Below are 72,089 nucleotides of genomic sequence, written 5' to 3' on the forward strand. Positions count from 1 at the left end.
CAACAAGATTTCGACATAGTGATCTCACCAGGATTTTCCCTCACATAATAGGACTTCTACCTATTGTCACAAACTGATATTTTCTCCCTATAAATAAGGGATTCCTTGTTTGAAACAAGTTATTACAACCAATGGGCGGGTTAAAGAAAGTGTGAGTTGGTATCAGTGTGATACAAATTTGATTTGTTATACTCATTTGTCGAATGAATGTCACAATGACACACTTCTTTGGTGTCTTTATGCTCTAGGTTTTGCATTTGGAACAAATCTTCTCCATTCACACACATGATGTAGAATCATGCTACACACCCAAATTTAAGTCAATGATTTTTTTTTTATCAGAAGATGAATAGAGTCGTTGCAAAACTAGTCGTTATGAGATAGTACATTTTCTCCTTTGAGTTTGCGTATAAATCATATAGTTACATCAGTTCTGAAAACTTGTACGACATTAACTACAAAAATATGACCATTTCATCTCCAGATGTTTGCATATATTAAAACACTTTTAATATGTCAGAACTCAAGGAACGAATGCACTAAGGTTAACTTTAATCATTCAACCCCTTGAAATAAAAAAGGCTATGTTCTTTATTCTTTTTTGGAAATAGAATTAATTAGATTTTACATTTAAAATAATTAAAATTTGAAAGTGGCAAATTTTGATTTTTTTTTTTGTTTTAAATGTCACGGTTTTTAAGGGTAGAAGGAATACTCGGTAAAATATAGGTTAGGATTGAGTCATTCCTTTCGTTTCATGCTTATCAGTGTGTTTTTGCACAATGACTAAGTTTAAGTTTTTTATTAGTTTTTATTTGCTACTTCCATAATATATTTTAATGATGTTATGTTATTTTTTTGAGATTAAGAATTTCGGATCGATTTAAAAAAAAAATTCCACAATTAATTAATCTTTTCTTTTTATGGACCTCTACTATTGAGACATTTTAAAACGAATCAGGATAGAAGATAATGCTTTTGGACTTTATAATTTACAGCCCAATAATAATTGGGATGGATTGTCGGGCCGAATAGAGTCGTCCCTCCTAACAGCTGTACAAAAGTGGGCGGTGGAATTGGTCCCCTTGGATTAGTCTGTCCTAGGGCCGGATACAAAGTTTTCAAAAAATAAAATAAATAAAAATTATCGAGACCAAACCAAAATTCATTAAAATTAAATTAAAAAAATATAACCATCTGAAGATCATGCTTATTGCGACTAAATCTTTTTAAAGGAGACGAAACATTAAACTCAACCAAATTAAATTTTACTAGAGAGACTACCGTAAATATTTAAAAAATGTACATTTTAACAAATTTACATTATTTTAATAACGATTATCGCAACATAAATACACACAACAATTTTTTGTGTATGAACTGGTAGTATAAAACGAGTTTACAATATATTCAATAATACATCACCAAATACATTTATTTGATGTTCAAGTAAAATATCACAACAAGAGATCTATTAGTTAGACATGATTTGATGTATGTGTAATAAAATTTTAAACCGTCAGTAGATGTTTATAAAATTTTAAATACAACTTCTCTATCCAGCATTTTCTTGGTACATCGAATGCCACATTTTAACATATTATTTGTTCTTGCAAGCTTCCATGCATGAATTCACAATAGCGTTAACATCACGAGTGGCTGTAAAATAGGCAATTATTATATAAAACACCATTAAGTAATGCAATCATTATTTATAGGACTACTTTTATAACAATGTATAATTAAAGAGAATATAGTCCATGTGAAAATACCGGTATTGACGTTAATGGACTTGGAAATAGCGCATGTAGTTGCACAACCATAAGCAATTTTTGATGAAACCTTTTGACATTTCAATAATCCACATGCAGTAGAACTAGCTAAATATGCTGGTTCGATTGCGATCAATCCAAGACATTGCAAACCACACTCACCAAGACAAATGGCATATTCTTTTCCTGATGAAAGAACGGGAGAACCGTATGCTTCGACAACAACTAACATTACCGTCACCCAAATTAAAACTATATTTTTAATTTCAAACTTGGCCATATCTTTTCTCTATATAAATCTTGATTTTATAATCGTATTAAATTCGATTACACAATATATAAAATTTGAATAAAAAACCTCAATTTATAAGCATTCAAATAAATGCACACTTTTGTAAATGAAAAATATTAGTAAAAGATTTTAGTTTGTAAAAAAATTAAAATGGATTAAGAGAATGGGTAAATGTTTTAAACAATGATGGTAAGGATCATAATAGAATTAATTTTGGGTCAACCTAGTTCAGCAAACTTTAGAAAAATAATATAATCCAAAAAGGATATTTATTTATAGTGATAGAATCCGTTGACATTATGTATTACACCAAATTTGTACCGTTAGATTTAATTGATTTAGCGGCCACTAATATCACAAATTATAAAACGAAGAGTTAAATAAAAGAGGTCACATGACAATTGCTTCCCTATGTTTTTCCTCAGGCAACCACAATCCGCAGTTAACTAATATCATGACATTGTACGAAACATCTTCTTTGAAATTTCATGGAGTTTGCTACATTCCACTTGGATGTTATAAGAATTTGTATTTGCCAATTGGTTTCACTCATATTTTTTTCAATAAACAATTGACACACTCGGATATTTAAATTTTAATTAATTGCAAGGTAAAGTTTTAAATGGGCTACAAAGAAAACTTGTAGTAGATCAAGGCTCTCTTTTGGTAGCCTAGGAGCGGATTTAAAATTTAGGCCTAACTAAAAAATAGTATAAAAATTTGAGTTCCCAAAAAACTTTAAATTTTTTACTTAATATCCAAAAATTCATATAAAACAATTCCTACGAGCATTTATATATGCAAAGTCCCTAATAAGTGTGTCTATATCAATATGTTCAATCATAACTTTCTCAATATACAAATTGGCTGGACCATTAAAAATTTCTGGTGACATTGTCGATCTCAAGTAGTTTATCAATAACTTTAACTTCAAAAACTTCTTTCTGCAGATGTAACATTCATTTACATAGTTAAGAGAATTCAATAAAAAGTTGAAACAATTGGATGACATTATGCGAGTTTCAAAAACTCGAGAACTTCAATGCTGACATCTTAAGGTGCATGAGGAAATACAAGAAGGACTTAACACGCAAACATAAGAGGAAAAGTTAAATGATAAAGAACTTAGACAAAATAAAAGAGATGGTATGGAGAAAGAATACAAAATTATTTTTATATCGGTTAATTACCCACTTGGTAAGCTAGTCCAGTCCACCCTTTTCAGAGTGATCCTTCTTTCTAAACTTAGAAGGAATTAATCAATCGTAATTCACGATTACAATTAGTAAGATAACCTTATCCTAGATTTCCTTACCTCAAACAACAAGATTTCGACATAGTGATCTCACCAGGATTTTCCCTCACATAATAGGACTTCTACCTATTGTCACAAACTGATATTTTCTCCCTATAAATAAGGGATTCCTTGTTTGAAACAAGTTATTACAACTAATGGGCGGGTTAAAGAAAGTGTGAGTTGGTATCAGTGTGATACAAATTTGATTTGATATACTCATTTGTTGAATGAATGTCACAATGACACACTTCTTTGGTGTCTTTATGCTCTAGGTTTTGTATTTGGAACAAATCTTCTCCATTCACACACATGATGTAGAATCATGCTACACACCCAAATTTAAGTCAATGATTTTTTTTTATCAGAAGACGAATAGAGTCGTTGCAAAACTAGTCGTTGTGAGATAGTACATTTTCTCCTTTGAGTTTGCGTACAAATCATATAGTTACATCAGTTCTGAAAACTTGTACGACATTAACTACAAAAATATGACCATTTCATCTCCAGATGTTTGCATATATTAAAACACTTTTAATATGTCAGAACTCAAGGAACGAATGCACTAAGGTTAACTTTAATCATTCAACCCCTTGAAATAAAAAAGGCTATGTTCTTTATTCTTTTTTGGAAATAGAATTAATTAGATTTTACATTTAAAATAATTAAAATTTGAAAGTGGCAAATTTTGATTTTTTTTTTGTTTTAAATGTCACGGTTTTTAAGGGTAGAAGGAATACTCGGTAAAATATAGGTGAGGATTGAGTCATTCCTTTCGTTTCATGCTTATCAGTGTGTTTTTGCACAATGACTAAGTTTAAGTTTTTTATTAGTTTTTATTTGCTACTTCCATAATATATTTTAATGATGTTATGTTATTTTTTTGAGATTAAGAATTTCGGATCGATTTCAAAAAAAAATTCCACAATTAATTAATCTTTTCTTTTTATGGACCTCTACTATTGAGACATTTTAAAACGAATCAGGATAGAAGATAATGCTTTTGGACTTTATAATTTACAGCCCAATAATAATTGGGATGGATTGTCGGGCCGAATAGAGTCGTCCCTCCTAACAGCTGTACAAAAGTGGGCGGTGGGATTGGTCCCCTTGGATTAGTCTGTCCCAGGGCCGGATACAAAGTTTTCAAAAAAAAAATAAAAAAAAAATTATCGAGACCAAACCAAAATTCATTAAAATTAAATTAAAAAAATATAACCATCTGAAGATCATGCTTATTGCGACTAAATCTTTTTAAAGGAGACGAAACGTTAAACTCAACCAAATTAAATTTTACTAGAGAGACTACCGTAAATATTTAAAAAATGAACATTTTAACAAATTGACATTATTTTAATAACCATTATCGCAACATAAATACACATAACAATTTTTTGTGTATGAACTGGTAGTATAAAATGAGTTTACAATATATTCAATAATACATCACCAAATACATTTATTTGATGTTCAAGTAAAATATCACAACAAGAGATCTAGTTAGACATGATTTGATGTATGTGTAATAAAATATTAAACCGTCAGTACATGATTATAAAATTTTAAATACAACTTCTCAATCCAGCATTTTCTTGGTACATCGAATGCCACATTTTAACATATTATTTGTTCTTGCAAGCTTCCATGCATGAATTCACAACAGCGTTAACATCACGAGCGGCTGTAAAATAGGCAATTATTATATAAAACACCATTAAGTAATGCAATCATTATTTATAGGACTACTTTTATAACAATGTATAATTAAAGAGAATATAGTCCATGTGAAAATACCGGTATTGACGTTAATGGACTTGGAAATAGCGCATGTAGTTGCACAACCATAAGCACTTTTTGATGAAACCTTTTGACATTTCAATAATCCACATGCAGTAGAACAAGCTAAATATGCTGGTTCGATTGCGATCAATCCAAGACATTGCAAACCACACTCACCAAGACAAATGGCATATTCTTTTCCTGATGAAAGAACGGGAGAACCGTATGGTTCGACAACAACTAACATTACCGTCACCCAAATTAAAACTATATTTTTAATTTCAAACTTGGCCATATCTTTTCTCTATATAAATCTTGATTTTATAATCGTATTAAATTCGATAACACAATATATAAAATTTGAATAAAAAACCTCAATTTATAAGCATTCAAATAAATGCACACTTTTGTAAATGAAAAATATTAGTAAAAGATTTTAGTTTGTAAAAAAATTAAAATGGATTAAGAGAATGGGTAAATGTTTTAAACAATGATGGTAAGGATCATAATAGAATTAATTTTGGGTCAACCTAGTTCAGCAAACTTTAGAATAATAATATAATCCAAAAAGGATATTTATTTATAGTGATAGAATCCGTTGACATTATGTATTACACCAAATTTGTACCGTTTGATTTAATTGATCATAGCGGCCACTAATATCTCAAATTATAAAACGAAGAGTTAAATAAAAGAGGTCACATGACAATTGCTTCCCTATGTTTTTCCTCAAGCAACCACAATCCGCAGTTAACGAATATCATGACATTGTACGAAACATCTTCTTTGGAATTTCATGGAGTTTGCTACATTCCTCTTGGATGTTAGAAGAATTTGTATTTGCCAATTGGTTTCACTCATATTTTTTTCAAGAAACAATTGACACACTCGGATATTTAAATTTTAATTAATTGCAAGGTAAAGTTTTAAATGGGCTACAAAGAAAACTGGTAGTAGATCAAGGCTCTCTTTTGGTAGCCTAGGAGCGGATTTAAAATTTAGGCCTAACTAAAAAATAGTATAAAAATTTGAGTTCCCAAAAAACTTTAAATTTTTTACTTAATATCCAAAAATTCATATAAAACAATTCCTACGAGCATTTATATATGCAAAGTCCCTAATAAGTGTGTCTATATCAATATGTTCAATCATAACTTTCTCAATATACAAATTGGCTGGACCATTAAAAATTTCTGGTGACATTGTCGATCTCAAGTAGTTTATCAATAACTTTAACTTCAAAAACTTCTTTCTGCAGATGTAACATTCATTTACATAGTTAAGAGAATTCAATAAAAAGTTGAAACAATTGGATGACATTATGCGAGTTTCAAAAACTCGAGAACTTCAATGCTGACATCTTAAGGTGCATGAGGAAATACAAGAAGGACTTAACACGCAAACATAAGAGGAAAAGTTAAATGATAAAGAACTTAGACAAAATAAAAGAGATGGTATGGAGAAAGAATACAAAATTATTTTTATATCGGTTAATTACCCACTTGGTAAGCTAGTCCAGTCCACCCTTTTCAGAGTGATCCTTCTTTCTAAACTTAGAAGGAATTAATCAATCGTAATTCACGATTACAATTAGTAAGATAACCTTATCCTAGATTTCCTTACCTCAAACAACAAGATTTCGACATAGTGATCTCACCAGGATTTTCCCTCACATAATAGGACTTCTACCTATTGTCACAAACTGATATTTTCTCCCTATAAATAAGGGATTCCTTGTTTGAAACAAGTTATTACAACTAATGGGCGGGTTAAAGAAAGTGTGAGTTGGTATCAGTGTGATACAAATTTGATTTGATATACTCATTTGTTGAATGAATGTCACAATGACACACTTCTTTGGTGTCTTTATGCTCTAGGTTTTGTATTTGGAACAAATCTTCTCCATTCACACACATGATGTAGAATCATGCTACACACCCAAATTTAAGTCAATGATTTTTTTTTATCAGAAGACGAATAGAGTCGTTGCAAAACTAGTCGTTGTGAGATAGTACATTTTCTCCTTTGAGTTTGCGTACAAATCATATAGTTACATCAGTTCTGAAAACTTGTACGACATTAACTACAAAAATATGACCATTTCATCTCCAGATGTTTGCATATATTAAAACACTTTTAATATGTCAGAACTCAAGGAACGAATGCACTAAGGTTAACTTTAATCATTCAACCCCTTGAAATAAAAAAGGCTATGTTCTTTATTCTTTTTTGGAAATAGAATTAATTAGATTTTACATTTAAAATAATTAAAATTTGAAAGTGGCAAATTTTGATTTTTTTTTTGTTTTAAATGTCACGGTTTTTAAGGGTAGAAGGAATACTCGGTAAAATATAGGTGAGGATTGAGTCATTCCTTTCGTTTCATGCTTATCAGTGTGTTTTTGCACAATGACTAAGTTTAAGTTTTTTATTAGTTTTTATTTGCTACTTCCATAATATATTTTAATGATGTTATGTTATTTTTTTGAGATTAAGAATTTCGGATCGATTTCAAAAAAAAATTCCACAATTAATTAATCTTTTCTTTTTATGGACCTCTACTATTGAGACATTTTAAAACGAATCAGGATAGAAGATAATGCTTTTGGACTTTATAATTTACAGCCCAATAATAATTGGGATGGATTGTCGGGCCGAATAGAGTCGTCCCTCCTAACAGCTGTACAAAAGTGGGCGGTGGGATTGGTCCCCTTGGATTAGTCTGTCCCAGGGCCGGATACAAAGTTTTCAAAAAAAAAATAAAAAAAAAAATTATCGAGACCAAACCAAAATTCATTAAAATTAAATTAAAAAAATATAACCATCTGAAGATCATGCTTATTGCGACTAAATCTTTTTAAAGGAGACGAAACGTTAAACTCAACCAAATTAAATTTTACTAGAGAGACTACCGTAAATATTTAAAAAATGAACATTTTAACAAATTGACATTATTTTAATAACCATTATCGCAACATAAATACACATAACAATTTTTTGTGTATGAACTGGTAGTATAAAATGAGTTTACAATATATTCAATAATACATCACCAAATACATTTATTTGATGTTCAAGTAAAATATCACAACAAGAGATCTAGTTAGACATGATTTGATGTATGTGTAATAAAATATTAAACCGTCAGTACATGATTATAAAATTTTAAATACAACTTCTCAATCCAGCATTTTCTTGGTACATCGAATGCCACATTTTAACATATTATTTGTTCTTGCAAGCTTCCATGCATGAATTCACAACAGCGTTAACATCACGAGCGGCTGTAAAATAGGCAATTATTATATAAAACACCATTAAGTAATGCAATCATTATTTATAGGACTACTTTTATAACAATGTATAATTAAAGAGAATATAGTCCATGTGAAAATACCGGTATTGACGTTAATGGACTTGGAAATAGCGCATGTAGTTGCACAACCATAAGCACTTTTTGATGAAACCTTTTGACATTTCAATAATCCACATGCAGTAGAACAAGCTAAATATGCTGGTTCGATTGCGATCAATCCAAGACATTGCAAACCACACTCACCAAGACAAATGGCATATTCTTTTCCTGATGAAAGAACGGGAGAACCGTATGGTTCGACAACAACTAACATTACCGTCACCCAAATTAAAACTATATTTTTAATTTCAAACTTGGCCATATCTTTTCTCTATATAAATCTTGATTTTATAATCGTATTAAATTCGATAACACAATATATAAAATTTGAATAAAAAACCTCAATTTATAAGCATTCAAATAAATGCACACTTTTGTAAATGAAAAATATTAGTAAAAGATTTTAGTTTGTAAAAAAATTAAAATGGATTAAGAGAATGGGTAAATGTTTTAAACAATGATGGTAAGGATCATAATAGAATTAATTTTGGGTCAACCTAGTTCAGCAAACTTTAGAATAATAATATAATCCAAAAAGGATATTTATTTATAGTGATAGAATCCGTTGACATTATGTATTACACCAAATTTGTACCGTTTGATTTAATTGATCATAGCGGCCACTAATATCTCAAATTATAAAACGAAGAGTTAAATAAAAGAGGTCACATGACAATTGCTTCCCTATGTTTTTCCTCAAGCAACCACAATCCGCAGTTAACGAATATCATGACATTGTACGAAACATCTTCTTTGGAATTTCATGGAGTTTGCTACATTCCTCTTGGATGTTAGAAGAATTTGTATTTGCCAATTGGTTTCACTCATATTTTTTTCAAGAAACAATTGACACACTCGGATATTTAAATTTTAATTAATTGCAAGGTAAAGTTTTAAATGGGCTACAAAGAAAACTGGTAGTAGATCAAGGCTCTCTTTTGGTAGCCTAGGAGCGGATTTAAAATTTAGGCCTAACTAAAAAATAGTATAAAAATTTGAGTTCCCAAAAAACTTTAAATTTTTTACTTAATATCCAAAAATTCATATAAAACAATTCCTACGAGCATTTATATATGCAAAGTCCCTAATAAGTGTGTCTATATCAATATGTTCAATCATAACTTTCTCAATATACAAATTGGCTGGACCATTAAAAATTTCTGGTGACATTGTCGATCTCAAGTAGTTTATCAATAACTTTAACTTCAAAAACTTCTTTCTGCAGATGTAACATTCATTTACATAGTTAAGAGAATTCAATAAAAAGTTGAAACAATTGGATGACATTATGCGAGTTTCAAAAACTCGAGAACTTCAATGCTGACATCTTAAGGTGCATGAGGAAATACAAGAAGGACTTAACACGCAAACATAAGAGGAAAAGTTAAATGATAAAGAACTTAGACAAAATAAAAGAGATGGTATGGAGAAAGAATACAAAATTATTTTTATATCGGTTAATTACCCACTTGGTAAGCTAGTCCAGTCCACCCTTTTCAGAGTGATCCTTCTTTCTAAACTTAGAAGGAATTAATCAATCGTAATTCACGATTACAATTAGTAAGATAACCTTATCCTAGATTTCCTTACCTCAAACAACAAGATTTCGACATAGTGATCTCACCAGGATTTTCCCTCACATAATAGGACTTCTACCTATTGTCACAAACTGATATTTTCTCCCTATAAATAAGGGATTCCTTGTTTGAAACAAGTTATTACAACCAATGGGCGGGTTAAAGAAAGTGTGAGTTGGTATCAGTGTGATACAAATTTGATTTGCTATACTCATTTGTCGAATGAATGTCACAATGACACACTTCTTTGGTGTCTTTATGCTCTAGGTTTTGTATTTGGAACAATTCTTCTCCATTCACACACATGATGTAGAATCATGCTACACACCCAAATTTAGGTCAATGATTTTTTTTTTATCAGAAGATGAATAGAGTCGTTGCAAAACTAGTCGTTGTGAGATAGTACATTTTCTCCTTTGAGTTTGCGTACAAATCATATAGTTACATCAGTTCTGAAAACTTGTACGACATTAACTACAAAAATATGACCATTTCATCTCCAGATGTTTGCATATATTAAAACACTTTTAATATGTCAGAACTCAAGGAACGAATGCACTAAGGTTAACTTTAATCATTCAACCCCTTGAAATAAAAAAGGCTATGTTCTTTATTCTTTTTTGGAAATAGAATTAATTAGATTTTACATTTAAAATAATTAAAATTTGAAAGTGGCAAATTTTGATTTTTTTTTGTTTTAAATGTCACGGTTTTTAAGGGTAGAAGGAATACTCGGTAAAATATAGGTGAGGATTGAGTCATTCCTTTCGTTTCATGCTTATCAGTGTGTTTTTGCACAATGACTAAGTTTAAGTTTTTTATTAGTTTTTATTTGCTACTTCCATAATATATTTTAATGATGTTATGTTATTTTTTTGAGATTAAGAATTTCGGATCGATTTCAAAAAAAAATTCTGAAATTCCTGGCACACAGTGGACAGGTGTTGCTCAAGGTGTAGCAACACTTGTCTGTTGTAGACAGGTGTTGTTACTGGTGCGCCAACACTTGTCTATAAACAGAGCAAATAACATAAAACAATACAAACAGTAAAGTAAATAACACACAAGAGTTGTTAACCCAGTTCAGCCTAAAGCCTACTCTGGGGGATACCAATCCAGGAATGAAGTCCACTATCAGCAGTATTACTTCGAAGCTAAACTCACCCGTTTACAACTTCTCACTTAATCACTACCCAATGACCCTTCTACCTAGGAACTCCTAGATATGAGACCCCGTCCCAATTCCCACCTTAGCAACACAGACAGCGCTGCTATTCAATTCCACAATCACAACAGGTGGAGACACACTCCTAAGAAACTAGGATTCACTCTTGCTTAAAAGCTTGCGAGTAAACTACACAACACAATAGAACAATCTCCGTACTTCAAAGCTTAGGAGAAGTTCACACATACAACTCAATAACACTCAGGTCCTAAGCTTGCATCAATGAGACACAAGAAAGGCTCACAATTAACACTCTAAAATCCCTAAAAACACACGCTTTGTAAGACTCGATTTTAGATGCTTGAAACCATATGCTTGCCTTCGTATTTATAGTAGTTGAATGACTTGGGCTTCAAGACAAAATTAGGGCTTCTAGAATTGCGGCAGCAGTGATATATTTTTGAAAACAATAGTTATATTTTTGAAACCGCAAAAATATATTTTCCAAAAATATAATTCCTTTGGAAAATAAAACTAGGGTTTGACTGCCTCATGAAACACATTAAACACGTGCGCCTTCCTCTGTAAGAAACCTTGAAACAATTCTTCAAACAGATCTTCAAAAGATTGAGTAGAAAATAAAAGCATCCAGCTGGCGCGCGCAGAACAGAGTCAGGTGTTGTTCCAAAGTGTAACAACATTTGTCACAACACTTGGGGTCAGCACACTTGTCTCAACACTTGGCTAAAATATGTTTTTGCAAAATGTAGCCAATACAAAAACCCAACAATCTCCCCCTTTGGCAAATTTTGGCTAAAACAATATTAGACCAGTATATAGAGAGATACAGTATTACCTTTCCTTCGAGTCAACATGATCACACAACTAGGAAAGAAAGTAACACACAATAAAAACTACTTTCAAGATAGTCAAGTAGCATCAGAGGCAATGCAACAGCGGAATAAAAACAACTAGCCTCATGGAACAACACAAGGGAGAAATAAACTCCTAATAGTTTAAGGCGCATTCCTTCAGTATAAGATCAACAGGGAAAAATAAATTCCCATAAACATCTGAGAAAAATAAATTCTCAGTCATAATAGATAGTGGACTCAATAGTCAGGTGCCATAGCACTTGGCACAACATTTGTCATCAAACATATTCAGACGATCAAGAGATAATATCACTCACACTCCCCCTGAATTCATGCATACACACACCAGATAGAGAAAGAATATTTACTACTCCCCCTCAGTACATGCATATTACTCACACTCCCCCTCAATACGAGCATACGAACAATTCATGCAAAAACAGTCAACAGTCACCAGATGTGAGAACATCTGCCCACACACTTGTCACACACACACACACTACTCCCCCTTTTTAGCCACAATTTAGACAAACATCATGACTAGGAAATCATAGTGTACCAGAGCATAGTAATATCAGTGTGCAGTTATTACAGACCATAGAGCACACACAGGTGCTAGAAATTCAGGGCCTAGCCCATAAAGGAACAACAAAAGAAACACCAAAAGTACATCAGAAACAAATATAAGGAAACATCAGAAATCAGATTGAAGAACTTTCATCAGAGTCCTCCATCACATCCTCAGAACCATCCTCAGACTCACTAGCCTCTTTTCCTTCTTGTCCATCTAGCTCACCCTCAGCCATATCAGCAGCTTCCTCAGCCTTGAGTGCATCAATCACACGATCTATTTTCAGCTTCCTGGCCTCAAGAGCTCTGCTGGTCTCAGTCAAGTCTGCAATCATCTGCTTCCTAGAGAATACACCAGCCTGGACAGATGTGCCAACACCTGCTGCAGCATTTGTCCCATCCAGCAGCCTCTGCTCAATCACCAACACCCCTTTCCTTTTACAAGGAACATCAGAACTTCTCAAAATATATGGGTGTTGTTCAAGTATAATATTGCATAGCAGAGTGGGAAAAGCAACTGGTTTCTCAACAGCATATGTTAAAGCATGACTCAAAGTTTCTTGAAAGACATAAGCTCCATAGTCAAAATTGGCCTTGGTACCCACAGCATAAATGAACTTGCCCAATCCTCTTGCAATATCACCTGAGTGAGTAGTTGGTACCCAATTATGGGCAGCAATCCTATTTAAAACAGCATAGAATGGTGAGAGGGAAGTTGCAGACAGCTTTGCCTTGCTTGGCCACACTTTAATTTTTCCACTAGTGAGGACCTTGCAGATTTCATTATCTGTGGCTTTTAGAGGAGCCACTTCATCAGAACTTCTTTGGAGATATTGGTTTATCACAATAGGTGAGAATTTCACACACTTTCCACGAACAAACACTTGCCTGTATTCAGGACTTGCTGGGTCATTACAGTCTGCAGCCACATTGATCAAAAATTCCTTGACAAGCCTGTCATAGCACTTGTCCAAACCAACCACAGTTTTCATCAGACCTGCATACTCGAGAGCTTCTGCAATACTAGGACATTCAAGAATATCAGCTTTCAAATTTCTTTCCAGAGCTAACCTTCTATGATACACAAACTTCCACCTTGCAGACCCATTCTCCAGATGGAATGAGACATTATCTAAAGGAGCATAGGGAACAGTTTGAGGAACCTTCTTCCTTCCTATACTCTTTCTAGATGTGCTGCCAGATGCAGCAACATCTGTCTCAGGTTCAAAATCAGAATCACTTGTTGGAGGAGCTTTTCTTTTCTTGGTCTCTGACCTAGGGACCACTTTACTGACAGGTTTTGGAGGTCCATACACAGGCTTTTTACCAGTAGCCTTTCCAGCCTTAGAGGGTTTGGGTGTTTGGACAGGTGTACTAGCAGTCTCTACACCTTTATTAACCCTACTTCTAGTCCTCCTAGCCACACTAGCTTCAGAATGTGCAGGAATAGCCTTATCACTAATAGTAGTTTCATTTTCATTAACAATTATCACCTCAGGAGTTTCATTCACAACTTTATCAGGAACAACCTTTTTATCAGTAGCCTTAGGTGGGGGACTCTCATCAGATTCAGAATAGTCCACAAGGTTTTCTTGTGCCAAAGATGTGGTAACATCTGGCACCACATTTGGCGTAGCGCCATGTGTTGCAGCACTTGGCATAACATGTGTCTCAGTGTCAATTTTTGTGGGCGACTCAGTAGAGACATCAACATTAGTCTCAGTAGCAGCATCAACATCAGTATTAACAGCAATAGGGGAGTTAGGAGTACTTTTCCCCAAATTATCAGTTACAGTAGGTTTCTCTATACCTAGGTTTTTGACAGAATTTGGAACATCAGAGTTTGGATTAGGTGGATTCTTACCAGATGTATCAACATTGTCCTCTGTAGCATCAACGACTGGAGTGGGAGCATCACTAGACGGTAACGGATCAACATGCAGTTCAGACATGGTATAGGACTTACTCGATTCCGTTCGCGATTTTTTGCTCTTCTTCTTTGATTTCTTAATTGAAGAGGAGGGAGATGAAGGATTCGCTCGTGATGACCGTTCCTTCTTCGCAACTGACTTTCTTCGCATCTTTGGACTTGTGAAAGGAATGGAGTTAAGAGGAATAGCGTTGATTACTTCTTTTTGTGTCGATGGAGCAGCATTTGTCTTGCTTGGTGAAGATTTGACAGAATCAGACATGATTGTTGAGTAAGAGTATCTGAAAAGAGCAGAAATTGGAGAAGTGTTGATGGAGAAATTGGATCGGTTTTGAGCGTGAGAGAGAGAATGGATGAAAAGTAATGATTGTGGTTGATGGAGGTTGTGGGAAGTTGAATGAAAACTTCCTTGATTAGCGTGTAACTTTAAGTGAAGAGAGGTAGTTACACGCATTACATGCTGTAACTGCTATTTGTCTTCAAAAAGGCAAATTCCAAGTTTACCTCTTAAATTTTCAAATTGACTTGCATCTAACGCCTTAGTAAAAATGTCTGCTAATTGTTCTTCCGATGCAATGTGCTCAAGTGTAATAATTTTTTCTTCTACAAGCTCTCTTATAAAATGATGACGTATGTCAATGTGCTTAGTCCTACTATGTTGAATAGGATTTTTAGAAATGTTTATAGCACTAAGATTGTCACAGTAGAGTGTCATGACATCTTGCTCCACACTATACTCTTTCAACATTTGTCTCATCCATAACAATCACTAGTACAAATATGACATATTACACAAGTAGTTTACATCTGACGAGCATATGTCAGATGTAAAACGCTATATAGAGTAACGTTTACATCTGGTACTAATATCCACTGAAGGGAAAAATATATAGACATAACTTGTTACATCTGGTTCTAATATCACCAGAAACAAAACTGAACGCGGTGGCAATATTGTAATTATGGCGAAAACACAGTACACCAAATAAGTGACTAACTGAGAAAACACAGTGCACCAGTCTCGCGAACTTCAAGCGCTCGAGAACAAAAAGGAAGGTCACGCGATTTTAGCAAAACCTCAAGAACAACAAACCCTCAATCCCTCTCTCGATTCGAAACTCTCTCAATCAGGACAATCCCTCACTCTCACTCGTCCTCTCTCACTCGTTCTGTCAATTTCGTCATCTCTCTCGGTGGTTCTCGAACCCTAGGTCCCAAATCGAAGTTCAGTGAAACAAATTGAAGCTTCTCTCAGATCGTTCCTCTCACTACAACTAAAAACACAAACAGGTACTGATTCTATTCTCAAATTTTTTAATTTCTTTTTGTTTGGTGAAAGATTGTAATTTTTGGGGTTTTATGTCCTGGGTTATATGTTGTAGATGATTTTGTTTATCATGTTTTTGTGATTATTTAGTGTTTTGATTAAGGTAAACCTCACTCTCACTATAGTGATTCCAGGTTGGTTACATTCTTTACTCCACTATAGTGATATTTACCACTGTCTGATTCTCAAATCAAACTGATGTGTCTTTCTGTTCAGGCTGCTGCTACAAGATCTTTAGCAAGGGGTACCAATTTTGATTCAGTTATTTCTATGTTGAAGGAGGTAAATTATGAAACTTTGTCATTTGTTAAATATTACTGTCATAAACTACAGCTTATAGGAGGAGGTTCTGCTGCAATAATTGATTTTCGTTCACCACTCATTTATTATTCTTTCCAATCATCTTATTTATTTGACAAATTAGCGGAGCAACTATCAGAATTTTCTATTTTGTTGTGAAGATTGAACAAACCCTACCCTGCTTTTGCAAGCACTGATGCACTTGTGTCTCGTAAACATATATAAATTGTGTCTGTTTTTGTAATATAAGATAATAGATAGATAGTTATTATTTGATGCTTATTGTTCATAATGAGGGTGCACACTGCAAACATATTTTATGTTTTAACAATAATTTCTTTTGTCTCAATTTCATCTGTTCATTTCATTCCATTCATCTTATTTAAACTCACAAAACCATGAATCCATGATGTATTCCACCATGTTGAACTTTTGGCAGGATATTTTGTGTAGTTAAAACTATTATTCTAGGAGGAGTTCAAAAACCTTATTGCTTTGTGAAACGTATCTTCCCTCGGATTCATGATTCATGGACTGGTTATCATTCTCAATGATATATTTGGCAGGTTATTCCACAATTGTCTACCCCGATTAAGGTAAACCCTAATTGAGGTTTAGCGCAATTGTTACATCTAGTGAATTTATTTGATTTTTAACTGATATATGTGTTCATTTGTTCTATTGGAGTCTGTTCTGATGTGTTTGTTTTGTTTAGTTATGATGAACTCTTTTGATTTTTAACATGTTTTTGAGATTATTTGGTGTTTTGATTAAGGTGGAGCATAATTAAGGTTCATCTGCATTAGCCATATCTAGTTAGTTTAGTTGAATTTTAACTGATATATGTTTTCAATTTGAGTGTGTGTTGATGCATATTATTTTTCTGGTTTATATACAGCGAGCCCTTTTCGATTTTTATCATGTTTTTATGATTATTTGGTGGTTTGATTAAGGTGGAACGTAGTGAAAGTTCAGCTACAATAGTCGTGTCTAGTGAATTTAGTTGATTTTTAACTGATATATCATATATGTTTTCAATCGGAGTGTATGTTGATGCAATTATGCGAAGCACTTTGTGATAATTGTGTTTTTGATTAGGTGGAGCCTAATGAAGGTTCAGCTTCAATTGCCACGTCCAGCGAATCCGTGGTTGATGCTCTCAAAGTTAAGGAATGGGAAGTAGGAATGTTTCATAATGAGGTTGCTGCTACGCAAGGTATAAGAATAAGGAGAAGACCACCAACTGGACCACCTATTCATTACGTAGGACCTTTTGAATTCCGGTTGGAGAATGAAGGCAATACGCCTCGTAATATCTTGGAAGAGATTATATGGAACAAGGACATAGAAGTCAGACATGTATTATACTTGTAAAATTTGTAAAATTCAAACAACCCAATTCATTGTGCCATACAATCTCCTTGCCCCTGCCAGTTACTATACAAAAGATAAATAAAATCTTCTCTTTTTTCCCAAATCAAAACAGGCATAACTTCCTCCAAATTTCAACCGGTTAGTAAGGTAGTTTTCTCTTTTGACTTCTACTCTATTCAACAATATTTCTCTGTTCGATTTTCCAAACTTTTCTACTTCTCTTTTTGTTTGTTCTAAGGATTTTCTTTAGTTAGATTTGCTTCTAATCCCAACACGCCATAAATCTGACATTTTGGTTTTTTTGGTTTCTTCTTAATTCTCTCTGCAGCAGCGGTGAAAAATAAGCATGCGGGTACTAGAATATCCGGATTTCGCCAAAAAAAACTCCTCGGTTCTCTCTTGATTTGCTTTTATCTTCTCTCTTTCTTTTTTTTTTTTTGTAATGTTTTCCTCTCAATTTCATTATTTCCTGTATTGATGGCATTTTATTCATTTAATTTTTAGTGTGTTTTCAATGGCAGGGTAAAAAAATTTGATGAGATCACATGGATCCCGAGAAAAAATTGGGTCTTTGTGAAGGTAATTTTTGTGCTTTTTATTTGCAATGCCAATACATTATCATTGCATTAACTTCCTTTGCAATTTTCATGTGGAAGTTTCTCCAATACAAATGAAAAGAGATGTGAAGATTCTATATAAAGATTATCCGGTTTGCAAAGGTTTTCAGCAAGCCAAAGACATATCTCATTACTTCATAAGCTGCTTTTCCTTTGTATTGGAGAAACTTCCACATTTGAATTACCAAGTTTATGGCTATTCAAAAATTGACAATCCATTTTTTTTTTCAACTTTAATTTCAGATTTTACCTTCTTGATTTTAGAGTAATGCTTAATCCATAGTTTTTTATTTTAAAAAACTTGAATTAAAGTAATTCTTATATGTTCTCAATTCTCACACGCTTTGCTTCTAACTTCTTCTATTTGACATGTTTTATGTTTTGTTTAGATGCAATGCAGGGACTATAATAAAATTAAGAAAGAAGGCCAGTGTTTATATAGCCTTGATAGAGAGATTGGAAATTTACTGAATATATGGTTTATTTATGTCAAACTTGATGTAAAAATGACCGGAAATAAAATCCATTGTGGCTGCATCTTTCTTTCGGTATATGTTCGACGTGAAAGAATGAATAAGTATTCTTATAATTTTGATGCTTCAGATTCAAACCGTAAAAAAGTTAATTATTCATGATTTAAGTATCTTACAATTAGAAATTCTTGACATTTCTCACAATTGTCTTAGCTGTTGTAGTTTCCTAGCTGTGTTTCCTGTTGTAGTTAGCTGTGTTTCCTGTCCTGTTTCCTAGCTGCATTAGCTGTTGTAGTTTCCTAGCTGTGTTTTGTATTTGGAATTATAATGGCATCATTTTAATCCTAGCCTTCTCACTTCTCATATGCTTCATTCTTGATCATGTATATGTATTGTAGGTGTTCGATGATCCCACGTCATTAACCGAGGAGGAGATGTATGAATTGCGAAACAACTGGGCTACTTGTTTTCTTGACCTGTACAATCCCGAGGTAGATTATGTTGTTTCCGATGATGAGGTTTAGGAGCTAGCTAGTTACAATGGATTCACATTAACTAGGATGTTTTGAATTGTAATGACTTGTATTTTGCTTGAATGTTATAACATTTTGGATTGTTTTGGTATTTTGCTTGACTTGTAAGACTTGGTATTTTATTTGAATTGTAATGACTTTGGTTGAATGTAATTGTATTTTGGTTGAATGTTGAATTTTAATGACTTGGTTGAATGTAATGTATTTTGGTTGAATGTTGAATTGTAATGCTATTTTGGTTTTTTTTAATTACAAAATAGGATTTAAAAATATAAAAATAAAAAATAAAAAAAACGCAGGATTTTGAAAAAAAAAAAAATTAAATAAAGTTACTATTTCACATCTGGTGACTTGGTCAGATGTAAAAGGTCCAATTTAATTAAAAAAAAAAATTGGTCTGCTGAAACACGAGAACAGAGGTAAAAGGGGATACTTTTACATCTGGCGAATGTCAGATGTAAAAAGCATAAACTTACTACTTCTCGTACGTCTACCTCTGACTTGGGCCAGATGTAAAAGGGGGTTTTGGCCAGATGTAAAAAGTGTTTTCTGTACTAGTGAATTGAGAGCAACTACTTCCAGCTGCTATATATTCTGCCTCAGCTGTTGATAGAGACACACTATTTTGCTTCTTGCTAAACCAAGATACTAGATTGTTTCCCAAGAAGAAACATGCACCAGAGGTGCTCTTTCTATCATCAGCACTTCCAGCCCAATCTGCATCACAATATCCAATTAAGGTAGAATCACTGCCATGAGTGTATAGAATTCCATAGCCACATGTGCCATTGACATATTTGAAGATCCTCTTTACTTGAGTCAGATGACTCATCTTGGGTTCAGATTGGTATCTAGCACAAACTCCAACTGCAAACATGATATCAGGCCTGCTAGCTGTGAGATATAGTAAGCTCCCAATCATACTTCTATAGAGACTTTGATCCACATCAACCCCTTTCTCATCTTTGGTAAGCTTCAAGTGTGTAGGTGCAGGTGTCCTTTTGTGACTGCCACCTTCCATACCAAATTTCTTCACAATGTTTCTTGCATATTTTTCTTGAGAGATAAATATGGTGTCTTCCATTTGTTTGACCTGAAGACCTAAAAAATAAGTTAGCTCACCTACAAGACTCATTTCAAATTCAGATTGCATTTGATGCACAAAGTGTTCCACCATTTGTCGCGACATTCCACCAAATACAATATCATCCACATATATCTGAGCTATCATTAGCTTCCCTTTCTCTTCTCTTACAAACAAGGTTTTATCATTTCCACCCTTCTTGTATCCATGGCTGACAAGAAATTCAGTCAATCTTTCATACCATGCTCTAGGGGCTTGTTTCAATCCATAAAGTGCTTTCTTTAGTTTGTAAACATGGTTAGGAAGGCTTGGATCTACAAACCCTTTTGGTTGCTCAACATATACCTCTTCATTTAGATAGCCATTTAGGAATGCACTTTTTACATCCATTTGATATAGCTTGAATTTCAAAATGCATGCCACAGCCAAGAGTAATCTTATGGACTCCAAGCGAGCAACTGGAGCAAAAGTCTCATCAAAATCTACTCCTTCTATCTGGGTGTATCCTTGTGCTACAAGTCTGGCTTTATTTCTAGTAATATCACCATTTTCATCAGTTTTGTTCTTGTACACCCACTTTGTACCAATAACATTTATACCATCTGGTCTAGGTACTAGATCCCATACCTCACTTCTTTTGAACTGAGTTAGTTCCTCCTGCATAGCATTGATCCAGTATTCATCAGTCAAAGCTTCTTTAACATTCTTTGGTTCAATCTTTGATATGAAGCATGAATTGGAAATTGCTTCTTTTGATCTTCTTGTTGCAATTCCTTGATTTGGATTTCCAATGACAAGTTCCAGAGGATGATTCTTCTGTGTTCTAGTAGATGGTCCCTTGTTTGGTCTAGGAACCTCTGTAGTAGACTCAGAATGTTGATCAGGTTCAGGTTCTGTTTGATCATCATCAGGTGTTGGGACAGGTGTTATGACATCTGTCTCTTCAGCTGGATCTGCACTTGTTGTATCACTGTCATCAACAACAACATTAATTGATTCCATCATAGTTCTTGTTCTGGAGTTAAAAACCCTGTATGCTCTGCTGTTGGTTGAGTAACCTAAAAATATCCCCTCATCACTTTTGGGATCCAATTTTCTCCTAGGTTCTCTATCTGCCAAAATATAACATTTTGACCCAAACACATGGAAGTACTTCACAGTAGGCTTCCTATTCTTCCATAGTTCATACAATGTTGTAGCAGTACCTTTCCTTAATGTTACTCTATTGTGAATGTAACATGCTGTATTCATGGCTTCAGCCCAGAACTTGTAAGGAACATTTTTGGCATGCAACATTACTCTAGCAGATTCCTGTAAGGTTCTATTCTTTCTTTCAACCACACCATTTTGTTGAGGTGTAATTGGTGAAGAAAATTCATGAATTATTCCTTCAGCAGCACAAAAATCAGCAAATTTAGAGTTTTCAAATTCCTTACCATGGTCACTTCTGATTCTTACAATACCACAGTCTTTCTCTTTTTGAAGTTGTACACAAAGATTTTTGAATTCTTCAAAAGTCTCAGATTTTTCCCTAATGAAATTCACCCAAGTATACCTAGAGAAGTCATCAACAATAACAAGAACATATTTCTTACCTCCAAGACTCTCAACTTGTATGGGCCCCATCAGATCCATATGTAGTAACTCAAGAACTCTAGAGGTGGACAAGTGTTGCAACTTTTGGTGCGACACTTTGGTTTGCTTCCCAATCTGACATTCACCACAGATATTGCCTTCCTGTATCTGTAAGATTGGTAGTCCTCTGACAGCTTCTTCTGATATGACTCTCTTCATGCTTTTCAGGTTAAGGTGTCCTAATTTTTGATGCCACAGCTTAACCTCTTCATTTTTAGTTAAGAGACATGTAGATACATTACCTTCTTCAAGAGGGATCCACAAGTAGCAGTTGTCTTTTGATCTAACACCCCTCATAAGGATGTCTCCTTCATTATTGCTGACCAGACATTCATTTTTTGTAAAGTTGACTTTCATGCCTTGATCACATAGTTGGCTTATACTGATTAGATTGGCAGTTAGTCCTTTTACAAGGAGAACATTTTCAAGTTTTGGTAGACCATGGTCAATAAGTCTTCCAATACCTTTGATTTCCCCCTTTGCTCCATCTCCAAATGTCACAAAACTTGTGGCATAAGATTTTACTTCCTTTAAATATTTTTCAACACCAGTCATGTGTCTGGAACAGCCACTATCAAAGTACCAATCTTCTTTTGATGATGCTCTGAGAGATGTATGGGCAATCAAACTTTTCCCACTGCTTTCAGCTGTATACTCCTTGGTATTGGTTGCTGTTGGAACAAAATTGATTTAAAAATGTTTGCCCCTAAATCTATAAAGGTTTTGATGATAACAAAGTATTAATTAACAAATTGGAAGGACTAAAAATTTATTTTAAGTGCGCAGATATAAGCATCATTTAAGTCCTGAGTGGAGTTCAGAGGATGTGAACTCAGAAGTTCACAAGCGCTCAGAAGATGTTGGACTTCAGAGGTTACAACGTTCAGAGGATGAAGACTTCAGAACTTCTTGTCTGTCTACAAGCTTCATCAAACTCTGAAGATCTCTTTGAAAGCTGTGAAGATTCCCTTTGCTAGTCAACTCTTCTACCAATGAAGAAAAGGACCCTTCAAGCCTGATCAGTTCAGCTACCTCTGTTTTGTCTGTCCTAACTTGAGAACGTGGGTCTTCAGTTTTGTTAGCTGAATAAGGAAAGTCCACTCTGCAGTAGTCAAAGTACCTGAAACTCTTTCTTAGTTTTGGATACAACCAACTGCATCAAGACAGACTGCTTGAAGACAAAAGGTTATCAACTCCAACGGTTCTTTTTGCAACGACTCTTTTCTAGTGGTATATATACTAGAAGATTCAGCTACAACAAATATAACAATAATCAAGAATTGAACGTGTGCTGAACAAACTCTGAACTCTGATATACAAGCTCTGAACCTCTGTCAAGTGTTTTTGCACTTCAGCCAAATACTCTGTACTATTTGTATTTTGCTCTCTTTAGGTTCATCTAAGAGCACTTGTATATTTTTATATACTTTATTGTTACGTGTGTAACTTAAGCTTGTGTGCTTAAGTGTGAGACTTAAGCTTGTGTGCTTAAGTGTGAAGTCTTAAGCTTGTGTGCTTGAGCATTGTTGAGAAGTCTCTTGCTTGTGTGCTTGAGCAGGTGCAATCTTGTGTGATTATAGTGAAATCCCTTGGAAGTGCAAGGGGACTGGACTACTCTCGTTTTGTGAGAGGAACCAGTATAAATTGTTTGTGTGATCTCTCTCTCCCTTTATCTTGTTATTTATTGTGTTACTTTTCCGCTGCTAACGTAGTTGAGTTAAGAACTTGAAAAAGTTTTAACTTAGCTAAAACACAATTCAACCCCCCCCTTCTTGTGTTTTCACACCTTCAATTGGTATCAGAGCCTGGTTTGTTACTTTCACTTAACAGTGAGACAGTAAAGATCTTGTGAGAACACTATGTCTGGAGGAGATGATAGTAGTACTAGAACAACCGGTGAAGCCGGTAATGCCAGTGGTGCTGGTGGTGGTCCTAGAAATGCTTTTGGTTATGACTACTTAAGTAATGAATCACATGAACATAGTGGCAATAGAAAAGCCCCTATATTCAATGGTGATGCTTCATTATTTGAGTGGTGGAAAGAGAGACTGTATAGCAATATTACTGCTATTGATCATGAGTTGTGGGATTTGGTTGAGTTGGGAGTAACTTTTGAAAACTTGAATGAACATGGTAGGTTGTCCATGGAGAATAGAAAGTTACTCACACCAGCTAACCTAAAAATCTACACAAAACATCATAGAGTAAAGGACATTGTTGTTGGTGCTATTAGACATGAGGACTATGTCAGGATAGAGAACAAGTCTACTGCTAAATCTATCTTTGATTCTATGTGTGCTACCTATGATGGTAATGAAAAGGTTCAAGAGGCTAAAGCTAGTCTTTTGATAAGACAATATGAACTTTTCACTATGCAACAAGATGAAAACATTGAGACTATGTTTACAAGGTTTCAAATCCTTGTATCTGGTCTTAAAGCTCTTAAGAGAAGTTATTCAACCTATGACCATGTTCAGAAGATTCTGAGAAGTCTTCCTATTGCTTGGAGACCTAAGGTCACTGCAATAGAGGAAGCTCAAAATCTCAAGACTCTGAGTCTTGAAGCTCTGATAAGCAATCTCAGAAGCCATGAGATGGTTCTGGATGCTGACTCAGAAACTAAGAAGAAGTCTAAGTCAGTGGCTTTACAGTCAACTAAGACTACTTCTAAGGCTCTTAAGACTCAGCTTCTTGATATTGAAGAAGAATCTTCTGCTGATGGTCAAGAGGATGAGATGAATGAGGATGAGTTTGCCTTATTCACCAAGTTTCAGCAATGGAACAGATTTAACAAAAGAAATTTCAGAGGAGGAAACAGCTCAAGAAATTTTGTCAGCAAAAAGGATGATCAGAAGAACTGCTTCAACTGTAAGAAGCCAGGACACTTTATTGCTGATTGTCCAGAAATGTCTGCTAAAGACAAAAGCAAACGATACAGCTCAAAGAAGCAACAATTCAAAAGCAAATTGAGAAAGAGTCTGATGGCTACTTTTGAAGAGCTATCATCTGAGGAAGAAGTTGAGGAAGAAGAAGAAGCAAATCTAGCCCTAATGGCTTCAACTGACTCAGATGTAGACTCAGACGATGAATCAGAATCAGATTCAGAAGTAACTGATGAGGTATTTTCTGATTGTTCTAAATCTCAACTTATAACTGCACTTAACAAGGTTATTGAGAAACATCTCAGAGTGTTAAGTAAACAAAAAGTTTTACAAGAAAACCTTAACACTCTGACTGAACAAGCAGAACATTTTCAAGGTCTATATCAAGAAACTCTGAATAGAGTAAATGATCTTGAAAAGGGTTGTGCTGTGTGTCACAAACCTACTGATGAGCAAGAAATGGCTCTTCAACAGTTTGTGCATCTCAACCTTGGTAAGAGCAAAGCTGCTAATCTTGTTTATAATGTCATGAGACATAGAGGAGAGGGAGTTGGCTATGAATATGGTAGAACATATTCAAAGCTAAAGACCTATCCCAAAAAGGTTGGAAAATCTTGGGTTTACTATGTTGTACCTCAGAGTGAGGAAGGAAAGAAATTTGGTACTCTGGAAGATGAGGATAATAATCTGAGAGATTTGGGAAATGACAACTCAGAGGAACCAAGTTCCTCAGGATCTGGGAAGAAAAGCTCAGAAGATAAAAGCTATTCAGAACTTGACAGTATTAGTTCAGATGTTCTGAAAGTTTCAAAATCTGAGGCTTCAACTTCTGGAACCAGAGGAATTCTAGTTCATGAGAAAAGTCAACCTAAAGGTTCAAAAGTTTTTAAAAGAAAGTCAAACCTCAAACCTCAGAGGCAACATAGGACTAAGGTTATTTATGATTCTAGAGTCAGTAAATATAACCAGTCAAATCAATGGACTGGTGATAAATACAAACTCTGGGAGCATAAACAATCCAAGTCCTGGAATAATAACAGAACTCAAACTAAGAAACATTTTCAAAAGAGTTATTATTCCAAACCAAAATCTTTCTCTCACACTCAACAACACAGTAAACATTTGTGGACTAACAAGCGTGGACCCAGAAGATGGGTACCAAAAGCTGAAATTATGTATCATTCAGATTTACCAACTAGGAAAGGATATGTCCTACCTAGAGTATGGAAACAAGTCCTATGCAAAGGAAGAAGGGCTTATGTCCTTGACCAATGGCTGACAAGTTCTCAAGTGAACAATCAGAACTTGATCAATGAAGAGGAAGAATATTGGGATGACTTTATCATTAACTGTGATAAAGAGTTCCACCATAGTGATTAAAGTTGTTTCTCATACAGCCTATCACTCAAAGAAGTATCATGAATCATTCATGGTATCTGGATAGTGGGTGTTCAAGGCACATGACTGGTGACAAGCAACTGTTTTCCAAGCTAACCATGAAAGAAGGAGGTTCTGTTGGCTTTGGAGGAAATCAGAAAGGAAAGATAATAGGTACAGGTACAGTAGGTAATTCTTCCCTATCTATTAATGATGTTTGGTTAGTTGATGGACTTAAACATAATCTTTTGAGCATAAGTCAATTTTGCGACAATGGTTATGTAGTCATTTTTAATAAGGAATCATGTACTGTAACTAAACAATCTGATAATTCCGTTATCTTCAAAGGTCTGAGAAAGAACAATGTTTATAAAATTAATCTTTCTGACTTGAATGAACAAAAAGTGATGTGTCTTTTGACATTGAGTGAAGAAAAATGGATCTGGCATAAGAGGTTGGGCCATGCTAACTGGAGGTTAATCTCCAAGCTTAGCAAGCTTGACCTTGTCAGAGGTTTACCTAAAATCAAATATCACTCAAACACACTTTGTGGTTCATGTCAAAAAGGAAAGATTACAAAATCATCTTTTAAACCTAAGAACATTGTCTCTACCTCAAGACCATTGGAACTTCTTCACATTGATCTCTTTGGGCCAGTTCAAACTGCCTCTATCAATGGAAAGAAGTATGGATTAGTAATTGTTGATGATTACAGTAGATGGACTTGGGTAAAATTCCTAAGAACAAAAGATGAAGCTTATGATGAGTTTAGCATCTTCTGCAAACAAATTCAAAATGAAAAAGGCTACACTATTTTAAAAGTTAGAAGTGATCATGGTGGAGAATTTGAAAATGAACCTTTTGAAAACTTTTGTGAAAAATATGGCATTCTGCATGAATTCTCTTCTCCTAGAACTCCTCAACAAAATGGGGTTGTAGAAAGGAAGAATAGAACTCTGCAAGAAATGGCCAGAACCATGATGCATGAAACAAATGTAGCAAAGTTTTTATGGGCAGAAGCTGTAAACACAGCATGTTATGTTCAAAATAGAATCTATATCAGATCTAAGTTGAACAAGACTGCTTATGAATTGTTCAAAGGAAGAAAACCTGATATTTCTTATTTTCATCAGTTTGGATGTACATGTTATATCTTAAACAACAAAGTCCATCTAAAGAAATTTGATGCTAGAGGTTATAAGGGTATCTTTATAGGATACTCTGAACGCTCAAAAGCATACAGACTGTATATTTCTGAAACACATACTGTGGAAGAAACTATGCATGTCAAATTTGATGACAAAGAGCCTGACCAAGTGTCAGAGCTTGTGGAAGGTTTGTCTAGATTTCAGGTATCAGAGGATCAATATTCAGATATTCCAAACTACTCAGAACATCCATTCTCTGAAGTACCTCTGAGCACAATAGTTCCTACAGACTCTGAACAACCAAGAACTGAAGCATCTGCTGAACCTGATGTTGATGAGTCTGAAGATGATGAGCCCCCAAGAAATACTTTCAAATACAAATCATCACATCCAGAGGAACTGATATTAGGCAACAAGGATAGTCCAAGGAAGACAAGATCTCAACTGAGAAATGAGGAATCATTAGTTGGTCTTATCTCAATGATGGAACCTTCAAAGATTGATGAAGCTCTGAAGGATGATGCTTGGATTGTAGCAATGCAAGAAGAGCTGAATCAATTCCAAAGGAATGATGTATGGACTCTAGTGCCTAAACCATCACACAAGAACATTATTGGAACAAAATGGGTATTCAGAAACAAGCTGAATGAACAAGGTGAAGTGGTAAGGAACAAGGCTAGATTGGTTGCACAAGGTTATAGTCAACAAGAGGGGATTGACTATACTGAAACCTTTGCACCAGTTGCTAGACTTGAAGCAATCAGGTTACTTCTATCTTATGCTGTTAATCATGGAATAACCTTATATCAGATGGATGTTAAAAGTGCCTTCTTAAATGGTTTTATTTCTGAAGAAGTGTATGTTAAGCAACCTCCTGGTTTTGAAGATATCTCAAACCCAGAACATGTTTTCAAACTGAAGAAATCACTGTATGGTCTGAAACAAGCTCCCAGAGCTTGGTATGATAGACTCAGTAATTTCCTTCTTGAAAAAGGTTTTGAAAAAGGAAAGGTTGACTGCACACTCTTTAGAAAAACAACCAAAGAAGACATTTTAATTATTCAAATTTATGTTGATGATATTATTTTTGGTTCAACTAATGCTGCTTTGTGCAAGAATTTTTCTAAGATAATGCAGGATGAATTTGAAATGAGCATGATGGGAGAGTTGAAGTTCTTTCTTGGAATTCAAATCAATCAGAAGAAGGAAGGAACTTATGTTCATCAATCAAAATACACTAAAGAACTTCTGAAGAAATTCAATTTAGATGACTGCAAGATAATGAATACTCCTATGCATCCAACTACCAACATGGGGAAGTCAGATGATGAAGGAAAGGTAGATCAAAAGGTCTACAGAGGTATGATTGGTTCCTTACTCTATCTGACAGCCTCTAGACCAGATATTCTATTCAGTGTTTGCTTATGTGCAAGATTCCAGTCAGATCCCAGAGAATCTCATCTTACTGCTGTAAAGAGAATCTTTAGGTATCTGAAAGGAACAACTAATCTTGGACTTCTCTATAAGAAATCCAATGATTATGTGCTAAATGGATTCTGTGATGCTGACTATGCTGGAGATAAAATTGAAAGAAAATCCACAAGTGGCAATTGTCAATTTGTTGGTGAAAACCTTATCTCCTGGGCTAGTAAGAGACAAACTACTATAGCTTTGTCTACAGCGGAAGCAGAATACATTTCAGCAGCTAAGTGTTGCACACAACTACTCTGGCTAAAATATCAGTTAGAAGATTATCAGGTAAGCAGTAACAATATTCCTTTATATTGTGATAATACTGCAGCCATTCATTTATCTAAAAATCCTATTCTACACTCTAGAGCCAAACATATTGAAATTAAACACCATTTTATCAGAGATTATGTTCAGAGAGGCATTATAGATATTAAGTTTGTTGATACTGAAAATCAATGGGCTGATATATTTACTAAAGCTTTATCTGTTGAAAGATTTGATTTTATAAAGAAACATCTGAACATGTTTTCAATCTCTGAATGAAAAATTGTTTTTGGCAATTAAAGTGTAAGAGGTTATGTATATCAGAACTTATGATTCAGAACATCTGAAACACAAGCTCTGAAGTACTTGACTCTGATAGAGAATTTTAAATAACTCAGAGGCTCTGAACTATTTAAGTGGGAAACGTTCAGTATTCACTGCTGAACAGTTGTCCATTAAAATAGCAGTTACCGAGTAAATTTTCTGCACGTGGTCTACGTGTGTCAGGTAGTGGGTGGTTAATGATGATTTTTGGTATTCAACTTTCTGTCAATTAGCGTAACTTCCCAAATTTGCTATTTTCGTGTTAACTGTACTCATTTAAATAAACTTACACAATACACTTGCACACTATTCACTTTCACAACCTACACTTTCATATTCTCTCTAAACCTCCAACACAATTTCTTTCTCTCTCGCTAGTTTTCCAAACCTTACCCTAATCTCCAACAATGGCTGGTACTTCATCTTCTTCGTCAAAAAGGATTCCTCCGTTCATTTTCAAGAACCTTCAGATTGTTGGGAACGAGATGGAATTCCCAGAGTCTGAACTCACATTTCTGTCAGAAAAGATAGTTGATTTCGACGGTTTGAAAGCTAATGGTTTCGACGTTAAGCCGTACTTTATCACTCAAGGTTGGGATAAGTACTTCGACATGCTTAACGGTCCTATCTACCCAGATTTGTTGAAGAAATTCTGGATGAAAGCAAAGGTGTTTGATAAGCATGAAGCTAAGAAGGAAGAGCTTGCTGCAATAGAAAGAGATCCTAGTCTGAAAGGTAAAACTAGGAAGGAAATGGGTTTGCTGGATTATACAGGTGTACAGATTAGGTCAAATATCTGTGGGATGAACATGGCACTCTCGCCTATTCATTTCAATGCTCTTCTTGGTCTGCCTAACTCTGGGATAGAGTTAGATGTGTTTGAAAAGGATACAAGATTCAGAGATGATCTTCTGCATCTCATATGCACAGACTTCTCCTTAAAAGGGAAAGTAAAGGGTTTGACTGATGAATGTCGAGTTCTTTTCAAGATCATCATAGCAGCTATCAGTCCAAGGGTTGGTGGGACTGATACAATCTCCTGGACGCATCGTCATCTGCTGTATTTCCTTCTGACAGGAAAGAAGGTAAATCTTGGAGATTACTTCTTTGAAAGGATTTGTGAAGCCATTTTTGCAAGTAAATCTCAGAGGAAAACTACTATAGTTTATCCTAGGTTGTTGTCAGACCTTCTGCATCAAGGTCATGTTGTTCAGAACCTAAAGAAATTTCACCCAGAGCTTGTGGAGAAGAAGTTCACTCCTGAAATTCTTCATGCTAGTTTCCTTACTAAGATGCGCCTTATTGCATCTAAGCCTGTTGCACCTCCACAAGAGCTATCTGTTAGACCTGAAGATCGTATGTATGTAGAAGGCTACCCAGTTATATCTGAAGCTGATGCTGAGCATGTGATTCAGGACTACTTAGAAGTGCTCAGAAAAGAAGGTTTGGTTGTTGATAGAAGTATGGTTCCTCCAGCTCCTGTAAACATGTATAAGCCTAAGAGGAAACCAAAGAGGAAAGCTGATTCTCAGGATGAGCAAGTTAAGCCAGATCTTCTTGCTCAGAAGAAGGTTAAGGTTGAGCAATCTATGGCTGAGCAAAGAACTAAGAGGAAGCATGAAGAAACTTCAAACAAGGCTGCTGAAGGAGCTTCTAAAAAGCCTATTGTTATTGAGGAAGACAGTTCATCTGAAGAATCTGAGTCTGAAGATGAGACTGAGTCTGATGAAGAGACTATTGCTGAAAGCCTTCGTAGAAGACCTGCTCCTATTTCTAAAGATAAAGGTAAGTCTTCTAAGTATGTTTTTAATGAAAATGAGATTGGAATAGGTTACACCAAACCTCTCAGAACTATTTTACCAACCTCTGATATTCCAACCTCTGATAACCCCCTATCTGAACTTGAAAAACATCTTAGCCCTGACCCTCTAAACAATCATCCTCCCTCGCATGAAACTCAACACAAATCTAACTCACCTCCTAAACCTACATCACCTCAACCTCAACCTGACATTCCACCATCTGAACCTCAACCAGATATTCCTGTCACTAAACCAACCTCTCCCACAAAACAACCCTCTCCACACAAATCTCCTGAACCAACCCCTGAACATAAATCTCCTGAACCATCTCCTGAACATATTCACCCTGAATCAACTTCTGACATTTCATCATCTGAACCAACCCCTGAACCCCATCCTAACCCAAGTGCTGAACATGCTTCTCCTGAGCGTATTTACACTTGTGCTCCCAAGCCTTCAGAGGCAGAAGTTGTGATCTTTGACAACCCTACTCCTGAAATACCTACTCTCTCTACCATTCCCAATCCTTCACCCTCATCATCCAACACTTTTAGTAATCTATCCACTCAATTTCATGAAGACTTGCTTAGATTATCTACAATAAAGGACAGGTTCTTAGTTTGTCCTTCTGATGTGGACCTCGAAGTATCAAGCATTAAGGCAAGGATTTGCAATGCTTTGGATGTTGCTGCTGCAAAGGTTAAGGCTGTTATTGGTAAGCGGGATCTGGAAGGTATAAGCTTCATGAGGGACAGTCTGGCTAGGGCTGAGTTGAAAAGGTTAACGCCATTCAATCATGAAGAGCATGAGCGTGCTAAGCTTGTTGCTATAGCTGCTGCTGTGAGGCGTATGTCTGCATTCAAAGATTGCTGGGTTGATTCTACTCTTTTGCAAAGTCTTGAGGATCAACGGATTGAAAATGAACGACTAGCTGAAGCTGCTGCCAGACTTGCTGCAGAAACTTCTGAGTTAAACCAAGAGGATGCTACAGATGATGTGCTTGCTTCTCAGGATCAAGAGGATGTGCTGATGATAGACTATCCAGAGGAAGGTGAACCCTCTGATAAAGGCAAGGCACCTTTAGTTGAAGAACCAGAACCTGTGATTGAAGATCAAGCTCCTGTTATGGCGGATCAGTTGCAAATATTTCAAGAAGCCCTGAGGGAACAGCAAGAAGGTTTAGAGCGTCAAAGAGCTGCTCAAGAGACATTGGAAACCAAGGTGGATGGTTTAGTTTCCAATGTGGGATCATTGAATGATAAATTCGACCAACTCTTAGCCTTTCTTAAGAAACCCTAGGATTCTCTGCACATGTTTTATGCTTTCTTTTTATTCTCTGTTTTATCCTCTGAACAATTTTTTTCTTATTATGTGGTTTATTATATGTTTTGTTTGTTTTGCTTGTGATTCTTTTCTTTGTTAAATTAGAACATAAGAACACAAGATGCTTTCTAAAATCAAAATTTTTTATTAATGATCTGATAATGTTGAGTACATTGGTAAAAAGAAAAAGAAAAAGACAACCTAATCCTAATCAGATGGATAAAACTCAGAAGAAATCTCTGATTTCTCCTCAGCATCCTCTGATGATATTTCAATGGGATCTGGGTTTTGCTCTTGTTCTTCTTCTTCTTGTTCCTCTTCTGGAACATAGCCAGCCAAGAACTCAACATAGTCAGCATCATCTTCATTCTCTTCAGCTTCTGAGTCTGATGAGATGATTATTATCTCAGCATCTTGTGGTTTCTTGTTGTCTTTTTTATCCTTCTCTTCGTCTTCGCGTTTCTCTTCGTTCTTCTTTCTCTTAAACTCTGCGATGCGTAAACTAAATCTTTTCATTATTCCTACCTTCTCTTGCTTCACTTGTTTACTCTTGTTTTTACGTGAAGAAGGCATGTTAACTCGTTCACTTTTTATAAACCATTGAGCGCGTTGGTTTTCGTTTTTGAAATTAATTCACCTTTGTAACAACCACTCTTCTTTCTTTGACTGTCTTGGTTATATAACTTTGTTTTACTTTTTGATAATGACAAAAGGGGGAGTAGTTACGCATTAATTGATATACTCCAAAACTGAAACCACGCCTTTTATCTCGCTTTTATCTGTTAAGTTATAAGTTGTTACTTTTAAGTTGTTTTACGTATTTCAAGGTGGAGACTAAGTTAGTTGAAACTGAAATAAATTTCATAAGTAAGGATAAGTTAAGAGTGCAATTTTAACTTAGCCTTATGAGACTTAGGGGGAGAGCTTGCAAACCTCTCACTCTGAAGAAAGATATGAAACTTATTTTATTTCAAAATTATCTTAATCTTATACTAAATTAAAATATCATGGATAAAACATAAAGTTCAGACTTTATGAAGTATCAATCTTAGGGGGAGCTTGCAAACCTCATAAACCTAAGAGAAACATGATAAGTTAATTTAACAACAATTGTCAATTAATACTTATGTTTGTCATCATCAAAAAGGGGGAGATTGTTGGAACAAAATTGATTTAAAAATGTTTGCCCCTAAATCTATAAAGGTTTTGATGATAACAAAGTATTAATTAACAAATTGGAAGGACTAAAAATTTATTTTAAGTGCGCAGATATAAGCATCATTTAAGTCCTGAGTGGAGTTCAGAGGATGTGAACTCAGAAGTTCACAAGCGCTCAGAAGATGTTGGACTTCAGAGGTTACAACGTTCAGAGGATGAAGACTTCAGAACTTCTTGTCTGTCTACAAGCTTCATCAAACTCTGAAGATCTCTTTGAAAGCTGTGAAGATTCCCTTTGCTAGTCAACTCTTCTACCAATGAAGAAAAGGACCCTTCAAGCCTGATCAGTTCAGCTACCTCTGTTTTGTCTGTCCTAACTTGAGAACGTGGGTCTTCAGTTTTGTTAGCTGAATAAGGAAAGTCCACTCTGCAGTAGTCAAAGTACCTGAAACTCTTTCTTAGTTTTGGATACAACCAACTGCATCAAGACAGACTGCTTGAAGACAAAAGGTTATCAACTCCAACGGTTCTTTTTGCAACGACTCTTTTCTAGTGGTATATATACTAGAAGATTCAGCTACAACAAATATAACAATAATCAAGAATTGAACGTGTGCTGAACAAACTCTGAACTCTGATATACAAGCTCTGAACCTCTGTCAAGTGTTTTTGCACTTCAGCCAAATACTCTGTACTATTTGTATTTTGCTCTCTTTAGGTTCATCTAAGAGCACTTGTATATTTTTATATACTTTATTGTTACGTGTGTAACTTAAGCTTGTGTGCTTAAGTGTGAGACTTAAGCTTGTGTGCTTAAGTGTGAAGTCTTAAGCTTGTGTGCTTGAGCATTGTTGAGAAGTCTCTTGCTTGTGTGCTTGAGCAGGTGCAATCTTGTGTGATTATAGTGAAATCCCTTGGAAGTGCAAGGGGACTGGACTACTCTCGTTTTGTGAGAGGAACCAGTATAAATTGTTTGTGTGATCTCTCTCTCCCTTTATCTTGTTATTTATTGTGTTACTTTTCCGCTGCTAACGTAGTTGAGTTAAGAACTTGAAAAAGTTTTAACTTAGCTAAAACACAATTCAACCCCCCCCTTCTTGTGTTTTCACACCTTCAGTTGCATCATCTTTTTGCTTCCATTCCATCTTTGTTTTAGTGATGGATTGATCAGATTCTTGTGGAATTTCACTTGGATAACCATATAGTTTGTAGCAATAAGGCCTTATGTGCCCCTTTCTTCCACAGTGATGACATCTCCATGAATGGTACCTGCTTCTTGGTCTAGGTATAAACCTAGGTCTCTGCCATCTTTGCTGATGTGGTGCCACATGTGGCAACACTTGTCTCTGCTGTCTAGGGGACAGGTGTGACGACATCCTGTCATGCATTTTTGGAGACGGTTGTTTACTTATCTCAGGCATAAATTTCCCTTCTTTGTTGTAATCCATAATCCTATTAACATTTTTGTATTCATACCCAATGCCTGTTTTGGATCTACTAGGGGCAGGCAAAGTTTCCAGGATTTCATCTAGATCACTTCCTTTGAATAGCCTAAGAACATGCTTCTTTAAATTCTCAAGATGAGAGTTTAATTCAGTTACCTCTTCATTCAGATGGGCTATCTCAGTCAGTTGTTTGATCTTGTCAGCTTCTAAGTTGATGATGGTTCCCTTCTGTTCCTCAATGATCTTTAAGCTATCTTCCCATTTAGTACTAAATTCAGAGATTCTTGACAAATTGGCAGCTTTCTCAGTTTGCAACTTAGTGATTGTCTCTTTTTGCTCTTCAGAGACTCTGCAGACTTCTGCACTCTTCAGACACAGCTTTTTATATGACTCAGCAAGCTCATCAAAGGTTAGTTCTTCTTCACATGATTCAGTGTCAGATGTGCAAACACTTGTCAATACATGTATAGCTTTTGCAGTATCGGCTTCTCCTTCAGAATCTTCATCTGACCAAGTTACAGTTAACCCCTTCTTTTGTTTCTTCAGAAAGGTTCCACATTCACTTCTGATGTGACCAAACCCCTCACATTCATGGCATTGAACACCTTTATTTGGAGCTGATTTCTCATCTGTTACAGGTTTTCTGAAATTCCTGTAAGTGTTGCGACCAATGTCAGCTGCACCTGTCTTAGAGCGTTTGTCCATTTTCTTTAGCACCTTATTAAATTGTTTTCCCAAAAGAACCATTGCATCAGAGATGCTTTGTTCAGATTCTGTGTCACTCAGTTGATCTTCTTCCTCAGCATTTGAAACAAAAGCAATACTTTTGTTTTTCTTATCCATCTTTTCATTTGTGGCTACCTCATAGGTTTGTAGTGAACCAACCAGTTCATCTAGCTTCATATCTGTGATATCCTTTGCTTCTTCTATAGCTGTGACTTTCATGTCAAACTTCTTAGGTAGAGACCTGAGCATTTTTCTTACCAGCTTTTCTTCAGGTATCTTTTCACCCAAGGCATCAAATTGATTGTCAAAATCAAGTATGGTCATGTGAAAATCCTGAATGGTTTCATCATCATTCATTCTTAGATTCTCAAACTTAGTTGTTAGGAGTTGTAGCTTAGACAGCTTCACTTTAGAGGTACCTTCATGAACAGTCTCAAGAATTGTCCAAGCTTCCTTAGCACAGACACACTTTTTGATGAGTCTGAATATGTGCTTGTCAACACCATTATATAGCGCATATAATGCTTTTGAGTTTGCAAGAGCAAGCTCATCTTCTTCTTTGGACCATTCTTCAGCAGATTTTAACTCAAGAGTTGGTTTACCATCTTTGTCCATCTTCACAGGTGGAGTCCATCCTCTCAAAATTGCCTTCCATGTCTTGCTATCAATTTGTTTTAGGAAGGCCATCATGCGGGACTTCCAATAATCATAGTTTGAAGCGCCAACCAAGAGAGGTGGTCTGGTAACAAAACCTCCTTCTTTGTCCATCCTTGCCAGAAACGATTTCCCTGGAGCTCACCCTAAAATTCAGAACAGGGTGCCTGCTCTGATGCCAATTGAAATTCCTGGCACACAGTGGACAGGTGTTGCTCAAGGTGTAGCAACACTTGTCTGTTGTAGACAGGTGTTGTTACTGGTGCGCCAACACTTGTCTATAAACAGAGCAAATAACATAAAACAATACAAACAGTAAAGTAAATAACACACAAGAGTTGTTAACCCAGTTCAGCCTAAAGCCTACTCTGGGGGATACCAATCCAGGAATGAAGTCCACTATCAGCAGTATTACTTCGAAGCTAAACTCACCCGTTTACAACTTCTCACTTAATCACTACCCAATGACCCTTCTACCTAGGAACTCCTAGATATGAGACCCCGTCCCAATTCCCACCTTAGCAACACAGACAGCGCTGCTATTCAATTCTACAATCACAACAGGTGGAGACACACTCCTAAGAAACTAGGATTCACTCTTGCTTAAAAGCTTGCGAGTAAACTACACAACACAATAGAACAATCTCCGTACTTCAAAGCTTAGGAGAAGTTCACACATACAACTCAATAACACTCAGGTCCTAAGCTTGCATCAATGAGACACAAGAAAGGCTCACAATTAACACTCTAAAATCCCTAAAAACACACGCTTTGTAAGACTCGATTTTAGATGCTTGAAACCATATGCTTGCCTTCGTATTTATAGTAGTTGAATGACTTGGGCTTCAAGACAAAATTAGGGCTTCTAGAATTGCGGCAGCAGTGATATATTTTTGAAAACAATAGTTATATTTTTGAAACCGCAAAAATATATTTTCCAAAAATATAATTCCTTTGGAAAATAAAACTAGGGTTTGACTGCCTCATGAAACACATTAAACACGTGCGCCTTCCTCTGTAAGAAACCTTGAAACAATTCTTCAAACAGATCTTCAAAAGATTGAGTAGAAAATAAAAGCATCGAGCTGGCGCGCGCAGAACAGAGTCAGGTGTTGTTCCAAAGTGTAACAACATTTGTCACAACACTTGGGGTCAGCACACTTGTCTCAACACTTGGCTAAAATATGTTTTTGCAAAATGTAGCCAATACAAAAACCCAACAAATTCCACAATTAATTAATCTTTTCGTTTTATGGACCTCTACTATTGAGACATTTTAAAACGAACCAGGATAGAAGATAATGCTTTTGGACTTTATAATTTACAGCCCAATAATAATTGGGATGGATTGTCGGGCCGAATAGAGTCGTCCCTCCTAACAGCTGTACAAAAGTGGGCGGTGGGTTTGGTCCCCTTGGATTAGTCTGTCCTAGGGCCGGATACAAAGTTTTCAAAAAAAAAAAAAAAAGAGTAAAAATTATCGAGACCAAACCAAAATTCATTAAAATTAAATTAAAATCTAACCATCTGAAGATCATGCTTATTGCGACTAAATCTTTTTAAAGGAGACGAAACATTAAACTCAACCAAATTAAATTTTACTAGAGAGACTACCGTAAATATTTAAAAAATGTACATTTTAACAAATTTACATTATTTTAATAACGATTATCGCAACATAAATACACACAACAATTTTTTGTGCATGAACTGGTAGTATAAAACGAGTTTACAATATATTCAATAATACATCATCAAATACATTTATTTGATGTTCAAGTAAAATATCACAACAAGAGATCTAGTTAGACATGATTTGATGTATGTGTAATAAAATTTTAAACCGTCAGTACATGTTTATAAAATTTTAAATACAACTTCTCTATCCAGCATTTTCTTGGTACATCGAATGCCACATTTTAACATATTATTTGTTCTTGCAAGCTTCCATGCATGAATTCACAACAACGTTAACATCACGAGCGTCCGTAAAATAGTCAATTATTATATAAAACACCATTAAGTAATGCAATCATTATTTATAGGACTACTTTTATAACAATGTATAACTAAAGAGAATATAGTCCATGTGAAAATACCGGTATTGACGTTAATGGACTTGGAAATAGCGCATGTAGTTGCACAACCATAAGCACTTTTTGATGAAACCTTTTGACATTTCAATAATCCACATGCAGTAGAACAAGCTAAATATGCTGGTTCGATTGCGATCAATCCAAGACATTGCAAACCACACTCACCAAGACAAATGGCATATTCTTTTCCTGATGAAAGAACGGGAGAACCGTATGCTTCGACAACAACTAACATTACCGTCACCCAAATTAAAACTATATTTTTAATTTCAAACTTGGCCATATCTTTTCTCTATATAAATCTTGATTTTATAATCGTATTAAATTCGATTACACAATATATAAAATTTGAATAAAAAACCTCAATTTATAAGCATTCAAATAAATGCACACTTTTGTAAATGAAAAATATTAGTAAAAGATTTTAGTTTGTAAAAAAATTAAAATGGATTAAGAGAATGGGTAAATGTTTTAAACAATGATGGTAAGGATCATAATAGAATTAATTTTGGGTCAACCTAGTTCAGCAAACTTTAGAAAAATAATATAATCCAAAAAGGATATTTATTTATAGTGATAGAATCCGTTGACATTATGTATTACACCAAATTTGTACCGTTTGATTTAATTGATCATAGCGGCCACTAATATCTCAAATTATAAAACAAAGAGTTAAATAAAAGAGGTCACATGACAATTGCTTCCCTATGTTTTTCCTCAAGCAACCACAATCCGCAGTTAACGAATATCATGACATTGTACGAAACATCTTCTTTGGAATTTCATGGAGTTTGCTACATTCCTCTTGGATGTTATAAGAATTTGTATTTGCCAATTGGTTTCACTCATATTTTTTTCAAGAAACAATTGACACACTCGGATATTTAAATTTTAATTAATTGCAAGGTAAAGTTTTAAATGGGCTACAAAGAAAACTTGTAGTAGATCAAGGCTCTCTTTTGGTAGCCTAGGAGCGGATTTAAAATTTAGGCCTAACTAAAAAATAGTATAAAAATTTGAGTTCCCAAAAAACTTAAAATTTTTTACTTAATATCCAAAAATTCATATAAAACAATTCCTACGAGCATTTATATATGCAAAGTCCCTAATAAGTGTGTCTATATCAATATGTTCAATCATAACTTTCTCAATATACAAATTGGCTGGACCATTAAAAATTTCTGGTGACATTGTCGATCTCAAGTAGTTTATCAATAACTTTAACTTCAAAAACTTCTTTCTGCAGATGTAACATTCATTTACATAGTTAAGAGAATTCAATAAAAAGTTGAAACAATTGGATGACATTATGCGAGTTTCAAAAACTCGAGAACTTCAATGCTGACATCTTAAGGTGCATGAGGAAATACAAGAAGGACTTAACACGCAAACATAAGAGGAAAAGTTAAATGATAAAGAACTTAGACAAAATAAAAGAGATGGTATGGAGAAAGAATACAAAATTATTTTTATATCGGTTAATTACCCACTTGGTAAGCTAGTCCAGTCCACCCTTTTCAGAGTGATCCTTCTTTCTAAACTTAGAAGGAATTAATCAATCGTAATTCACGATTACAATTAGTAAGATAACTGTAACACCCAAACCCGTTAATTAATTAACTCTGCCTTTATAAAATCTTTTTCGAAAATACGCAGCGGAAAAATTGAAAATATGATTATAAAGCGCTGGTTTGAATACTACAAGCTTCATTCAAAGATAATACTAATACAATTAATTAGTAAAAGGTTTGAATGAACAACACAAATCTTCGCATCGACACGATGCGTCATTAGTCATACAAAACAGATACATTTTCAAAATGAAACTAAACCAAACAGAGTGTTCTCAAAGGACTCTATATTTATATAAAACCCCTTTTTCCCGTGTCTCAATCAGAGCAGAGCTTCACCATTGCACTCGGACGAGGCTAACACATAACCTGTCAACCTGGACCCCCAAAGGTCCAGCAATTACACATAGCAGAGAGTTAGAAAACATAAACATAAATATAAGTGTGAGTAGTATACTACACACTTCACACGCTATCATACATTTCTAACTCACGCACATACGTCGTCAAATACGTCTACCAATTAATCATTCATTTACAAACACACCAATCATATAGTTTCACGTCTTCTCGGACACTACCAAATTGTTCATTTTATAGTCATGACGGACTCTACACTTGTTCATTTTATAGTCATGACGGACTCTGCACTTGTTCATTTTATAGTCATGACGGACTCTGCTCATATACCAAGACATGGCAACAATCACAGTATTAAACAATTAGTAAATACCAAAGCTTAACACATACGGAAAACACATTACAATCCAATCAGATAATGTCACATAACAATTATCAAATACATGTGCATTTACCCTAATGCATCTAATGCCAATTATCCAATGTCATGTCATCCCTAGACACGACTAATGCATGTGGTACCAATTTTACATTGTTCAGATTTCAGTCATGACGGACTGTTCAGATTATAGTCATGTACGGACTGTTCAGATTATAGTCATGCACGGACTCTACATCAGCAGTTTTACATCATGCAGGATAAGCGTCTCACCAATGGTGGACCAAACCAGTTTTACATCATGTTGGATGCTGCTATTCACCCCATTTAAGATGAACCCAGTTTTACATCTTGTTGGATGCTGCTATTCACCCCATTTAAGATGAACCCAGTTTTACATCTTGTTGGATGCGTCGAAACTTACCGAACCACCTTATCTCCCTTGGATAAGCTCAATAACAGTTTTATATCATGTAGGATATGGTTATCATCAACCATCTCTCCCATAAAGAGGAGTCACACAGTTTTATATCATGTTTGGATATGGGCTCCAGATCTCGGATAACATAATCCCATCTTCGGCCACTTTTCATAAACATAATCCATTTTCATCAATTATTGGAATTCACATAATTCCCATAACACAATTATTCATGAATGCATGATTACTTTTAAACACATCAAATACATGACGCTATCTAGCTCGAAGCTATTCATTCACTGATGCGGAAACACAATTCCAACATCTAACACATTAGGATAACACAATATCCTATCACTCAAATCATAATTATTCACATGATAATTATCTGCATAACCATTTTTATACACATAAAGTTTCATTTACACTTATGTCATAAAACACACATCATTTCCTTAACATTGCAAATTAATGCTAAAACATCACATTGCTCACTTTAAGCTACAACTTATTGCATACACGTTTATCAATCATATAACGATTAACAATAAGCATCAACAGTATCAACATGTATCAATAATCATGTAAGGATACCCTTAAACCATGTTACAAGTGCCTAATTACACTTACGAACATCAACAAGAATTGCTGTCACAGAGGCCTTCGCTGAGCGAAGGCTCAGCGAGACATGGCGAACCTCACCAGGAAGTCACCTGCTCATGGCGAGCATTGGCGAGCTTCAGCGAACATGTTCGCTACAGCGAACTCCTGGTCGCTTAGCGAACTATACCAGAAAAATATCTGTTCTTGAGTTTTCCAAAGGCGGTTTAACATGGAATCCACTCAAAAATCCATCTAGACATGTTATAAATTCTTATAAACAGCTAATTCAAACATATATGGTATCTATGAACATTAATTAACACTCACAAACACCCACATACATCACACTTACAAATTCATACCAATTTCTTGCATTTTAAGCAAGTTTAACAAAACATGCAAATCATTGATCAAACATCTACATATACCCACTTTCAACTCCCCAAAGTTGTTTACCTCATCTACCATGAGTTCACTACACATGTTAGGGTCAAAAGAATCCATTTTCCATTAAGAAAATCACCCACAAAACCCACAAGAAAATAGAGTGGAAAGAGTTTGGGAATGGAGGAATCGACATCCTCCCCTCTTTCGAATCACTCACGAATATGTAATCTAACTCTCGTACCTTAGCTCGACGAATCCACAAGCTTGCTCTTCTCTTTCTCTTTGGCTCTTGCCCTAGCTCTCAATCTTCCTTTCTCATGAAACATAAATTATGAGACTATTCATGGTTGACTTGCTACTTATAGCTCTCTCTATTCTCATGGATCAAAGCCCAATTGCCTAAGCCCAATAACCACTTACACGCCCCAAGGCCCAATCAACATAACTTCTCGCTCATTAACTTACGTTCTCGCTAAATGATTATTCGCCGCTTAATAATTTAATTATAAATCACGCCCTCGCGTAATAAAATAATTAAATAACGAATACTAAATTTTGGGTCGTTACAATTCTCCCCCACTTAAAAATATTTTCGCCCTCGAAAATGGCTCGACTAAGAACAACCTCGGATGAACTCTCTCATCCGACTTTCTAATTCCAACTTACATTCTAACCAATGGGTTTCCTCATACTACCTTAACCAAAACATACAAAACACTTCATGCAAATTCGCCCATGATGGCGGCAAAGCAATTCTATACGTCACTTTTCCGAATCATTTTACTTCCCTCGGTATTCCTTTATACCATCTCCGGTCAAAATAACACTTCTTCCGGATTCACACCAACAATCATTCAAATTCCAAACAAACCAAGTCTGACAAAATCAGTTTATTCCCATCTACACAATGAAGTTTACTACCAACAATAGATCAAGGATAGCTAATCCCTCGATTTGTCGATAGATAGTCAACAATCGTGACAACGGTATAAATCATTCTTATCAAACTACTTAAAATTTCAACTTAACATCTTACGGTACTCGCAGCACCACTCTAAAACAAAACCACTTAACCCAAAATACTCCGAAAGACCCTTTCGTTGCATACTTCACAACTTTTCAAATTCCATAAGTTCTTAACTGCGTCGAATCTCACTCCAACCATTCATTCGGTAGCACAACTTCTACACTCATTTGTTGTCCAACTTCTCAAAGTTCTTAACACATTCCAAAAATATATTATCTCCAACCGTCAAATTCTTTTCCTTACCACATATTATTACTATACTACTCCAACATATACGATGTTCCCAACATCACTTAGTCTCCACCGACTTTATATACGATGTTCCCAACATCACTTAGTCTCCACCGACTTTTTCCATTCCATAAATAATTTTCCAATTGCTACAAAACATCTCTGATACTTACTTCAAGCATCACTTCCAAATCCTCAACACACATTTTCCAAACACAACAATCATTTATGTGTGAGATAGTCCTTTCCGCAAATTCTTACTTGACATAAGTCACCTTCTTACGTCTCTCTAATACTCGTGCTCGACACGTTTCCAAAGGCTAACTTTCTTATCCCCAAACATCCAAAGGTAACACTTCGCACTTAGCTTCTCATATCCTTCCAAGAAATGACTACTCGGTTCAAACATACTCAACCTTTGTAAATCCTTCCTAGGCTCTTCTTGATTACCTAGTAATTCTGTATTTAAATCTCAGCTACTATCAAAAGTTGATTTCCAAACAACCATGATCTCCGTCTTGTTGATTCCAACACAACCCTCATCAGATTCCTCTGAAAACTTTTCATCAACAAAGCTTCCATCTTTATCACTCTTCCTCCTCTTTGAGGATGAACCATCAAGTGAAAGACAACCAAACAATGGAACATTCTTGCTACGAGTTCCGCTAGAAACACCACCAGTCCCACTTATTGTAATCGGGTTTTCAGTTCCCTAACCACACCTTCCATCCTTGACATCAATCTCCCACTTAACTTAACCCTCAAGGTATCCACCATTCGCATACTCGTCGTATGATCATCACTAGGTTTCCTTACCCTCGACGCGCACGTCTTCTCCGTTTCCCAGCAACGGTTTTCACTTAACATTCAATCTTAAACAATCCACTTCAAGAACATCTCTATTCGTCCTTACTTCTCGCGTTCGAAACATCTTGGAGAGACAAAATCTTCTCCCCCACTTATCTCAAACCCACCTTTACACTTCCACTAGAACATTCGGTGTAAGCACCTAACCGTCCTATCGATTCCGAATCTATTCCTCCCAAGAGAAATCTAATACCGACAGCATTCACATGCATGTCGTATGCAAAGGGTAAACATAAGGTAAGATATCTAAGCATCTACTCAAAACCCCGGTGCAGTCCTCTTGACATACACACCACTACAAAATACATAAACACACTATTCCCATCTATGCTAATGTAACAATCTACGTAACAACTAGCATACATAATTACTACCACATGTCTATACATATATTTATAACTAAACTATATGCAAGACAACGAAACATCCATGTACACAAGACATCGAGTCAAGTACATGCATTACATTTCATATCACTCCAGATATGAATTCCACAAAATCAATTCAAACATGTATATATATATATATATATATATAAAATATAGCATGCTTTCAACAACTTCTCAATCACGAGAATACATTCACATAGTTCAATTAAAGAACCACACTAAGTACTAGTAATCAATCTACCACATGTTATAAACAAATATATAACAACACACATTAGGATTTACTTACATCCTACTCCTTTCTCACTCTAGTGAAAAATTCATTTTCACTTACTCAAAAGAAATAATCTTATATTTTCAACAAAATCTTCATCACATGCAGTTTTACATCATGCCGGATCGTCAACAATTAGCAATAAGCATCTACAAACCAAAAGCTCAAACCACACAAATTTTTAAAACTTTAAGCATAAAAATACACAACCATTACTTGACTTGATAACTTATAACAATGATAAGTATCAATCGCATCAAGTACACACAACAAGAAAAGACAGACACAACTGGCACACACGCTCACTCGATCTGACTGCACAGAACGGCTCTGATTGACACATAACCTCACAGTCCGAAGACGACCTGCTCTGATACCACTATTGTAACACCCAAACCCGTTAATTAATTAACTCTGCCTTTATAAAATCTTTTTCGAAAATACTCAGCGGAAAAATTGAAAATATGATTATAAAGCGCTGGTTTGAATACTACAAGCTTCATTCAAAGATAATACTAATACAATTAATTAGTAAAAGGTTTGAATGAACAACACAAATCTTCGCATCGACACGATGCGTCATTAGTCATACAAAACGGATACATTTTCAAAATGAAACTAAACCAAACAGAGTGTTCTCAAAGGACTCTATATTTATATAAAACCCCTTTTTCCCGTGTCTCAATCAGAGCAGAGCTTCACCATTGCACTCGGACGAGGCTAACACATAACCTGTCAACCTGGACCCCCAAAGGTCCAGCAATTACACATAGCAGAGAGTTAGAAAACATAAACATAAATATAAGTGTGAGTAGTATACTACACACTTCACACGCTATCATACATTTCTAACTCACGCACATACGTCGTCAAATACGTCTACCAATTAATCATTCATTTACAAACACACCAATCATATAGTTTCACGTCTTCTCGGACACTACCAAATTGTTCATTTTATAGTCATGACGGACTCTACACTTGTTCATTTTATAGTCATGACGGACTCTGCACTTGTTCATTTTATAGTCATGACGGACTCTGCTCATATACCAAGACATGGCAACAATCACAGTATTAAACAATTAGTAAATACCAAAGCTTAACACATACGGAAAACACATTACAATCCAATCAGATAATGTCACATAACAATTATCAAATACATGTGCATTTACCCTAATGCATCTAATGCCAATTATCCAATGTCATGTCATCCCTAGACACGACTAATGCATGTGGTACCAATTTTACATTGCTCAGATTTCAGTCATGACGGACTGTTCAGATTATAGTCATGTACGGACTGTTCAGATTATAGTCATGCACGGACTCTACATCAGCAGTTTTACATCATGCAGGATAAGCGTCTCACCAATGGTGGACCAAACCAGTTTTACATCATGTTGGATGCTGCTATTCACCCCATTTAAGATGAACCCAGTTTTACATCTTGTTGGATGCTGCTATTCACCCCATTTAAGATGAACCCAGTTTTACATCTTGTTGGATGCGTCGAAACTTACCGAACCACCTTATCTCCCTTGGATAAGCTCAATAACAGTTTTATATCATGTAGGATATGGTTATCATCAACCATCTCTCCCATAAAGAGGAGTCACACAGTTTTATATCATGTTTGGATATGGGCTCCAGATCTCGGATAACATAATCCCATCTTCGGCCACTTTTCATAAACATAATCCATTTTCATCAATTATTGGAATTCACATAATTCCCATAACACAATTATTCATGAATGCATGATTACTTTTAAACACATCAAATACATGACGCTATCTAGCTCGAAGCTATTCATTCACTGATGCGGAAACACAATTCCAACATCTAACACATTAGGATAACACAATATCCTATCACTCAAATCATAATTATTCACATGATAATTATCTGCATAACCATTTTTATACACATAAAGTTTCATTTACACTTATGTCATAAAACACACATCATTTCCTTAACATTGCAAATTAATGCTAAAACATCACATTGCTCACTTTAAGCTACAACTTATTGCATACACGTTTATCAATCATATAACGATTAACAATAAGCATCAACAGTATCAACATGTATCAATAATCATGTAAGGATACCCTTAAACCATGTTACAAGTGCCTAATTACACTTACGAACATCAACAAGAATTGCTGTCACAGAGGCCTTCGCTGAGCGAAGGCTCAGCGAGACATGGCGAACCTCACCAGGAAGTCACCTGCTCATGGCGAGCATTGGCGAGCTTCAGCGAACATGTTCGCTACAGCGAACTCCTGGTCGCTTAGCGAACTATACCAGAAAAATATCTGTTCTTGAGTTTTCCAAAGGCGGTTTAACATGGAATCCACTCAAAAATCCATCTAGACATGTTATAAATTCTTATAAACAGCTAATTCAAACATATATGGTATCTATGAACATTAATTAACACTCACAAACACCCACATACATCACACTTACAAATTCATACCAATTTCTTGCATTTTAAGCAAGTTTAACAAAACATGCAAATCATTGATCAAACATCTACATATACCCACTTTCAACTCCCCAAAGTTGTTTACCTCATCTACCATGAGTTCACTACACATGTTAGGGTCAAAAGAATCCATTTTCCATTAAGAAAATCACCCACAAAACCCACAAGAAAATAGAGTGGAAAGAGTTTGGGAATGGAGGAATCGACATCCTCCCCTCTTTCGAATCACTCACGAATATGTAATCTAACTCTCGTACCTTAGCTCGACGAATCCACAAGCTTGCTCTTCTCTTTCTCTTTGGCTCTTGCCCTAGCTCTCAATCTTCCTTTCTCATGAAACATAAATTATGAGACTATTCATGGTTGACTTGCTACTTATAGCTCTCTCTATTCTCATGGATCAAAGCCCAATTGCCTAAGCCCAATAACCACTTACACGCCCCAAGGCCCAATCAACATAACTTCTCGCTCATTAACTTACGTTCTCGCTAAATGATTATTCGCCGCTTAATAATTCAATTATAAATCACGCCCTCGCGTAATAAAATAATTAAATAACGAATACTAAATTTTGGGTCGTTACAATTCTCCCCCACTTAAAAATATTTTCGCCCTCGAAAATGGCTCGACTAAGAACAACCTCGGATGAACTCTCTCATCCGACTTTCTAATTCCAACTTACATTCTAACCAATGGGTTTCCTCATACTACCTTAACCAAAACATACAAAACACTTCATGCAAATTCGCCCATGATGGCGGCAAAGCAATTCTATACGTCACTTTTCCGAATCATTTTACTTCCCTCGGTATTCCTTTATACCATCTCCGGTCAAAATAACACTTCTTCCGGATTCACACCAACAATCATTCAAATTCCAAACAAACCAAGTCTGACAAAATCAGTTTATTCCCATCTACACAATGAAGTTTACTACCAACAATAGATCAAGGATAGCTAATCCCTCGATTTGTCGATAGATAGTCAACAATCGTGACAACGGTATAAATCATTCTTATCAAACTACTTAAAATTTCAACTTAACATCTTACGGTACTCGCAGCACCACTCCAAAACAAAACCACTTAACCCAAAATACTCCGAAAGACCCTTTCGTTGCATACTTCACAACTTTTCAAATTCCATAAGTTCTTAACTGCGTCGAATCTCACTCCAACCATTCATTCGGTAGCACAACTTCTACACTCATTTGTTGTCCAACTTCTCAAAGTTCTTAACACATTCCAAAAATATATTATCTCCAACCGTCAAATTCTTTTCCTTACCACATATTATTACTATACTACTCCAACATATACGATGTTCCCAACATCACTTAGTCTCCACCGACTTTATATACGATGTTCCCAACATCACTTAGTCTCCACCGACTTTTTCCATTCCATAAATAATTTTCCAATTGCTACAAAACATCTCTGATACTTACTTCAAGCATCACTTCCAAATCCTCAACACACATTTTCCAAACACAACAATCATTTATGTGTGAGATAGTCCTTTCCGCAAATTCTTACTTGACATAAGTCACCTTCTTACGTCTCTCTAATACTCGTGCTCGACACGTTTCCAAAGGCTAACTTTCTTATCCCCAAACATCCAAAGGTAACACTTCGCACTTAGCTTCTCATATCCTTCCAAGAAATGACTACTCGGTTCAAACATACTCAACCTTTGTAAATCCTTCCTAGGCTCTTCTTGATTACCTAGTAATTCTGTATTTAAATCTCAGCTACTATCAAAAGTTGATTTCCAAACAACCATGATCTCCGTCTTGTTGATTCCAACACAACCCTCATCAGATTCCTCTGAAAACTTTTCATCAACAAAGCTTCCATCTTTATCACTCTTCCTCCTCTTTGAGGATGAACCATCAAGTGAAAGACAACCAAACAATGGAACATTCTTGCTACGAGTTCCGCTAGAAACACCACCAGTCCCACTTATTGTAATCGGGTTTTCAGTTCCCTAACCACACCTTCCATCCTTGACATCAATCTCCCACTTAACTTAACCCTCAAGGTATCCACCATTCGCATACTCGTCGTATGATCATCACTAGGTTTCCTTACCCTCGACGCGCACGTCTTCTCCGTTTCCCAGCAACGGTTTTCAATTAACATTCAATCTTAAACAATCCACTTCAAGAACATCTCTATTCGTCCTTACTTCTCGCGTTCGAAACATCTTGGAGAGACAAAATCTTCTCCCCCACTTATCTCAAACCCACCTTTACACTTCCACTAGAACATTCGGTGTAAGCACCTAACCGTCCTATCGATTCCGAATCTATTCCTCCCAAGAGAAATCTAATACCGACAGCATTCACATGCATGTCGTATGCAAAGGGTAAACATAAGGTAAGATATCTAAGCATCTACTCAAAACCCCGGTGCAGTCCTCTTGACATACACACCACTACAAAATACATAAACACACTATTCCCATCTATGCTAATGTAACAATCTACGTAACAACTAGCATACATAATTACTACCACATGTCTATACATATATTTATAACTAAACTATATGCAAGACAACGAAACATCCATGTACACAAGACATCGAGTCAAGTACATGCATTACATTTCATATCACTCCAGATATGAATTCCACAAAATCAATTCAAACATGTATATATATATATATATATATAAAATATAGCATGCTTTCAACAACTTCTCAATCACGAGAATACATTCACATAGTTCAATTAAAGAACCACACTAAGTACTAGTAATCAATCTACCACATGTTATAAACAAATATATAACAACACACATTAGGATTTACTTACATCCTACTCCTTTCTCACTCTAGTGAAAAATTCATTTTCACTTACTCAAAAGAAATAATCTTATATTTTCAACAAAATCTTCATCACATGCAGTTTTACATCATGCCGGATCGTCAACAATTAGCAATAAGCATCTACAAACCAAAAGCTCAAACCACACAAATTTTTAAAACTTTAAGCATAAAAATACACAACCATTACTTGACTTGATAACTTATAACAATGATAAGTATCAATCGCATCAAGTACACACAACAAGAAAAGACAGACACAACTGGCACACACGCTCACTCGATCTGACTGCACAGAACGGCTCTGATTGACACATAACCTCACAGTCCGAAGACGACCTGCTCTGATACCACTATTGTAACACCCAAACCCGTTAATTAATTAACTCTGCCTTTATAAAATCTTTTTCGAAAATACTCAGCGGAAAAATTGAAAATATGATTATAAAGCGCTGGTTTGAATACTACAAGCTTCATTCAAAGATAATACTAATACAATTAATTAGTAAAAGGTTTGAATGAACAACACAAATCTTCGCATCGACACGATGCGTCATTAGTCATACAAAACGGATACATTTTCAAAATGAAACTAAACCAAACAGAGTGTTCTCAAAGGACTCTATATTTATATAAAACCCCTTTTTCCCGTGTCTCAATCAGAGCAGAGCTTCACCATTGCACTCGGACGAGGCTAACACATAACCTGTCAACCTGGACCCCCAAAGGTCCAGCAATTACACATAGCAGAGAGTTAGAAAACATAAACATAAATATAAGTGTGAGTAGTATACTACACACTTCACACGCTATCATACATTTCTAACTCACGCACATACGTCGTCAAATACGTCTACCAATTAATCATTCATTTACAAACACACCAATCATATAGTTTCACGTCTTCTCGGACACTACCAAATTGTTCATTTTATAGTCATGACGGACTCTACACTTGTTCATTTTATAGTCATGACGGACTCTGCACTTGTTCATTTTATAGTCATGACGGACTCTGCTCATATACCAAGACATGGCAACAATCACAGTATTAAACAATTAGTAAATACCAAAGCTTAACACATACGGAAAACACATTACAATCCAATCAGATAATGTCACATAACAATTATCAAATACATGTGCATTTACCCTAATGCATCTAATGCCAATTATCCAATGTCATGTCATCCCTAGACACGACTAATGCATGTGGTACCAATTTTACATTGTTCAGATTTCAGTCATGACGGACTGTTCAGATTATAGTCATGTACGGACTGTTCAGATTATAGTCATGCACGGACTCTACATCAGCAGTTTTACATCATGCAGGATAAGCGTCTCACCAATGGTGGACCAAACCAGTTTTACATCATGTTGGATGCTGCTATTCACCCCATTTAAGATGAACCCAGTTTTACATCTTGTTGGATGCTGCTATTCACCCCATTTAAGATGAACCCAGTTTTACATCTTGTTGGATGCGTCGGAACTTACCGAACCACCTTATCTCCCTTGGATAAGCTCAATAACAGTTTTATATCATGTAGGATATGGTTATCATCAACCATCTCTCCCATAAAGAGGAGTCACACAGTTTTATATCATGTTTGGATATGGGCTCCAGATCTCGGATAACATAATCCCATCTTCGGCCACTTTTCATAAACATAATCCATTTTCATCAATTATTGGAATTCACATGATTCCCATAACACAATTATTCATGAATGCATGATTACTTTTAAACACATCAAATACATGACGCTATCTAGCTCGAAGCTATTCATTCACTGATGCGGAAACACAATTCCAACATCTAACACATTAGGATAACACAATATCCTATCACTCAAATCATAATTATTCACATGATAATTATCTGCATAACCATTTTTATACACATAAAGTTTCATTTACACTTATGTCATAAAACACACATCATTTCCTTAACATTGCAAATTAATGCTAAAACATCACATTGCTCACTTTAAGCTACAACTTATTGCATACACGTTTATCAATCATATAACGATTAACAATAAGCATCAACAGTATCAACATGTATCAATAATCATGTAAGGATACCCTTAAACCATGTTACAAGTGCCTAATTACACTTACGAACATCAACAAGAATTGCTGTCACAGAGGCCTTCGCTGAGCGAAGGCTCAGCGAGACATGGCGAACCTCACCAGGAAGTCACCTGCTCATGGCGAGCATTGGCGAGCTTCAGCGAACATGTTCGCTACAGCGAACTCCTGGTCGCTTAGCGAACTATACCAGAAAAATATCTGTTCTTGAGTTTTCCAAAGGCGGTTTAACATGGAATCCACTCAAAAATCCATCTAGACATGTTATAAATTCTTATAAACAGCTAATTCAAACATATATGGTATCTATGAACATTAATTAACACTCACAAACACCCACATACATCACACTTACAAATTCATACCAATTTCTTGCATTTTAAGCAAGTTTAACAAAACATGCAAATCATTGATCAAACATCTACATATACCCACTTTCAACTCCCCAAAGTTGTTTACCTCATCTACCATGAGTTCACTACACATGTTAGGGTCAAAAGAATCCATTTTCCATTAAGAAAATCACCCACAAAACCCACAAGAAAATAGAGTGGAAAGAGTTTGGGAATGGAGGAATCGACATCCTCCCCTCTTTCGAATCACTCACGAATATGTAATCTAACTCTCGTACCTTAGCTCGACGAATCCACAAGCTTGCTCTTCTCTTTCTCTTTGGCTCTTGCCCTAGCTCTCAATCTTCCTTTCTCATGAAACATAAATTATGAGACTATTCATGGTTGACTTGCTACTTATAGCTCTCTCTATTCTCATGGATCAAAGCCCAATTGCCTAAGCCCAATAACCACTTACACGCCCCAAGGCCCAATCAACATAACTTCTCGCTCATTAACTTACGTTCTCGCTAAATGATTATTCGCCGCTTAATAATTTAATTATAAATCACGCCCTCGCGTAATAAAATAATTAAATAACGAATACTAAATTTTGGGTCGTTACAATAACCTTATCCTAGATTTCCTTACCTCAAACAACAAGATTTCGACATAGTGATCTCACCAGGATTTTCCCTCACATAATAGGACTTCTACCTATTGTCACAAACTGATATTTTCTCCCTATAAATAAGGGATTCCTTGTTTGAAACAAGTTATTACAACCAATGGGCGGGTTAAAGAAAGTGTGAGTTGGTATCAGTGTGATACAAATTTGATTTGCTATACTGATTTGTCGAATGAATGTCACAATGACACACTTCTTTGGTGTCTTTATGCTCTAGGTTTTGTATTTGGAACAAATCTTCTCCATTCACACACATGATGTAGAATCATGCTACACACCCAAATTTAAGTCAATGATTTTTTTTTTATCAGAAGATGAATAGAGTCGTTGTGAGATAGTTCATTTTCTCCTTTGAGTTTGCGTACAAATCATATAGTTACATCAGTTCTGAAAACTTGTACGACATTAACTACAAAAATATGACCATTTCATCTCCAGATGTTTGCATATATTAAAACACTTTTAATATGTCAGAACTCAAGGAACGAATGCACTAAGGTTAACTTTAATCATTCAACCCCTTGAAATAAAAAAGGCTATGTTCTTTATTCTTTTTTGGAAATAGAATTAATTAGATTTTACATTTAAAATAATTAAAATTTGAAAGTGGCAAATTTTGATTTTTTTTTTTTGTTTTAAATGTCACGGTTTTTAAGGGTAGAAGGAATACTCGGTAAAATATAGGTGAGGATTGAGTCATTCCTTTTGTTTCATGCTTATCAGTGTGTTTTTGCACAATGACTAAGTTTAAGTTTTTTATTAGTTTTTATTTGCTACTTCCATAATATATTTTAATGATGTTATGTTATTTTTTTGAGATTAAGAATTTCAGATCGATTTCAAAAAAAAATTCCACAATTAATTAATCTTTTATTTTTATGGACCTCTACTATTGAGACATTTTAAAACGAATCAGGATAGAAGATAATGCTTTTGGACTTTATAATTTACAGCCCAATAATAATTGGGATGGATTGTCGGGCCGAATAGAGTCGTCCCTCCTAACAGCTGTACAAAAGTGGGCGGTGGGATTGGTCCCCTTGGATTAGTCTGTCCTAGGGCCGGATACAAAGTTTTCAAAAAAAATAAATAAATAAAAATTATCGAGACCAAACCAAAATTCATTAAAATTAAATTAAAAAAATATAACCTTCTGAAGATAATGCTTATTGCGACCAAATCTTTTTAAAGGAGACGAAACGTTAAACTCAACCAAATTAAATTTTACTAGAGAGACTACCGTAAATATTTAAAAAATGAACATTTTAACAAATTGACATTATTTTAATAACGATTATCGCAACATAAATACACATAACAATTTTTTGTGTATGAACTGGTAGTATAAAATGAGTTTACAATATATTCAATAATACATCACCAAATACATTTATTTGATGTTCAAGTAAAATATCACAACAAGAGATCTAGTTAGACATGATTTGATGTATGTGTAATAAAATTTTAAACCGTCAGTACATGATTATAAAATTTTAAATACAACTTCTCAATCCAGCATTTTCTTGGTACATCGAATGCCACATTTTAACATATTATTTGTTCTTGCAAGCTTCCATGCATGAATTCACAACAGCGTTAACATCACGAGCGGCTGTAAAATAGGCAATTATTATATAAAACACCATTAAGTAATGCAATCATTATTTATAGGACTACTTTTATAACAATGTATTATTAAAGAGAATATAGTCCATGTGAAAATACCGGTATTGACGTTAATGGACTTGGAAATAGCGCATGTAGTTGCACAACCATAAGCACTTTTTGATGAAACCTTTTGACATTTCAATAATCCACATGCAGTAGAACAAGCTAAATATGCTGGTTCGATTGCGATCAATCCAAGACATTGCAAACCACACTCACCAAGACAAATGGCATATTCTTTTCCTGATGAAAGAACGGGAGAACCGTATGCTTCGACAACAACTAACATTACCGTCACCCAAATTAAAACTATATTTTTAATTTCAAACTTGGCCATATCTTTTCTCTATATAAATCTTGATTTTATAATCGTATTAAATTCGATTACACAATATATAAAATTTGAATAAAAAACCTCAATTTATAAGCATTCAAATAAATGCACACTTTAGTAAATGAAAAATATTAGTAAAAGATTTTAGTTTGTAAAAAAATTAAAATGGATTAAGAGAATGGGTAAATGTTTTAAACAATGATGGTAAGGATCATAATAGAATTAATTTTGGGTCAACCTAGTTCAGCAAATTTTAGAAAAATAATATAATCCAAAAAGGATATTTATTTATAGTGATAGAATCCGTTGACATTATGTATTACACCAAATTTGTACCGTTAGATTTAATTGATTTAGCGGCCACTAATATCTCAAATTATAAAACGAAGAGTTAAATAAAAGAGGTCACATGACAATTGCTTCCCTAAGTTTTTCCTCAAGCAACCACAATCCGCAGTTAACTAATATCATGACATTGTACGAAACATCTTCTTTGAAATTTCATGGAGTTTGCTACATTCCTCTTGGATGTTATAAGAATTTGTATTTGCCAATTGGTTTCACTCATATTTTTTTCAATAAACAATTGACACACTTGGATATTTAAATTTTAATTAATTGCAAGGTAAAGTTTTAAATGGGCTACAAAGAAAATTTGTAGTAGATCAAGGCTCTCTTTTGGTAGCCTAGGAGCGGATTTAAAATTTAGGCCTAACTAAAAAATAGTATAAAAATTTGAGTTCACAAAAAACTTTATATTTTTTATTTAATATCTAAAAATTCATATAAAACAATTCCTACGAGCATTTATTTATGCAAAGTCCATAATAAGTGTGTCTATATCAATATGTTCAATCATAACTTTCTCAATATACAAATTGGCTGGACCATTAAAACTTTCTTGTAACATTGTCGATCTCAAGTAGTTTATCAATAACTTTAACTTCAAAAACTTCTTTCTGCAGATGTAACATTCATTGACATAGTTAAGAGAATTCAATAAAAAGTTGAAACAATTGGATGACATTATGCGAGTTTCAAAAACTCGAGAACTTCAATGCTGACATCTTAAGGTGCATGAGGAAATACAAGAAGGACTTAACACACAAACATAAGAGGAAAAGTTAAATGATAAAGAACTTAGGCAAAATAAAAGAGATGGTATGGAGAAAGAATACAAAATTATTTTTATATCGGTTAATTACCCACTTGGTAAGTGTAACACCCCCTTTTCAGAGACTGAAAAGAAGAGCGTCACAGTTCTCTACCCAAATTTAAATGCTTAAATACAAACAAATAAAATTATGCTGGTTTATTTTTCTTAAAAAGAAAGTAATAAGTGAGAAATGTACTCTAATATATGAGTATTATTTTTTTGTTTCTTTAAGGAATTTCAAAATACACTTTATGTAAATCGGAGGTAAGCCCATAAATAATGTGCATCACTTATATCAAACAATCATCTAATAATTTTGCTCAAAGGATTTTCAAATATAAAACATTTCCATTTCACATAAGTATCGTACAATTTTTCAATTTAAAATGATAAAAAAATAAATTCCTACAAAATACTCTAACCCACAAATAATCACGAGCTGGTCAAACACTAAGATACATGTAAGCTAGAGAGTACTCCAATGACGTCATCAATACATATCAAAGAGATCTTTCTCTTCGGACTTCAAAAAAATAAAACCAGACCACCAATCAGCACTAACGTTCTTTATTTTAATGTCTCTCACAATGCCATTTTTCTTTTCTCAATGAACTTCAACTTGAGGTCTTAGAATCCTGCACTAACTGTTGTAAGGGGTGAATCACTCGTACACAAGTTACCATCGTGATGATGTCACAAGGCTACACATAATATTATACCAGTATATATATTTTTATTTAATAGTATATATACATACCTGAGTATCTAATCATGTATTTAATTAAATAGAATCAAGTAGTCAAATAGTCACATATAGTCAAATAATCACAAAGTGAATTACACAAACATTATATCATCATCACTAATCAACAATTAGTCAGACAAGGAAAATCAAATATATCAATCGCCAAATATATCAATCATCAAATATATCAAACATCGAAATTGAATCATTTAAAATGTATACAAAATCTAATCATAAATCTTCACTCGAAGTTAGTCTTCTAATTTGGTTAGTATTATCTTTATTCAACCTACTCCATGGAGACCTCTATTATGAGCGTAAGGCCGTTTCAACTGCCATAACATGGTCGTTTGCAAATCAACATATATCAAATATGTCTCAACCATTCTGGCCCGAGCGCTACACCTTATTATAGATAGTCCTGCACAGTCAGGTTTCACCACGTCGGGTTATATGATTTGCTCCAGTCAGAGTGGCTATCTCTGACTATTGGTAGGAGTTCAAAACGCCGGTGATCCCCATTAGGTCTTGAGGCGACCCAGCCGAACCTATCCTCAGTCTTACATACATTATAGTACTGTAAGAAACACCCTGTTTTGCTCTTCACCTATCAAAGGTGATTAACTGTTCAACTTTTCAACTTAAATTTTCTTTGTCAATATCAACTTGACATATTAATCCTCAAAACTCACCATACAACTTATTTGAGTTAACCTCAATTTTTCACCATAACACTCAACCACATTGTTGGGTTTTTGTATGATTGGCTACATTTTGCAAAAACATATTTTAGCCAAGTGTTGAGACAAGTGTGCTGACCCCAAGTGTTGTGACAAATGTTGTTACACTTTGGAACAACACCTGACTCTGTTCTGCGCGTGCCAGCTGGATGTTTTTATTTTCTACTCAATCTTTTGAAGATCTGTTTGAAGAATTGTTTCAAGGTTTCTTACAGAGGAAGGCGCATGTGTTTAATGTGTTTCATGAGGCAGCTAAACCCTAGTTTTATTTTCCAAAGGAATTATATTTTTGGAAAATATATTTTTGCGGTTTCAAAAATATAACTATTATTTTCAAAAATATATCACTGCTGCCGCAATTCTAGAAGCCCTAATTTTGTCTTGAAGCCCAAGTCATTCTACTACTATAAATACGAAGGCAAGCATATGGTTTCAAGCATCTAAAATCGAGTCTTACAAAGCGTGTGTTTTAGGATTTTAGAGTGTTAATTGTGAGCCTTTCTTGTGTCTCATTGATGCAAGCTTAGGACCTGAGTGTTATTGAGTTGTAAGTGTGAACTTCTCCTAAGCTTTGAAGTACGGAGATTGTTCTATTGTGTTGTGTGGTTTACTCGCAAGCTTTTAAGCAAGAGTGAATCCTAGTTTCTTAGGAGTGTGTCTCCACCTGTTGTGTTTGTGGAATTGAATAGCAGCGCTGTCTGTGTTGCTAAGGTGGGAATTGGGACGGGGTCTCATATCTAGGAGTTCCTAGGTAGAAGTGTCATTGGGTAGTGATTAAGTGTGAAGTTGTAAACGGGTGAGTTTAGCTTCGAAGTAATACTGCTGATAGTGGACTTCATTCCTGGATTGGTATCCCCCAGAGTAGGCTTTAGGCTGAACTGGGTTAACAACTCTTGTGTGTTATTTACTTTACTGTTTGTATTGTTTTATGTTATTTGCTCTGTTTATAGACAAGTGTTGGCGCACCGGTAACAACATCTGTCTACAACAGACAAGTGTTGCTACACCTTGAGCAACACCTGTCCACTGTGTGCCAGGAATTTCAATTGGCATCAGAGCAGGCACCCTGTTCTGAATTTTAGGGTGAGCTCCAGGGAAATCGTTTCTGGCAAGGATGGACAAAGAAGGAGGTTTTGTTACCAGACCACCTCTCTTGGTTGGTGCTTCAAACTATGACTATTGGAAGTCCCGCATGATGGCCTTCCTAAAACAAATTGATAGCAAGACATGGAAGGCAATTCTGAGAGGATGGACTCCACCTGTGAAGATGGACAAAGATGGTAAACCAACTCTTGAGTTGAAATCTGCTGAAGAATGGTCCAAAGAAGAAGATGAGCTTGCTCTTGCAAACTCAAAAGCATTATATGCGCTATATAATGGTGTTGACAAGCACATATTCAGACTCATCAAAAAGTGTGTCTGTGCTAAGGAAGCTTGGACAATTCTTGAGACTGTTCATGAAGGTACCTCTAAAGTGAAGATGTCAAAACTTCAACTCCTAACAACTAAGTTTGAGAATCTAAGAATGAATGATGATGAAACCATTCAGGATTTTCACATGACCATACTTGATTTTGACAATCAATTTGATGCCTTGGGTGAAAAGATACCTGAAGAAAAGCTGGTAAGAAAAATGCTTAGGTCTCTACCTAAGAAGTTTGACATGAAAGTCACAGCTATAGAAGAAGCGAAGGATATCACAGATATGAAGCTAGATGAACTAGTTGGTTCACTACAAACCTATGAGGTAGCCACAAATGAAAAGATGGATAAGAAAAACAAAAGTATTGCTTTTGTTTCAAATACTGAGGAAGAAGATCAACTGAGTGACACAGAATCTGAACAAAGCATCTCTGATGCAATGGTTCTTCTGGGAAAACAATTTAATAAGGTGCTAAAGAGAATGGACAAACGCTCTAAGACAGGTGCAGCTGACATTGGTCGCAACACTTACAGGAATTTCAGAAAACCTGTAACAGATGAGAAATCAGCTCCAAATAAAGGTGTTCAATGCCATGAATGTGAGGGGTTTGGTCACATCAGAAGTGAATGTGGAACCTTTCTGAAGAAACAAAAGAAGGGGTTAACTGTAACTTGGTCAGATGAAGATTCTGAAGGAGAAGCCGATACTGCAAAAGCTATACATGTATTGACAAGTGTTTGCACATCTGACACTGAATCATGTGAAGAAGAACTAACCTTTGATGAGCTTGCTGAATCATATAAAAAGCTGTGTCTGAAAAGTGCAGAAGTCTGCAGAGTCTCTGAAGAGCAAAAAGAGACAATCACTAAGATGCAAACTGAGAAAGCTGCTAATTTGTCAAGAATCTCTGAATTTGGTACTAAATGGGAAGATAGTTTAAAGATCATTGAGCAACAGAAGGCAACTATCATCAACTTAGAAGCTGACAAGATCAAACAACTGACTGAGATAGCCCATCTGAATGAAGAGGTAACTGAATTAAACTCTCATCTTGAGAATTTAAAGAAGCATGTTCTTAGGCTATTCAAAGGAAGTGATCTAGATGAAATCCTGGAAACTTTGCCTGCCCCTAGTAGATCCAAAACAGGCATTGGGTATGAATACAAAAATGTTAATAGGATTATGGATTACAACAAAGAAGGGAAATTTTTGCCTGGGTTGAGTAAACAACCGTCTCCAAAAATGCATGACAGGATGTCGCCACATCTGTCTCCTAGACAGCAGAGACAAGTGTTGCCACATGTGGCACCACATCAGCAAAGATGGCAGAGACCTAGGTTTATACCTAGACCAAGAAGCAGGTACCATTCATGGAGATGTCATCACTGTGGAAGAAAGGGGCACATAAGGCCTTATTGCTACAAACTGTATGGTTATCCAAGTGAAATTCCACAAGAACCTGATCAATCCATCACTAAAACAAAGATGGAATGGAAGCAAAAAGATGATGCAACCAATACCAAGGAGTATACAGCTGAAAGCAGTGGGAAAAGTTTGATTGCCCATACATCTCTCAGAGCATCATCAAAAGAAGATTGGTACTTTGATAGTGGCTGTTCCAGACACATGACTGGTGTTGAAAAATATTTAAAGGAAGTAAAATCTTATGCCACAAGTTTTGTGACATTTGGAGATGGAGCAAAGGGGGAAATCAAAGGTATTGGAAGACTTATTGACCATGGTCTACCAAAACTTGAAAATGTTCTCCTTGTAAAAGGACTAACTGCCAATCTAATCAGTATAAGCCAACTATGTGATCAAGGCATGAAAGTCAACTTTACAAAAAATGAATGTCTGGTCAGCAATAATGAAGGAGACATCCTTATGAGGGGTGTTAGATCAAAAGACAACTGCTACTTGTGGATCCCTCTTGAAGAAGGTAATGTATCTACATGTCTCTTAACTAAAAATGAAGAGGTTAAGTTGTGGCATCAAAAATTAGGACACCTTAACCTGAAGAGCATGAAGAGAGTCATATCAGAAGAGGCTGTCAGAGGACTACCAATCTTACAGATACAGGAAGGCAATATCTGTGGTGGATGTCAGATTGGGAAGCAAACCAAAGTGTCGCACCAAAAGTTGCAACACTTGTCCACCTCTAGAGTTCTTGAGTTACTACATATGGATCTGATGGGGCCCATACAAGTTGAGAGTCTTGGAGGAATAATTCATGAATTCTCTTCACCAATTACACCGCAGCAAAATGGTGTGGTTGAAAGAAAGAATAGAACCTTACAGGAATCTGCTAGAGTAATGTTGCATGCCAAAAATGTTCCTTACAAGTTTTGGGCTGAAGCCATGAATACAGCATGTTACATTCACAATAGAGTAACATTAAGGAAAGGTACTGCTACAACATTGTATGAACTGTGGAAGAATAGGAAGCCTACTGTGAAGTACTTCCATGTGTTTGGGTCAAAATGTTATATTTTGGCAGATAGAGAACCTAGGAGAAAATTGGATCCCAAAAGTGATGAGGGGATATTTTTAGGTTACTCAACCAACAGCAGAGCGTACAGGGTTTTTAACTCCAGAACAAGAACTATGATGGAATCAATTAATGTTGTTGTTGATGACAGTGATACAACAAGTGCAGATCCAGCTGAAGAGACAGATGTCATAACACCTGTCCCAACACCTGATGATGATCAAACTGAACCTGAACCTGATCAACTTTCTGAGTCTACTACAGAGGTTCCTAGACCAAACAAGGGACCATCTACTAGAACACAGAAGAATCATCCTCTGGAACTTGTCATTGGAAATCCAAATCAAGGAATTGCAACAAGAAGATCAAAAGAAGCAATCTCCAATTCATGTTTCATATCAAAGATTGAACCAAAGAATGTTAAAGAAGCTTTGACTGATGAATACTGGATCAATGCTATGCAGGAGGAACTAACTCAGTTCAAAAGAAGTGAGGTATGGGATCTAGTACCTAGACCAGATGGTATAAATGTTATTGGTACAAAGTGGGTGTACAAGAACAAAACTGATGAAAATGGTGATATTACTAGAAATAAAGCCAGACTTGTAGCACAAGGATACACCCAGATAGAAGGAGTAGATTTTGATGAGACTTTTGCTCCAGTTGCTCGCTTGGAATCCATAAGATTACTCTTGGCTGTGGCATGCATTTTGAAATTCAAGCTATATCAAATGGATGTAAAAAGTGCATTCCTAAATGGCTATCTAAATGAAGAGGTATATGTTGAGCAACCAAAAGGGTTTGTAGATCCAAGCTTTCCTAACCATGTTTACAAACTGAAGAAAGCACTTTATGGATTGAAACAAGCCCCTAGAGCATGGTATGAAAGGTTGACTGAATTTCTTGTCAGCCATGGATACAAGAAGGGTGGAAATGATAAAACCCTGTTTGTAAGAGAAGAGAAAGGGAAGCTAATGATAGCTCAGATATATGTGGATGATATTGTATTTGGTGGAATGTCGCGACAAATGGTGGAACACTTTGTGCATCAAATGCAATCTGAATTTGAAATGAGTCTTGTAGGTGAGCTAACTTATTTTTTAGGTCTTCAGGTCAAACAAATGGAAGACACCATATTTATCTCTCAAGAAAAATATGCAAGAAACATTGTGAAGAAATTTGGTATGGAAGGTGGTAGTCACAAAAGGACACCTGCACCTACACACTTGAAACTTACCAAAGATGAAAAAGGGGTTGATGTGGATCAAAGTCTCTATAGAAGTATGATTGGGAGCTTACTATATCTCACAGCTAGCAGGCCTGATATCATGTTTGCAGTTGGAGTTTGTGCTAGATACCAATCTGAACCCAAGATGAGTCATCTGACTCAAGTAAAGAGGATCTTCAAATATGTTAATGGCACATGTGGCTATGAAATTCTATACTCTCATGGTAATGATTCTACCTTAATTGGATATTGTGATGCAGATTGGGCTGGAAGTGCTGATGATAGAAAGAGCACCTCTGGTGCATGTTTCTTCTTGGGAAACAATCTAGTATCTTGGTTTAGTAAGAAGCAAAATAGCGTGTCTCTATCAACAGCTGAGGCAGAATATATAGCAGCTGGGAGTAGTTGCTCTCAATTGTTATGGATGAGACAAATGTTGAAAGAGTATAGTGTGGAGCAAGATGTCATGACACTTTACTGTGACAATCTTAGTGCTATAAACATTTCCAAAAATCCTATTCAACATAGTAGGACTAAGCACATTGATATACGTCATCATTTTATAAGAGAGCTTGTAGAAGAAAAAATTGTTACACTTGAGCACATTGCATCTGAAGAACAGTTAGCAGACATTTTCACTAAGGCGTTAGATGCAAGTCAATTTGAAAATTTAAGAGGCAAACTTGGAATTTGCCTTTTTGAAGACAAATAGCAGTTACAGCATGTAATGCGTGTAACTACCTCTCTTCACTTAAAGTTACACGCTAATCAAGGAAGTTCTCATTCAACTTCCCACAACCTCCATCAACCACAATCATTACTTTTCATCTATTCTCTCTCTCACGCTCAAAAACTCTCTATCTTCCTCATCAACATTTCTCTGACTTCTCCTCTTCTCAGAAAATTTCAATTCCAAATCATGTCTAACTCCGCCAAATCTTCACCAACAAAGACAGATGCTACTCCATCACTACAAAAGGTGGTAATCGATGCTGTTCCTCTCACCACCATACCTTCCATAAGTCCAACTATGAGGAGAAAATCAGTTGCGAAGAAGGAAAAATCATCACGAACGAGCATAAATCCTTCATCTCCCTCCTCTTCAATTAAGAAAACGAAGAAGAAGAGCAAGAAATCGCGAACTGAATCGAGAAGGTCTTTTACAATGTCTGAACTGCATGTTGATCCTCTGCCATCAAAAGATGTTCCTACTCCTGTCGTTGATACTACAGAGGACGATGTTGACACATCTGGTAAGAACTCACTTAATCAAAACTCTGATGTTCCAAATTCTGTTGAAAACCTAGGTTTAGAGAAACCTACTGTGCCTGAAAATTTGGGGAAAAGTGTTCCTAACTCCCCTGTTGGTGTTGATGATACTATTGGTGCTTCTACTAAGACCAATAATGATGTTGCTAATGAGTCCATTAAGAAAACTGCTCCTGAGACACATGTTGCGCCGAATGTTGCAACACATGGCGCTGCGCCAAATGTGGTGCCAGATGTTCCCACATCTTTGGCACACGAAAATCTGGTGGACTATTCTGAGTCTGATGAGAGTCCCCCACCTAAGGATACTGATAAAGAAGCTGTTTCTGATAAAGTTGTGAATGAAGCTCCTGAGGTAATAATTGTTAATGAAAATGAAACTACTGTTAGTGATAAGGCTGTCCCTACAAACTCTGAGGCTAGTGTGGCTAGGAGGACTAGAAGTAGGATTAATAAAGGTGTAGAGACTGCTAATACACCTGTCCAAACACCCAAACCCTCTAAGGCTGGAAAGGCTACTGGTAAAAAGCCTGTGTATGGACCTCCAAAACCTGTTAGTAAAGTGATCCCTAGGTCAGAGACCAAGAAAAGAAAAGCTCCTCCAACAAGTGATTCTGATTTTGAACCTGAGACAGATGTTGCTGCATCTGGCAGCACATCTAGAAAGAGTATAGGAAGGAAGAAGGTTCCTCAAACTGTTCCCTATGCTCCTTTAGATAATGTCTCATTCCATCTGGAGAATGGATCTGCAAGATGGAAATTTGTGTATCATAGGAGGTTAGCTCTAGAAAGAAATTTGAAGAATGATATTCTTGAATGTCCAAGTGTTGTTGAAGCTCTTGAGTATGCTGGTTTGATGAAAACTGTTGTGGGTTTGGACAAGTGCTATGACAGGCTTGTCAAAGAATTTTTGATTAATGTAGCTGCAGATTGTAATGATCCAGCAAGTCCTGAATACAGGCAAGTGTTTGTTCGTGGAAAGTGTGTTCAATTCTCCCCTATTGTGATAAACCAATATCTCCAAAGAAGTTCTGATGAAGTGGCTCCTCTAAAAGCCACAGATAATGAAATCTGCAAGGTCCTCACTGGTGGAAAAATTAAAGTGTGGCCAAGCAAGGCAAAGCTGTCTGCAACTTCTCTCTCACCATTCTATGCTGTTTTAAATAGGATTGCTGCCCATAATTGGGTACCAACCACCCACTCAGGTGATATTGCAAGAGGATTGGGTAAGTTCATTTATGCTGTGGGTACAAAAGCCAACTTTGACTATGGAGCTTATTTCTTTCAAGAAACTTTGAGCCATGCTTTAACATATGCTGTTGAGAAACCAGTTGCGTTTCCCACTCTGCTATGCAATATTATACTTGAACAACACCCAGATATTTTGAGAAGTTCTGATGTTCCTTGTAAAAGGAAAGGGGTGTTGGTGATTGAGCAGAGGCTGCTGGATGGGACAAATGCTGCAGCAGGTGTTGGCACATCTGTCCAGACTGGTGTTCTTTCTAGGAAGCAGATGATTGCTGATTTGACTGAGACCAGTGTAACGACCCAATTTTCAAATTAATAATTTTTATGTGTTAAAGTATTTTATTAACGTAGAATTTTAATTAAGTTAATAACTTGAGTATTTATCGAGTACTTTAGTTATTAAGCGATAGTGAGAGTTAGTGTGTTATTGGGCCAAGCCAATTGGGCTTGAGGCCCAATGGGCCTTGTGTAAGGTGAGGGTGGCGCCATATGGCCATGAGGCAAGGGAGAGAACATTTCATTTTCTCATAGTTTTGTGTTCTTGAGAAGAGAAGAGAGTTTGTGGAGCTAGGGCAAGAAGAAAAGCTAGAGATTCGAGATCTTCGTCGAGTTTTCTTCGAATCCAGGTATGAGAGTAGGTTCCATAGTCGTGGGTGATTCGAGGAAGGGGAGAATGTCGATTTCTCCTTACCCGAACTTCCTCCACCCCATTTTCGTTTTAGATTGGAATGGATTTTCTTGATGGAAATCGTTCCTAAGGTTCTTAATATGTTTAACATGCTTGTAACATGATTAATGAACGGAAATAATGGTTAAAACGAGCTTTCTAATGGATTAAACTCAAGAACTTTGTGTTCTTGAGAGTTTTGATGAAAAAGTGTCAATCTTTACTTTTTCGATGTTTATGGCGTAGATCTGAGAAATGAACTGTCCTTTTGTGTTTAGATATGCTTGTTGCACTTGAATATGAACTTATTTGGGGTTTATAACATGAAAAAATGACTTATGTGAGAGTTTTGAGAGTTTAGAGTTTGAAATGAGAAATGTAGAAAATTGTTATCTATGAGGTCTGAACCTTTACGTGCAATTTTGACCTCTTTTCGTTGCGAACTGGTTTTAGTGGCCAACATAAAAGTTGTAGCCCTGTTTGTTAGCTTTCCAACGAGTATATGTGCGTCTCCATTGGACTTTCGTAGCCCAAGTTATGATCGTTGCAATGAGAGGCTGTCCAATAATTCCGCCTGAAACGGCAGATCAGTGAGCAGCCAGCCTTTCAGTATTTTTTCCGCCTAAAACGTAAATTCTTCCGCCCCAAACGTAAAGTTCCGCCCCAGGCGTAAATATTTCCGCCCCAGGCGTAAATCCTGCAGTTTTCGCCAATTTTTCATCTGCTGTCTTCCTTTGCATGTATTTTCAATCAGTGGCTTATTCTTATATGATTGTTGATGCTTGTTGATGCTTGTTGATGCTTATAATGATTGTTAATCATGTATGAAGAATAAATGAAGTATATTAAGGTGTTAATCAACTTAATAAAGAAGGATATTAGAAGTATGTTATTCTAATAAAGAAGTATATCGAATTATGTTATTCGATAAAGAAGGATATTAAGGTATAGTGTTATCTTAATAAAGACGAATGTTGGATAGTGTTCCACGTTATTGTTGATGGGCTATATGCCATAGTTGTTGATGAATATATTCATGAGTTTTGAGTGCATGCATCATGAATATTTAGGGATATTGGCTTGTCCAATAAAGAAGGATATCGAACTATATTTGTTTGATAAAGAAGGATATTAGAGGTGAGATACTCTAATAAAGAAGATGGTACCACATGCATTAGTAATGTCTAGGATTGACATTCATGAAGTTGAAGCATTAGAGTTGCATTAGGTTATATGTGTGTGCATACTTGATAAGTGATATGTGACATATAATTTGGCTAAGTGTAATGAATTGTAGATTGATTATTTGGTACTTGATTATACATGTTTAGAACTTGTAATTGAGTAGTTAATGGTGATGCATGTTTATAAATTATGAATATGCTTGTTGTTGTTGAAGGAGTGTTTAAGTACCTTTTGCTTACACTTATATTTTGATTATGTGATCTAACTCTCATGCTTTGTGTTATGTGCTGGACCGTTGGGGGTTCAGATACTCAGGTTGAGGATATTGCTCGGAGTTAGAGGAGTTTGCTCGTGCTCGTGTAGTGCGCTTTTTGGTGAGGAGTTAGCGTAGACTACTCCTTAGATATATGTTATATATCTTTTTGATGGGTTGTATAGTATTGCTCTGATTAGGTTTTACCGGGTCGGGTTATTCGTTTGGATTGTATTGAGCCCGTGATGGCATATTTAACTTTGCTATTCCTAATCTTTTGGGTTGTAAACATAATATCCTTTGTTGATATGGCCTAGAGCCTAAGGATATTGTGTGAACAATTATGACTGTTGTATGATATACATTATGATAATTATTCGCTTTTAATTCCGCTGTGCTAGCATGATTTTTAATTATGCCGTGGTTTGTATTATTAACATGTGACGCCTAGATTTTCTTAAGTGTTTTATTTATTTATATCTAATAAATACGCGTTAAGGGGTTGGGTGTTACAATAGTGGTATCAGAGCAGGTCGGTTCATGTGGAACCAATTAGGATTAGTTGCCCATATATTCAACTTGTGTAGAGATAACACTGTTGATATTACCTTTCTAAGTCTGTTCTTGGATTGATTGGTTGTTCAGGATCATGGCTGGAAGGGCTAACAATCAGATGGCAGATGCGATAGCTACTTTGACCAACATCGTGGCTAGAGATCATCAACCCGGGAGGGAAGATGAGATGAGGTTAGAGAGATTCATGAGGCATAATCCGACACTTTTCACTGGAGGCTATGCTCCAGATGCTGCTGTCAAGTGGGTAGAGGAAGTTGAGATTGTCTTTGAGGCTATGAGGTGTACCGAGGAGAGTAAGTTGACCTTGGGTACTTATGTACTTCGTGAGGAAGCTAACAAGTGGTGGAAGAATGCTAAGCTGAGGATGGGAGTTGGTGGTGTGGTAATCACTTGGGAGATGTTCAAGGGAGAGTTCTTGAGGAAGTACTTTCCGGCTGATATTAGGAACAAGAAAGTGGTGGAGTTCATGGAGCTCAAGCAAGGGAACATGTCTGTAGCGGAGTATTCCGTGAAGTTTGAGGAGTTGTGTGCGTTTAGTCCACACTACAACACCGTGGACGCTGAGGAGGCTAAGTGTGTCAAGTTTGAAAGTGGGTTGCGCCCGGACATCAAGCATCTTATCGGATTCTCTCAAATCCGAGACTTTGCAACTTTGGTGGATAAGTGCCGTATTTGTGATGATGATGGAAAGGCCAAGACTAATTACTACAAGGCCATGAGTGACAAAAGAGGAAGAGGTCAAGACCGTGGGAAGCCTTATGGTGACAAGGGGAAGAAAGTTGTTGAGAATAGTGGGGGAAAGAAGAGAGGTGGTGGACAATGCTACAAGTGTGGTGAGTTGGGTCATAAGTCTTATGAGTGCTCAAAGAAGGTGGACAAGTGTTTTAATTGTGGGAGATTGGGACACAAGTCGGATGTGTGTCAAGTGAAGGTGACTTGCTTCAATTGTGGCGAAGAGGGTCACAAGAGTCCTATGTGCAAGAAGCCGAAGAAGACTATGGGAAAGGTGTTTGCTTTGAGTGGAGATGATGCGGATCAGGGGGATAATCTCATTAGAGGTACGTGTTTCATCTATAACACTCCTTTAATTGCGATTATTGATACGGGAGCAACACATTCTTTTATATCCGTTGATTGCATGAAGCGTCTTAGTATACCTGTGTCTGAAATGTCTGGTCGTATGGAAATAGAAACTCCTGCTAATGGTTCTGTAACTACCCGTCTCGTATGTCGTGACTGTCCCGTAACCGTGTTTGGTAGACACTTTGGAATGGACCTAGTGTGTATCCAACTTAGTGGAATAGATGTTATCTTTGGTATGAACTGGTTGATATTTAATCGAGTCCATATCAATTGTTGCGAGAAGACCGTTGTATTTCCTAAACCGGAGGAGAGTTTGCATTTGATGAGTAAGAAGGAAGTAGTAGAGTCGTTGAAGGAACCTGTAGAGGTGTATGCGTTGTTTGCATCCTTGAAGATGGAAGGTGAAGTTAAGGTGGAAGAGTTACCGGTTGTTTGTGAATTTCCCGATGTATTTCCGGAAGACGTGTCAGATGTACCGCCGAAGAGAGAAGTAGAGTTTACGATCGATTTGGTACCTGGTACTAGCCCGATATCTATGGCACCGTATCGAATGTCAGCGTCAGAATTGAATGAGTTGAAGAAGCAACTAGAAGAACTACTTGAGAAGAAGTTTATTCGACCTAGTGTATCTCCGTGGGGTGCACCTGTGTTGTTGGTTAAGAAGAAAGAAGGGAGTATGAGGTTGTGTATTGACTACCGACAGTTGAACAAAGTGACGATCAAGAATAAGTATCCACTTCCGAGGATAGATGATTTAATGGATCAATTGGTTGGAGCTTGCGTTTTTAGTAAGATTGATTTGAGATCCGGATACCATCAGATTAGAGTGAAAACGGAGGATATACCAAAGACTGCTTTTAGGACGAGGTATGGTCATTATGAATATTCGGTGATGCCTTTTGGTGTGACCAATGCACCTGGTGTTTTTATGGAGTACATGAATAGGATTTTTCATTCATTCTTGGATAAGTTTGTTGTGGTATTCATCGATGATATTTTAGTTTACTCAAAGTCCGAAGAGGAACATAAGGAGCATTTGCGGATTGTTTTGCAAATTTTGAAAGAGAAGAAGTTGTATGCCAAATTGTCGAAGTGTGAATTTTGGTTGAAAGAAGTAAGTTTTCTTGGTCATGTGATTTCAAGTGGAGGAATAGCGGTTGACCCAGCGAAAGTTGATGCCGTATTGCAATGGGGAACGCCAGAGTCTGTTTCTGAGATAAGAAGTTTTCTTGGATTGGCCGGTTATTATAGAAGGTTCATTGAAGGATTTTCGAAGTTGGCTTTGCCTTTGACGCAGTTGACTCGGAAGGATCAAGCGTTTGTTTGGGATGTGAAGTGTGAAGAAAGTTTTCAAGAGCTTAAGAAGAGGTTGACTACCGCGCCTGTGTTGATTTTACCGGATGCTAAGGAATCTTTCGTCGTGTATTGTGATGCTTCGAAGATGGGACTAGGAGGTGTGCTTATGCAAAAAGGTCAAGTGGTAGCGTATGCGTCGAGACAACTGAAGGTCCACGAGAGGAATTATCCGACACACGATCTTGAGTTAGCCGCAGTTGTGTTTTCATTGAAGGTATGGAGGCATTACTTGTATGGATCGAAGTTTGAAGTCTTTAGTGATCACAAGAGTTTGAAGTATCTATTCGATCAGAAGGAGTTGAATATGAGACAAAGAAGATGGCTCGAATTTTTGAAGGATTATGACTTTGATTTGAGTTATCACCCCGGAAAGGCTAATGTGGTGGCCGATGCGTTGAGTAGGAAATCGTTGCACATGTCATCACTAATGGTGAAAGAGTTAGAGTTGATTGAAGAATTCCGAGACTTGAGTCTAGTATGTGAAGTGACTCCTAAGAGTGTTAAATTGGGAATGTTGAAGTTGACGAATCCTTTTCTGGAGAATATCAAAGAATGTCAAAAGACGGATAAGAAGTTAATGGAGAAGTTGGCAATAGTAGTTGAGGAAGGAAAAGAAGCTAATTTCAAAGTTGACGAGAATGGAGTTGTGAGATTTCATGGAAGAGTGTGCGTGCCCGATGTGCCCGAGATAAAGAAGATGATTTTGGAAGAAGGTCATAGGAGTGGAATGAGTATTCACCCGGGAGTAACCAAGATGTATCAAGACTTGAAGAAGTTATTTTGGTGGCCAGGAATGAAGAGGCAAATTTCTGAGTTTGTTTATGCTTGCCTAGTGTGTCAGAAGTCGAAGATTGAGCATCAGAAACCGTCTGGTTTGTTGCAACCTTTGTTTATCCCGGAATGGAAGTGGGATAGTATTGCGATGGATTTTGTGGGAGGTTTACCCAAGACTACGAAAGGTTATGAAGTGATTTGGGTGGTAGTGGATCGTTTGACGAAGTGTGCGCATTTTATTGCTATTAAGAAAGGTACCTT

General features: G+C 35.9%; 2 protein-coding genes and 1 long non-coding RNA gene across 5 annotated transcripts; all 3 read left to right on the top strand.

Annotated features, from left to right (window-relative positions):
* Window positions 1-15,455: 15,455 nt before the first annotated feature.
* Window positions 15,456-19,435, top strand: LOC123884278. 3 transcript variants are annotated; one of them, XR_006800724.1, is made up of 8 exons: window positions 15,456-15,959; window positions 16,213-16,278; window positions 16,736-16,892; window positions 17,395-17,817; window positions 17,999-18,061; window positions 18,192-18,249; window positions 18,677-18,835; window positions 19,159-19,435. It is a non-coding gene; the product is annotated as an uncharacterized LOC123884278 (long non-coding RNA). The 3 variants fall into 3 exon arrangements; XR_006800723.1 differs by lacking the exon at window positions 18,677-18,835 and having other exon boundaries at window positions 15,460-15,959; window positions 19,159-19,433; XR_006800722.1 differs by lacking the exons at window positions 18,192-18,249; window positions 18,677-18,835; window positions 19,159-19,435 and having other exon boundaries at window positions 15,464-15,959; window positions 17,999-18,138.
* A 4,577-nt stretch (window positions 19,436-24,012) lies between these two features.
* Window positions 24,013-27,017, top strand: LOC123886111 (the record flags this gene model as incomplete). The annotated part of the gene is made up of 2 exons (XM_045935451.1): window positions 24,013-25,134; window positions 26,328-27,017. Coding segments are annotated over 2 exons (1,812 nt in total), but the record flags the coding sequence as incomplete, so codon positions are not given.
* A 42,115-nt stretch (window positions 27,018-69,132) lies between these two features.
* On the top strand, window positions 69,133-70,329 carry LOC123884279 (the record flags this gene model as incomplete). The annotated part of the gene is made up of 1 exon (XM_045933349.1): window positions 69,133-70,329. A coding segment is annotated over one exon (1,197 nt), but the record flags the coding sequence as incomplete, so codon positions are not given.
* Window positions 70,330-72,089: the final 1,760 nt, after the last annotated feature.

The sequence above is a fragment of the Trifolium pratense genome, linkage group LG5 (genome assembly GCF_020283565.1).
Source record: "Trifolium pratense cultivar HEN17-A07 linkage group LG5, ARS_RC_1.1, whole genome shotgun sequence".
NCBI lineage: Eukaryota > Viridiplantae > Streptophyta > Magnoliopsida > Fabales > Fabaceae > Trifolium > Trifolium pratense.